This window comes from Oreochromis niloticus, linkage group LG3 (genome assembly GCF_001858045.2).
Source record: "Oreochromis niloticus isolate F11D_XX linkage group LG3, O_niloticus_UMD_NMBU, whole genome shotgun sequence".
Classification (NCBI taxonomy): domain Eukaryota; kingdom Metazoa; phylum Chordata; class Actinopteri; order Cichliformes; family Cichlidae; genus Oreochromis; species Oreochromis niloticus.
Window position 1 is genome coordinate 84,669,640 of NC_031967.2, and position 72,089 is coordinate 84,741,728.

Here is a 72,089-nt window from a genome sequence, read left to right on the forward strand (position 1 = left end):
TGTTTGCTAGTTCACCTTACATGCATTAATTTAATAACGTGGTTAGCCTACTCAACGTAAACTACACATGAACAACATTAAGCTACTCACGCAGAGAAGAACGGCTGCTGCTGCCATCATCATCCGTCATCATTTCTGCTACACTGGCAGGGCTAGGGGCCAGGACTCTACTCCTCGGGTTTTTAGGGGATGTTGCTAACTCCAGGTCCGATAACAGGCACCACACCCGCAGTAGATGTGCTCGGTGTGAGGTCTCGCAGCAAGCTATCAAATACGGCACATTTCTTGGCTTTTAAAAAAAACGCTATGCGTCGCCAGGTGTTTCATCAGATTCGAGGAGTTACCTCCTTTGCACAGTATCAGCTTAAAGCACTTGTTGCAGGCTGCTGAGTTTGCATCTTTTGCTGTGAAGTACAGCCAGACTTTTGACCGCTTCGCCTTGGGCATTTTTAATCTGTAGCTCTGCTCTAAAAGAATGTACGTACCTGGGCCCGCCTACTACGCTTGCAAAGGTAAAATGATTGGCTAGAATCCAAAGTGTATGACATCTCAGGAGAAAAAAAAAAAAAAAAAAAAAAAAAAAAAGCACCGTGTGGTGTTGCGGTTGAGGAATAACCAGGGACGGTAACTAAGATATTGACAACGCCACCTGGGGGAGGGCGTTACACCGCAGGAAAGATTTCTCTAGCCAATGTACGTGTTGCACTGGCTACCAAAGCCCTGTCAAGAGGAGAAATATTTTACTGCTATTATTTGCTGCTATTTCTATAATCATCATTACCATTTCATTATTAAGAGTGATGTTGCATTCAGATGTTCAAATATATTGGTATTATATCAGTCTTTATTACAGGTCCAGTTATAACCACTTCAAACTGTTCAAACTGACGAGACATACACACACAGAGTTTCAGTTGTGCTGGCCTTCTGTCTAGTGAAAAGGTTACCAGGTGTAGCTGATGAAGTGAAGGGTGAAACAGAGGGCAGCAGAAGCTGACATATACATACACATATTAGATAGACTCCTTTGAGTAGGTAAGAAGTCGGGGTGCGTACACGTTAGTCTGTTCCAGGAAGTACACCAGATGTCCCAGAGATAAGCGACAGCGGAGGCGAGCGTCCGAGGATGGAGACAGGAAGCACCTGCCTTCGACGCGAAGATGATGTTCTGTTTAAAACTGTGTTCAAAGTTAACTTAACGTTTGTGGTTTTGAGTTGACGTATGCTTTGTTTGAGTCTGCCTGGCAACAGGAAGACTGCCAACCCTATAAAACCTTTGTCTGACTATTGTAAGGTAGTTCGACGCTGAAATCTGCACAGCGTTCGGACTCACACATGTGTTCATTAAAATGCCGTCTAATTGCACCGGCCGGATCAGTGGTGGTTATTTTGAATTCCTCCTCAATATTTTTGAACCTTAACAGCCCACAGACTCGTTATTAACGGCAGAGGTGAAACAGATGAATTTTACAAATCAAAGTTTATCAAGAACTACTACTAAAAACATAAGATTATAAAATCAAAAAGGTTACTAAGGTAGCAGGGTTGAGACGGCAAAATAGATAATTAAAACACTTTATTAACAAAACGATGATTAAAACGACCAGACTCCCTACCACGATGCTACCTTAAAAACAATCACAGTATGATAAAAGAGCAACTAAACAAAATAGTGGAGACCGGCCACTTGAGGAGGCAACCTACAGGGAGGAGTGCCACCAATTACTCACCCGTGTGATTTCACTGCAGACCTCACTCACACTAAACGGTGCAATCTACCTATGCCCGGTGTGTACACTCGCATGCATCGGGGAGGGGATTCCACCTCACGTGCCTAGCCCCTCAACAAGCGGCCGCACCTCCACTAAAGCAATAAAAGAAAGCATAAAACGTTAAACAAATTAGTAAAAGATCTACATAAAACAAATACACCCCAAATCACTGTTCATTATAAAAGTATTGCGTAACAAACAAAACAGCATATGACAAGACAGCAGCAGTATAATGCAAACCTGCAACAAAAGAGGGAAACAGTTGTCCAAGTCCACCCTACTATGCCACGTTATGATGAACACAAGAGTCCCACTTACCACTCTCTAAAGGGCAATACTAAACTGAGTAGCTTTCCTTGAGAGATCTGCAGCACTTAACTGCCTAATGCTCGCAGCCACCTTGGATGGACAAGACTGCCAAATGCCTCCTTCTAGTAGTGAAGCGCAGCTGTTTCTTATAAGCCTGCTAATTGTCAACTGGGAAGGTGTGGATGTTAGTGGTGCGTTTGTGGACATCATGTAAAATCCTACCCCAGAATCTACTTCACTACAATCGAAATAAAGCACCGAAATGTGCGCTGCTTTTCGGACTGGTTACTACCGTTTATGTCATAACCGGTGCCATCATGGCACCGGATACCGGTACCCATCCCTACTGACGACTATCAACCAGGTCCAAGTCTAACTAAGCTTTACTCCAACAGCACACTGACACACTTCAGAGGATTCATCAGACTGAACAGTTCATAAAAGCTGATGTTTCCATCAGTGGGACTCAGAGAAATGACACTTTCATGTTTGTCTACCACATGTTTCTGTCAGGTGACCAGGCTGAGGCCCAATACATGTTTGTCTGTGAGCTGCAGGTAAGAAGCTGTAATAACACACAAGTACACCTTTCACACACATTCATGTTCACAGCATCAATGAAAAGGACCAACTTTGAACTTTAACTTTGATTCCTCACAGTTTGAAGAAAGTGTGGCTGAATAAATCATGTTTAATAACAAGCAGGATGAAAATCTGGTTTTAGTCACTTTGAGTGTAAAAAGGGAACAAACTGCATCATTTGTGCTTCTTGCACCAGGATCGTGACACTCGTGCACTCGTGTTGATCACACCTCTCATTGCAGATAAGTGAACTCTCCCAGGGGCAACGATCACACACAGTGGTGTGAAAAAGTCTTTTCACTCAGTCATTTCTGAGTGTTTTTATCACACAAATGTTCATGTTAGACAAAGATAACACAAGTAAATAAATGATGATGTCAATGATTAAGGCACAAAGGTGATCCCAACCTACCTGAGCTGTGTGCAAAAATAACTGCCCCTCTAACCCTAACCAGGAGGATCCCAGGCCTGATTATTGTTGATGTGTTATAAATATTCTTGTTTTATTCTCATTAAATAAATATGTGTATAAATATGTGGAGTCATGTTTCAGTCCTGGACGTTGATGCTTGTTTGTTTGAAAGGACACAGATGGACCTTGTTTCCTTCTTTCCTTCCTTTTTGTGTCCTCTGTGCTTCATCTGCTGCTCTTCACTCTGTTACTTTGGACTGATTTCACTCACACTTTGTTTCCATGGTTTCTTTGCGTCACGCTGACAGCACGTGAACAACACGACATGTTTGATCTCAAAGAACGAGCAGCATCCTCTCTCCAACCTGTTTCTCCATCTTCTGCAACACCTGATTCATTCCAGTTTCTCTGCTTTCACTTTGATTCATGTCAACATGAAGCCTGAACGTCTGTGATGAACACACTATCAGCATCACTGACATATTTCATCATTTACAAACACTTCCTGTCACTGTGGTGGTTACAGTGACATCATGCAGTTTGTGTTTTGACCTCCAGAGGGCGACAAATCAGCACAGACAGAGAGCTCCATTCAAACTTTGCTGCCATCAGTAATAACTCTTCAAATATAATCATCAGTGTTTGAGCAGTTATGATATCAAGGACAATCTAGACATGTGTGACAATACTGAACATGTCACATGACACACCTTAAACATCATGTGATCCACTCTCAGTCTGCACTTTCATTCATGACTTCAACAGGTTGAAATGAGCTTTGAAGAAACATTCAGTGAAATAAATCTTTGATGACAGGATTCATGTGAGCAGCTGATGAACTTTACAAAGAATCAGTGGATTTTTCTTCTGTTTTAGATCAACTTTGATCACTTAGAGCCATCTTAAGTCCGTTTGTTCTAACTTCTTACTCACTAACATCTCCTATGTTTTCAGATCACTGCTGTTCTCCATCTGCCCTGTAAGTGGCAGGTGGAGCTGCCAGTAGTGTTCCTACTGGCAGCTACAACAAGGTTTTGTGTCTTCACACATCTGCATGTAAACTTCGCTCTGAATTAGACTCACGCTGAGCCAGTCTGAACAGTCAGACAACATATTTGTAAACCAGCACATGAAGGTGTGGCCCTCTCACAGTCTTCAAGTGGAGTCCCGCCTTCTTCCAGGAAGCAGCTCACCTTTGTGTTCGTGTTGTTCATGACTCTGTGTGAAGAAACTGTAAGTTTGCTTTCTTTCCTCCTTTAACACTTTGACTGTTTGTTTCTGTGATGTTTGGAACAGATGTTTAGATCTTCTTTCAGGACCAACCAACCAGGACAGACCAATCCACATCATTATAGATTGTTGCTTGACTTGATCCACACTGGTTGTCAGTCTTTAACTGTACTGAAACATTTGTTACTGAGATGGACAGTTTAAATAGACATGTATGAAACTTCAGACACTGATCAGTGATCTGAGATAACACTGACCTTCTCTTTAACCGAAAACAGTCAGATAAAATCAGTTTGTTCTGAAGAAGTCGACATTCAGATTTTACTGAAGTGACATCTAAAAAGCATGAAGCAAAGCAACTCAGTTCAGGATTACTACAAGCAAAGTTAGTCAGTTTTTGTGTTTATTTTGTAATTTGTGTTTTAATCCGCGGATTTCATTTGGAGTTTTCTTCTATTAGTGTTTGAAGATTTTAGTCATTGCTATTTGGTCCGAGTGTGTCTCTCATGATTTCCTGTTTGTTGCCTGTGATCAATAGTCAGTTCATTATTCTGTAAAAAGACTGTCTTTTTAGAAGAAGCACAACTAATCACAAATGAACGTTAATACGTACTAATTATCTGCTACAGCATATCAGAGTCCTTGTGTATAAAACACTGACTGAACACAAGGCACACATGGCTGTGCCCAGAAGATCTCGTGGTGTTCCTACTCAGCAGAGGTGGGGACCTACAGAGCAGAAAGCAGCCTAATCCAGACTTTCCAAGCTTTCCTTTAACAAGGACTCATATGTATTCGTGAAGCACAGAATAATGGCTTAGAGTAGAAATAGAGTAGGATTCTGATAACTTGGTTAATATCCAAACAAAGATACAAGACACACCTAAACACGAGGAAGTGTTCAGTTAAACATTCCTCTGCTGACTGCTGATGATTAAGTCATCACAGAAATTAATGGAACTGATATAACATTTATAATTTACTTTACATAAAATAAATTTAATGTATGATCTGAATTAATGTGTAGATCGAACAAATTCACACTGTGTGAATATGATGCCGGTGTATGTGGCTGCTCGTCTGTCTCTGTCATTTTTGTTTGTTTTTGTATTGGTCCCGTCATGTGTCACTCAGGAAATCACGTCTTTACTGGTGTACGATCACCAATCGCTTCTGAATCTCTGAAGTTCTGGACAAAATACTGTTCTATTTTCTGAAGGAAGGCAGAATTCCTGGTGCCCGCTGCAGTCACAAAATCCCGACTTGCCTATGCCGTGCTGTCATGCTACCGGGGAGGTAGCATGGTAGTGGTCAGTGGTCAGTGGCTGCTTAACCTCAAGCTCTCCTTGGTGCATCATCCCACTACCTTTAAAGGAATACATTGATTATTTCCTGGACTTTTTGTGCATCGACGTTTCCTTGTGGATTCCTGCCTCGCCGGAATGACGCGCCGCTCCTTCATGACCCCTGTCCTCCTCAGCTCAATGTGCGCCAGGTGAACCTCCGCAATCTGAGGCTGCTGTGTCTGGCTCCCTATGCTGCTGAGGCTCATACCTCTGCCCCAGCTCCTGTCAGGATTGGCCTGGTAAACGCCAGATCTCTGGGGAACAAATCTTTTATTCTGAAGGAGTTATTCATCATTTTATCCCAACTTTTACCAGCGGGTTTTTCCTATTTTAACACACCAAGGACATCAGTGAGAGGAGGAGGTACGGCGGTTGTTTTTAAAAAAGGATTTTAAATGTAAACAGTGTTTTTTACAGCCCTCGTCTTCCAGCTTTGAGCTCACATGTTTTGATGTCAATCGCTCTACCTCAGTGGTCTTTGCTGTTATTTATCGTTCCCCTAAATACAATAAGAATTTCATAAATGACTTTGCAGAATTCTAGCTGGGCACATGCCCAACTACGATCATGTTCTCATTGTGGGAGATTTTAATATCTTTAATCTTTAATTTAATATTTAATATTTAATATTCATGTCCCAACAAACCTCTGGTGAAGGAGTTTTTAACCCTTATTGACTCTTTTAATCTGGTCCAGTCCATACCTGGCCCCACACACAAACACGGACAGACTCTAGACCAGGTCTTGTCACACAGTCTACCTGTGTCTAAGTGACTGACACTGCTATCTCTGACCATATGGCTGTATTATTTGATGCTGTGTTTTCACGCACTACAGTTCAGACCAGCGCTCCTGTTCGCCGCTGTCGGATTATTAACCCTTCCACTGCTGCCCAGTTCTCCTCTGCTTTTAGCCAGCTGTCTATCTCCGCCGATCGTATTCCCTTGGACACAGAGGACCGCAATCTTCAATCTTCTTGCCTAACTATTCTGGACTCGGTGGCACCATTAAAAACCAGGAAGCCCAAGGCTAAAACCAAGTCTTGGTTTAATGACACCACTCGGGCTGTGAGGAGGTAGTGTCGTAAAGCTGAACGCAGATGGAAGAGGGACAAACTGCAGGTGTCTCTTCAAATCCTAAAGGACTGTTGGCGCCTCTATCAGGATACAGTCAAAGAGGCTAAAAGAAAATACTTCTCCAAGATAATTTCCTCCAACAGTCACAATCCACGTGTGTTATTTATCTCTATTGCCTGAAATGCTCCACAAAGTGGCTGTTTGGAGGCCTCTCATAAACTGTATAATGATTTTACGTGTTTTTTCATTGAGAAGGTTGCAACCACGCGGGCTCTCATTTCTTCCCCTGAATCTGACCCCTCTGTCTCCAGCCCTTGCTCTGCTGTTTTTAACCAGTTTGAGCCTGTGACTCTTTCTTATTTAGAGGATGTTGTTGACCAGCTGAGGCCCTCTGGTTCACCAAATGATCCTGTCCCACCACAATTTTTTAAGGAGATTTTTCCTAGCATAGGCCAGGCTGTTCTTACTGTTATAAACAGCAGTTTAATATCTGGTGTAGTCCCTGCTAATTTTAAGCATGCGGTAGTACAACCCTTGCTTAAGAAACCTGCCCTGGACCACACTGTATTGGCTAACTACAGGCCTATCTCCAAGTTGTCCTTTATGTCTAAAATCTTAGAGAAAATTGTACAATGCCAATTGATGGATTTTTTAAATGAGAATGGTATCTTGGAGGTCTTCCAATCAGGTTTTAAAAACTTTCATAGCACGGAGTCAGCACTCTTAAAGGTTTTTAATGATATCCTCCTTTCCTGTGATTCTGGTAATCATGTTGTTCTCGTCCTCCTTGACCTAACAGCTGCCTTTGACACTGTAGACCACAACATTTTACTGTCTCGCTTGCACCATCTTGCAGGCATTCGTGGTACTGCTTTGAAATGGTTTAGGTCTTATCTTTGTGACAGAACCTTTAGTGTTACCTTTTTAGGGTATGAGTCTTCCTCTGCCACTTTTCAGTCTGGGGTCCCGCAGGGCTCAATTTTAGGGCCTCTGCTTTTTTCATTATATTTACAGCCCCTGGGAACCATCCTCAGAAGGCATGGAATATCCTTCCACTGCTATGCTGACGACTGTCAGATTTATCTGCCTCTGAAGCAGAAAGATGCCTTCTCTATTAAGCCACTTCTAGCATGTCTAGAAGACATTAAATTTTGGATGTCCCTAAACTTTCTAAGATGTAATTTAAGCAAAACCGAGGTGATTGTGTTGAACCCTCCACTATTGATTTGGGACCCCTGGCAGAGTATTTTAAACATGTTGTTACAAACCTGGTTTTTAAGATGGACAGTGATTTTACATTGGACACTCAAATTAGGGCTACTGTCAATTCCAGTTTTTATCATTGATGGTGCTTGGCAAAGGTAAGACTATTTTATCCAGGCCGCATTTTGAAACAGTAATCCATGCTTTTACTTCAACTCATTTAGATTACTGTAATGCTCTGTATTTTGGAGTTAGTCGTGTCTTCTCTCTCGTTTGCAGCTGGTCCAAAATGCTGCTGCACGACTTTTAACCAGAACTCGTAAAAGAGAGCATATAACTCCCATCCTTGTGTGTTCATCTCTATACAGTTCTGTTAAATAACATGTTGTTACTGTTGATATGTCACAAAGAATAACAGTGATGCAAACTGAAACTATGCATGCATTTACCAGTTTTTCTAGTTTTGTTGACACTTCCATGAATACTGTTTCTGTGGTTTAAAACATCCATCATCATACTTAGTATCGCTACTTCTTGTGAATTAGAGATATAATATCTGAATTTCAGGAGTGGGACCACACTTCTAAACATGCCTCTTCTAGTTGGTTATCCATCCATTAGATCCACCAAGGATGCCATAGCTATCGCACTCCACACAGCACTGAGACACCTGGAACAACAGGGGAGCTATGTCAGAATGCTCTTCATTGACTTCAGCTCTGCCTTTAACACAATAATACCAGACATTTTGATTACTAAGTTAGCCAACCTGGGGCTCCCGCCATCCACCTGCTCTTGGATAAAGGACTTCCTGGTCAACAGCGGGTGAAACTGGGTCCTCACCTCTCTTCGCCTTGCACTCTCAGCACCGGCTCTCCCCAGGGCTGTGTACTAAGCCCACTACTCCACTTACTCTACACATATGACTGCAGTCCCGCCCACCCAGAGAACATCATTGTCAAATTTGCTGATGACACAACAGCAGTGGGGCTGATCACAGGGGGAATGAGATGGGGTCCTGAGAACTGCCCCTGCCCCCTTGCACATCAACGGAGAATGTGTAGAGCGAGTGGAGTCCTTCAAATTCCTTGGCGCCCACATCTCTGCAGACCTCTCCTGGGCAGCTAACACCACTGCCCTAGTCAAGAAAGCCCAGCAGCGGCTACACTTCCTAAGGGTGCTCAGGAAGAAGCAACTAAACACCCCGCTGCTGGTGACCTTCTACAGATCCACCATCGAGAGCCTGCTGACCTATGCAGTGACAGTGTGGCACGCCAGCTGCACAGAGGCAGACAAGAAGAGACTACTGAGGGTGGTAAACGCAGCACAAAAAATCATTGGCTGCCCCCTGCCCTCCTTGTCTGCCGTCTACAACTCCTGTTGTCCTAGTAGGGCCAGAAACATTTTAAAGGACACTACCCACCCCGGGTACTATCTTTGCAACCTACTGCCCTCTGACAGTTGCTACAGATCCATAAGGGCCAGAACAAACAGACTCAGGGATAGCTTCTTCCCCAAAGCCATCACCATACTCAAGTCAAACTTGTACAAAAGTAATCTGCACTGAAATATCATCAATTCAATGCAAAATGACTGTTGTTGCTGTGGTTTCTCTGTGTGTTATTTTATTTTATTTTCAGCAGGTGTTATCAGCGTTTTTTTTCTCTCTCTCTCCTTCGGTTAACTTTCTCCCTAACCTTTCTTCTTCTTTCATCTTTTCTGTCCCTCAGTTTTGTCTGTTGTGGTTGTAATAATGTAAAATAAAATAAAAAATCCTGGAAAAGCAGTAGTAAAATATGACTATCACCTCGACTATTATAGCAAATGCTGAAATGCTCCGCTTGTGAGAGTAAAATCAGTTGGGCATTTTTTGAGCTTCAGACAACAATACTGATTGACTGCTGGAAGAGAGGCTAAAAGAACTAAAGATGCAAATGGGGCAGAGCTTCACTTGAATTTGATGTTGTACTGTAAGTGAGCATGGCCTGTTATTCATCTCTATAAGTGTGTTTTCTCTGCAGGTGAAGGTAGAAAGTGTGTGTGAGCTGAATTGAGCAGCATGGATCAGTGTGAGGACAGAGAGGAGGGAGTCCCTCCCTCTAAAAGCACTCTGTGTGGGGAACATGAGAGCCAGACCAAAGCTCAGAGGTGAGATGACCATCTCTAACTGTCCATGACTCTTCTCCATGTCACAGCTGAGCACTCACATCACTGCTCCATCATTATTCACAGGAACCCACCTGGACCTCCACCCAGCTCTGTGTCCTTACAGAGTGATGCGTCTAAACATGATGTCATTGACTTTAAATCAGGCGTGTGTCGTCCTGCAGAGAGGTAATGTGTGTGTAAATGTTGTTGTGACTCAGTGTTTGTGAATAAATCCTCCATCATGTTTAATGTCAGCTCAGCTCTGTTTCACACACATTTCTACGTTCACATGTGAAGCGGTGTGTGTTGGAGTGTTTCCACAAACACAGCAGATACTCAGAGAGATTATTTTTAGGAAGGGGAGATGTTCTCAAACTCTCTGTCCTAAAACTCTTCACTCAGTCTGATCCCCACTTACTGCTCCTCAGCAGTGCTGCCATTATCATGAACCAGGACAGAAATGAACTGAACTGTTGTTTCCTCATCAACTTCTTTCTGTCTGCTGAATCTGTAGTGAATCAAAGTGAAATGCAGTGACATCACTGCTCCATCATTATTCACAGGAACCAACCTGGACCTCCACCCAGCTCTATGTTCTTACAGAGTGACACGTCTGCAAATCGTCCTATTGATTTTAAAGTACATCAGGCATCTGCTGCAGAGAGGTGAGCTGTCATCAACTAATGTCAGTTTGGTGTCTGATTTTAATGATTTTGATGTTTCCTGGTTCCTAAGATGCATCTCTGTAAGAGAGCATTGTCTCAAAGGATACACAGGTACAGGTGTGTTTAAAAACTGTCATTTTATCTGGTTTGAAGACACATTTGGACACAAATTGCTGTTTTTAACTATTTATCTTAATCAGAGGGGGACATTTTGATATGACACATCTTGATCTTAAACTATCATAGAAAGAAATGCTAGCAGTGGGTAGTTTGACTTTAATTTAGTGGCTAAGCTAACAAAAACAAGCGTACCAGCTGTGTATGGGCAGAAATCTGTGCCATCAGAAACTGAATTTGAATTTGAATTGCTCGGATTGAATCTGAATTGTAACTTGAATAAATGCTTTTAAAAACTGAAAAGTTACTGTACGGCTATCATTTGTTAACATGACGCTTGTTCTTATACATGTAATACATTTATTACCAACCTGAGAGTTTATCCGCTGGTCATTTGACATGACGAATGACTTCTGAAGTCTTAATTCAGCTTAAGATGCTGTAGATTCCCGTCAGTAACACTTTCGGTCCACTAGTAAAACGTAGTTCTATTAATCTGCGCTCGATTACTCTTGAACCGGAACTGGATGTAAGTCCCAAAAAACGGAATTTTGGAACTGAAACTGAATGGTGAGAAGTGAATCTGAAATTATTCGAGAACTAAATTTAAAAGGGTAAAATACAGTTTCAAAGCAAATGAATTCATTTTCAAAATATAAAATTCAATTTGAATTTAGTGATGATCATTTTCAAACCAATAAATTGAATTTCAAATTAGACTAATTCAAATTCAGTTTTTAAAAGCATTTATTCAAGTTACAATTCAGATTCAATCCGAGCAATTCAAATTCAAATTTAACTTATTCAAATTCAGTTTCTGATGGCACAGATTTCTGCCCATAGCTGTGCTGTGGGAGGACGATAAACTGCTCTAGAAAACAAACAACAAGCCTTAAAGAGGACATCGCTCTGATCAGTGGAAAATGAAAGCCTCATAGCCTCATATGTGATGCATATGCAGTCTAAAACATTGGCTCGCTCAGCATTGGTCTCCAGGAGACAGCTGTCCTCGCCCTCCTCCTACTCTACACCTACACATTAGTGATCCTGGGCTGAAGTTGTTAGCTGCTTAGAGTTTATGCTGGAGAGGAACCTGCTCCCCTTAGATATGTTTCTGTAACAAATCAGTTACTTCTGTACAGTAAATAAAATTAACTAAACCAAGCTAATCTGCAAACACTGACTGGAAAATTTCTAGCAAACCAGCTAAAAATAAATAAAGAAAAAACAACTATATGTGCTGTTCAAGATTCATCTGGGAACACAGTATATGACCCGAAACAAATAAACAACATTTTCAGGGATTTCTATAAAACGTTGTATTCACCACAAATAAACCCATCTAAAAAGGAAATTGATCAGTTTTTAGACAACATAACTCTCCCAAAATTATCAGACACTCAAGCAATGGCACTAGATTCGCCACTGACACCAGGTGAACTCCAGGAAGCCCTGATAAGTATGCCCAATAATAAGGCTCCAGGCCCAGATGGCTTTCCTGCAGAATTCTACAAAGAATTCTGGACGATTCTAGCACCAGTTTTATACAGAACGTTGTTGGAAATCAAAGAAAATGGCAGACTTCCATCAAATATGAATTCTGCAAACATTAATCTCTTACTAAAACCAGGCAAAGACCCTGTATATCCCTCAAGCTATCGTCCAATATCCCTTATAAATGTAGACCTCAAAATAATCTGCAAAGCTCTCTCAAAGAGATTAGAGAAAATAACCCCCCTCTTAATTCATCCTGACCAAACTGGTTTCATAAAAGGTAGGCACTCATCAACAAATACACGTAGATTACTTAATTTGATAGACTACTCATACAGTAAAAACCTTGAAACTACAATATTTTCTTTAGATGCAGAAAAAGCGTTTGACAGAGTTAACTGGAAATTTCTATTTGCAACTTTACACAAATTTGGTTTTGGATCCTCTTTCATCAACTGGTTAAAAATATTATATAATTCCCCAACAGCTTGTGTGAGAACAAATGACCAGACATCCTCCAGCTTCTGTCTCCTGAGGGGCACCAGGCAGGGATGCCCACTCTCCCCTTCACTGTTTGCAATTTTTATCGAACCACTAGCAGCAGCAATTAGACAGAATTCAGTAATTAAGGGCATAAAATGCAAGAATGTAGAACATAAAATCAGCCTTTATGCGGATGATGTGTTACTCTTTCTCCAAAATTCACAAACCAATATCTCTGGGGTGATTGAACTGATAAACTCTTTTGCAAGAATATCAGATTACTCAATTAACTGGTCAAAATCTACAGTCCTTCCGATTAATTGCTCCTTCCATAATTCCTCTTCTACTCCACTGCAATCGGGAAATATAAAATATTTAGGTATTAATGTATCTCCCAAGCTTGCAGATCTAACTAAATTAAACCATATCCCACTTTTAAAGAAGGTAGAAGGTGATCTGGCTAGGTGGAAATGTCTACCCATATCACTCATGGGAAGGGTTGCCGCTATAAAAATGATGGTATTACCAAAAATAAATTATTTATTCTCAATGATCCCAACTAAACCGCCGCAAGATTGGTTCAGATCTCTAGATTCATATATGTCCAAATTCCTTTGGAAAAATAAGCCCCCACGTATAAGCTTAAAAACACTACAAAAGACCAAGGATAAAGGAGGATTAGAACTACCTAACTTTCAGCACTACTTCTTAGCCAACAGGCTTCAGTTTATCTCAGGATGGCAAAAACATACCCTCTTAGATGAACCTTGGCTAGATGTAGAACAAGCACTTTGCAATAATCTAGAGATTTCAGATCTACCATTTATCAGCTCAAACATCCAACGACATGAATGCTTCAAAAGCATCAACATCAGCTCTTCTCTGACAGCGTGGTGGGAGTTTCTGAAGTTGACAGAGTCTTCATTAATCCCATGCAAACGTACACCTATCTGGAACAACCCTGACATATTACAAAACAATAATATGATAAACTTTTCAGATTGGAGTAGTAAAGGAATCAAATACTTAGAACATATACTAGAAGGAACAGAATTTATTTCATTTGACAGACTAGTTACACAATATGGGATCAACAAGAAAAGATTTTTAGAATATCAACAAATTAAATCCATAATAAAAAAGAGATTTAAACCGGGTCAAGTTGAACTACAAACGCCACCAAGTGTGGTTCAATTTCTTACTCTTAAAACCCCCAAATTACTATCCAAAATATACAGAATGCTTTCTAAAACAGATGAATCAATATCACTTCCTATTGCAAAATGGGAAGCGGATTTATCAGTTAACTTTGACCAAAACTTCTGGTCTCAGATTTGCTTAAAAACCTTTCATCTAATTAGAAATCCCAGTCTTCAATTAATTCAATACAAAATACTACAGAGAGTGCACTATACAGGCCATCGGATGTTCAAGATGGGCTTTACGTCTACCAACAACTGCTCACACTGCCAAACCAATTCACCGGACAATTATATCCACGCTCTTTGGTTCTGTCCACCAGTTCAGAAGTTTTGGCGTGAGATATGTGAAGACTTATCAAAGTGTCTGAAATGTAACATTCCAACTTCCCCTTTAGTATGTTTGTTGGGCAGCTTAGATAATGTCACTCCGGAAAAGAATATAGCCCATATGGTTTTCACTGCCCTATGCATAGCCAAGAAAACAGTCCTCATGAACTGGAAAAATAAAAATAATCTTAATTCTAACCAATATAGAAATTATCTATTAGATTACATTAGTCTTGATACAGCCTCTGCCACCACATCAGATCAATTGCTCTGGGCTCCTTTGATCAGCTCCATCACCTAGTGGGGGTGGGGGTCTTAGTTTGGTCCCACCTTCACTGTTGTGATTGGTGTGGGGGTAGGGACGGGCTTAGGGCATCAGGGGGTTCCCCGGGAGCATCTTCCTTGGGGGGCTCAACCCGGGATAACGGTCATGGCCAATTAGGGGCTCTGTTGGCTCTTAGGTGACGGTTTCCTCGTGGCTGCGTGCAGCAGGGCTAGGGGAGGGTCTGTGCTGACGGACGTGGGTTACTGACCTGGTAGCCTGGCTGCCCCTGGGTGGGTCCGGGATGGGCGTGAGGTTCTGGGGGCGCTCCGTCTCTGGGCTGGGGCCCTGGCCAAGCCTCAGGGGCTTGGGTCCTGGTTGGTGTGTTGCCGGGGTTGTGGGCGGGTGGGTGTATGGGGGCCCAGTCCTGGCGCAGGGTGCCGCCTGTGCATCGAACCACCTGGGGGCTCTTCAACTGGTGGGGGAGGTTGTCAAATCCTGCAGGAGATTTCCTCTCTTCAGGAACTCTCTCTGCAGGAGGGGGAGATACAGGAGAGGTGGAGGAAGATCTCAGCCTGGGCGTCTATTGTCTTGTGTAGTCTGGAAGATGAGTGGATGATGGGGTGGGTGCAGTTTTCTCTGTGGTGGGGTCGGGTGGACTGTCCCGGGCTCTGTGGGGCTGGGCGGCGTTGCTGCACTGGGCCCCGGTCCGGATGGGCCTGGGCCCCCCTTTCCCTGGCGGGTTGCAGAGTATGGGGGTGCCTACTGGGGTCAGCGGGGGAGCTGGCCCAGGGAGGGGTCACTTGCCCCTCCCTTCCTTCCCTCCCCATCTCCAGCTGCCTCCCTCTTCCCGCTCCACCACAATCACCCACACATGCAGGGCCTTGGGGTAGGGGTGTGTCACCAGGGTGCAGAGGAGACATCCCCCCCCTCTGTCCCCTTCTGGCTGCCTCTGCCTCAATTTTATCCCACAACTTAGACATTCACATTACTCACACTCTCATTACACATACATATAGGATCTTGGGGGTGGGCACGCTACACGGATTCCAAATTACCATCAGGGTGTACACCTCACCCCTGGCGTCGTTGCCCACCTCTCAATTTTAAATACACGTAGACATTGAGGGCTAGCAGGAGGGGCTATACGCTTACCTGCTGCTCTGGCAGGTAGCTCCATGCCCTCCTGGGTTTTAAATGCACCTTAGAACACACATACATCAACACTACATAAGAGCGGGTGGAGGGAGGTTTGGAGTCTTCCTACACCCCCGTTCTCTGCGGCCTGCTGGAGCGGGGGGGGCTAGGAGGAGGAGTTGGCCGTCCGACTGGGGTCTGGAATGTGGGGCCTCCCTGCTGCTGCGGAGTCGGGGCAGTCTGCTTCTCCCCACCGCAGGGAAAAGGGTAACATCACCTGGGTCTGGGCGCAGTTTCCCCTCCAGGGGCAAGGGTACCTAGACCCGGGGCTTAGAGTACGCTTGGGGAGTGTGATTGTGTGTACAGCGTCTCTTTATGTCCGTCTCCACGTTGGGTGAGTGTTGAGTAATTGTATATGAGAGCATGAGGGTGGGAATAGATGTTTGTATCTGTGTGTGCCTGTTTGTCTGTGTCTTTATGTCAGGTTGGGTATCAGACGCCACCTCTCTGGGGACATCTCAGGCACTCCAAGGTTTGGAGGCCCATCTCCCCCCACCACTTCCCCTGCCGGTGGCAGACGCCCTCAGACATCGGTGCGTTGGTGGTTCTTTGTGTCCGGGGGTGGGCGCCCAGGTACCCACCGGCTCACTCCTTGGCGGCTGCTTATCGGGGCCTGGAGCCTGGGGCTCGCTCGGGCCACTTCGGGGATGGGGTGCCCTCGGCCTCTCAGCCCGGGGCTCGGTCACTCAGGCACAGCTGGCTGCCGGCGGAGCTCACGGGCACGTCACTGCAACCCCCCCGGCTTCTGCTCCGCGGCTGCTGAGTGACCCCTCATCTGGGACTCTCCTCAGCTCTTTCTGGGATAGTGGCGCGGCTGCCCCTCTGTTGGTCTTCCTTGGTCTCTTGTGTTCTGGGGGCCTCTGGATGTCTGGAGTTTTGATCTCCTCCATACCTGCTTCATGCCCTGGAGGACGGGGCAGTGGCCCCCCACACCCTCTAGCAGATCATTACATGAAGGAACCTTTTAAAAACAAGCGCGTTCATGCTCACAGGTGCACACACGGGTGATCACACACACAAACTACACCCTTTTTGGCTCCTACCTCAAAGCACACTGTGCGCTGTCGATCCTACGTGCTGCACAATAATGTTTAATATTTAGTATTTACTGTCATATTCCCATATATCATTGTGATGTTGTTTATTACTCTCGTTTTCTTCTGCTTGCTTTCTTTTTTTCTTTCTCAACAGGTGATCGATATATGTATTTTTTGTCTGCTTATTCTGTTGGTTTTTGGTTTTTGCCCTTCTCCCCCGTCCCTCTTCTCAGCTGTTTTTCTTTCCCTCTTTCTTTCTCCCCTTTCTTTCCACCAGTCAAGTCTGTCCCGTATTCAGCAAGTCAAAGTAAAATAAACAATAAAAGGTGAATCAAATGGACCATTACGGCAAGGCTGGGATGGTCCATTTGGTAAAGTAAATCCGTTGGGCATCTTTCTTCGCCTTTAGACAATAATTCTGATGGCAAAAGAACCAAACGGGACAGGTTTAATTAAAAAAAAAAAAAAAAAAAAAAAAAAAACACTGACTGGAAAACATCACAGATATAAGCAGTGCCATCTGATGGAAGGCTTTTACTGTGAAGTCTTCGCAGGAAGTGTGTGTTCATAGCAAACTGCAGGCAGATCACTGAGTGTTTAATGAGACAGGCAGACAGGAAAATCAACTCATTAGTATTGATGGAGTCAATGAAGCATCACCTTGTTTTCAGACTGAACGCTGCCTTCAAACAGAAAAGTATCTCTACTTTTACTCTTCTCTGTGACCATCAGAACTTCTGCACCGTCTTTTAAATTTGGATATTTTTAGCAACAGTCAGTAAATGATTTTAGTGACAAAGAAATGTGTTCACAGACAGAGGAAGAGGAGTGGTGTTAGTGAGGAGGCACAGCTGTCCTGCTGTGCTTTGTGTCAGGACGTCTTGAAGGATCCAGTCTCTACCAGCTGTGGACACTGGTTCTGCAGACAGTGCATTTCCTCATACTGGGACAAGTCTGCTTCATCAGGAGACTCTTCCTGTCCCCAGTGTGGAGAAAGATCCAGAACCAGAGCTGGACTGCAGACAGCCAGTCAGAGCAGCTGTGTACAAAGTAAGACTGAACATCTGTCTGCTGATGGACTCATTTCTGAAAACTGGACTTCTTGTTGTGTTGCTCAGACATTGAAGAGTAGAGCTGGGCGATATAAGATTTTTTCATATCACGATATGTTTTTTTCATTTCAGGCGATAACGATATATATCACGATATAAGCCAAATAACTATATTTGTAAGATTTAAATGTGCCGTTGCTCACAAGTAAAATGTGAAATAATCAGCAGCTTGTTTTGATTTAAATATTTATTTCCCATAATAAGTTCAACAGGGTAGATGTATTTAAGGAACATGAGACTTTTTCAGATAAATAAAGGCAAATATTGCAAACTACACAAAACGCAGCCGCTAAAGCGTTTAAGTTTCAAAATAGAACAAACAAACAGACTAAATTGTCAATTCCACTTAGAAACAAAATATTAATTCTAAAAATAAATCTTAGTTTGTTTTACAGAAAAACAGACAAAATTGACTAACTTTTGTCAATATCAAATAAACTGAGAACTAAAAGGAAATTCTCAATCTCTCCTTGTTGTATAGCTTAGCTTTTCAAACAGTTTTAACAGTTACTTTATTCTGACAAAAGCCGAATGACGAATTAGCGCTTTCAGTCAGAGATTGAGCATGCACCGGTTCATTGTATTTCCAGACTTGCTTTCGGCACAATTTACAGTGCGCGCTATTCTGTTTTTTGTCAGACTTGAAATAGCCTAAATACCTTCACACTACGGAACTTCTGTGGCCCTTCTGTTCGACAAGCTCTCCGGCATTGGAACCATCATCTGTTTTTTCTTCGGTAACCTTCGCTCACGCTCGGTTGATTTTTCTCTAATCGGCACACGCATTTCCTCCATTACCCGGGCGGCACGGCTGCAGCCAGGTGCTCTTGGCTGCTTCCCAAACAAATACACATGTACGGCTTGGCACTTGTGCTGTACGTAACAAGTCGCGTGACGTGACGCTGCGGATGTGATTGGTTCAGCTCTGCGCTACTTAATTTGGATTGGCTGTTCTTTTTTTTAAGAGGCCAAGAGAGATGAGGCCTATCGCAATAGTTTAATTTTTCTATCAAGAAAAAGTTATTTCGCAATACATATTGTTATCGTTCTATCGCCCAGCTCTATTGAAGAGTTTTCTTTCTCTTTAGTCTCATTGTTTTTCTTTCTTTCAGCAGATGTTGGTCTGCAGGAGGTTTTAGATGAACATAAGATCAGTCTGAGGAGGAGATGTGAACGTGTGAGTGAAGGAAGTGATGGAACAGGAAGTAGAACCCTCCTCAACACAATCTACACTGAGCTCTACATCACAGAGGGACAGAGTGAAGAGGTTCATACCCAGCATGAGGTGAGGCAGCTGGAGACAGCTTCCAAGATGGATGCCTTCCATGACACTCCAATCAGGTGCCAGGACATCTTTAAAGCCTCACCTGACCAACAGAGACCCATCAGAGTTGTTCTGACCAACGGCGTGGCTGGTGTTGGAAAAACCTTCTCAGTGCAGAAGTTCACTCTGGACTGGGCAGAGGGCTTGGAGAACCAACATGTCAGTGTGGTGGTTCTGCTTTCATTCAGGGAGCTGAACCTGATCAGAGATGAGCAGTACAGTCTTCTGGAGCTGCTCCATGTTTTCCATCCAACATTACAGAAGGTCACAGCAGAGAAGCTCGATGTCTCTCAGCTTTTGTTCATCTTTGACGGCCTGGATGAAAGCAGACTTTCATTGGATTTCACCAACAGGAAGCTGCTGTCTGATGTCACACAGAAGTCATCAGTCAGCCAGCTGCTGACAAACCTCATCCAGGGGAATCTGCTTCCCTCGGCTCTCGTCTGGATAACTTCCCGACCTGCAGCAGCCAATCAGATCCCTCCTACATGTGTTGACAGGCTAACAGAAGTACGAGGCTTCACTGACGCCCAGAAGGAGGAGTACTTCAGGAGGAGATTCAGTGATGAAGAGCTGTCCAGCAGAATCATCTCCCACATGAAGACATCCAGGAGCCTTCACATCATGTGTAGTATCCCAGTCTTCTGCTGGATCACTGCTACAGTTCTGGAGCACATGTTGACTACAGAGCAGAGAGGAGAGCTGCCCAAGACCCTGACTGACATGTACTCACACTTCCTGCTGGTTCAGACAAAGAGGAAGAAGAACAAGTACCATGAGGGACATGAGACGAGTCCACAGGAGCTGACGGAGGCTGACAGGGAAGTTCTTCTGAAGCTGGGGAGGCTGGCGTTTAAACATCTGGAGAAAGGAAACATCATGTTCTACCAAGAAGACCTGGAGCAGTGTGGTCTGGATGTCACAGAGGCCTCGGTGTACTCAGGAGTTTGTACAGAGATCTTCAAAAGAGAGTGTGTGATCTTCCAGAAACCAGTCTACTGCTTTGTTCATCTGAGTATTCAGGAGTTTCTGGCTGCAGTCTACATGTTCCACTGTCACACCAACATGACGGCAAAGGAGCTGGAGGACTTCCTTAGGATAGATTACAATGAGTCATCTCTGAATGTTTTCCTTAAGAGAGTCATGAAGAAATCCCTCCAAAGTAATAATGGCCACCTGGACCTGTTTGTTCGCTTCCTTCATGGCCTGTCTCTGGAGTCTAACGAAAGACTCTTAGGAGGCCTGCTGGGTCAGACAGAGAACAGTCCAGAAATCATCCAGAGAGCCATTAACAACCTGAAGAAGATGAACATTGATGAAATCTCTCCTGATAGAAGCATCAACATCTTCCACTGTCTGATGGAGATGAACGACTTCTCATTATTTCAGGAGATCCAAAAGTTCCTGAAGTCAGAGAACAGATCAGAGAAAGAACTGTCTGAGATTCAGTGCTCAGCTCTGGCCTTCATGCTGCAGATGTCAGTGGAGGCTCTGGATGAGTTGGATCTGCAGAAGTACAACACATCAGAGCGGGGACGACAGAGACTGATTCCAGCTGTGAGGAACTGCAGAAAGGCTCGGTGAGTCCAAATTCGTTCATCGAACTCATCAGCACAGAGCAGTAGATTTGTTATTCAGAAATACAGCAGACTTTCTCTAGGTTATTAAAAAGTCTGAAATTAAAATTATGGAATATAAATCCGGCCTCCTCTCGCTGCCTTTTATTGAGAGACAGTTCACACAAAACACAGCAAAGCAACGCCCACATGGTTCTAAGGCATTGTATATGTGTATGAACCTTTATATGTAAGTAGGAATGTGTGTGTGTGTGTGTGTGTGTGTGTGTGTGTGTGTGTGTGTGTGTCCTCCTGCTGACCACAGGGTCGTAAAAGCAGGAAGCTTACAACACAAGAAACAGATCTTTCAGATAGGATGCATCTCCAATAAAACCTCCCCCAACACAAAGTGGTTAGAGGTGCTCAGGATCAAAGGAATGGCTTTGATAATACTTCTTGAACTAAGACTGTACAAATTTAAGAAACACAATGGCAACATTCAACAATTAGACCTAACATATTGTACAGTAGATCGCACAATAATATTGTATAAGGTAAAAAAAAAAAAAAACGGAAAAACACAACAATCAAATGACCCCCTATGAGCAAGCACTTTGGCAACAGTGGGAAAGAGAAACTCCCTTTTAACAGGAAGAAACCTCAGGCAGAACCAGGCTCAAGGATGGGCGGCCATCTGCTGCGACCAGTTGGGGTGAGAGAAGGAATAAAGGATAGAAGACATACTGTGGTAGAGAGACAAAGATTAATAACAACTACAATATAAAAAAGTTCATATCGTATTTCATAATTGAATTGGCTGTCAGTATTGTTTTCCATATGAATATGTAGCATGGCCATTAATAAAAGGCCTATGCCAATAACTAATGTACAGAACAGAAAGTGTATCTGTGAGGGCATGGAGAGAAAAGGTAGACACTGAACATCCTTTCTCAGTGTTCTGGGAATCCATCCTAACTTACCAACCGTCCTACCCGACCTTTCTGCGCTTTGTGCATGGGCACAACGCAAAGTAGCAAATTTACTTCATTTTTTTAACCCATTGTGAATAGGTATTATAGATATGGTTAGGGGTAGGGGTAGGGTTAGTCAGAAGTCACTGTCAAATTATAATACGGGTAGGACAATTTGCCAAAGTAGCACCGTTTCTCAGAATACCAGCGTTATTAAGAATGATGGTAAAACATTAAAAAGCAGCAGAGTAAATAAACACAAAGCAGTACTGATGTGCTCTTTACAAATAAGGATTGAAGCAGATCAGGCTAGTAGAACCAGCAATTAGTCCTTTTACACTTATACAGTGTTAGAGAAATGGCTACAAGCTACAGCCTTTAAACTCGTGATAAAAATGCTGTCTCTGAATACATCAGCCCAGATGTTGCCGCATTACTTTATGATAGTTGGAGTTAAAAGAAGTAAGACAGGGTGATTATAATAAAAGCTGTCAAGATCAACAGGAGACTAAGAGCCTTCATCAGGAACTCAATGGGTATGTGACGTACAACACTAAAGGCCAACTTCAAGCCAAAAGTACAAATAACCATCACATGCCAGATTCACCAGGTAGATGCTCTGTCCCCACTGCTGTTCTGCAAAGGCCTGAACACCCTCAGTGAGATCAATAACAAGACTGACTATGGATACCGACTATGGAATGGAGCAATTGTCAGCTACCTCCTGTACATGGATGACATCAAGCTGTATGCTGTATGCCAACGAGATATGAATTCACTGACCCACACCACCAAGATATACAGCAACGTCATCAGAATGTCATTCGGACTGGAGAAGTGTATTTTGAGGCTAATGAAGAAAGGGAAGGTAGTCTGAACTGAGGGGATAGAACTACCAGAGGGCAACATTACAGACATCGAGGACAGCTACAACTACTTGGGGATCCCACAGGCAAATGGGAACCATGAAGAGGCCGCTAGGAAAGCTGTAACCACCAAGTACCTGCAGAGGGTCAGCAGAGTCCTGAGGAATCAGCTGATCGGTAAGAACAAGATCTGGGCAATCAACACCTACGCCCTGCACGTGATCAGGTACCCTGCTGGGATAATAAGCTGGCCAAAGGAGGAGAAAGAGGTCACTGACATCAAGTTGAGGAAGCTCCTTACTAAGCATAGAGGGTTTCACCCCAAGTCCAGCACCCTGAGGATGTATGCTGAGCGGAAGGCAGGAGGCTGGGGACTGGTGAGTGTCAGCACCACGGTCTAGGATGAGACAACAAACATCCATGAATACATCTGGAAGATTGCCCCAACTGACCGCGTGCTCAGAAATTATCTAAGGCAGCAGAAACCCAAGAAAGAGGAGGAAGAGGAGGCACCATGATGGAAAGACAGGCCCCTGCACGGTATTTACCACAAGCAGATAGAGGAGGTGGTTGACATGCAGAAATCGTACGAGTGGATGGACAAAACTGGACTGAAAAACAGCAAAGAGGCACTAATAGACTCCAACCTCTATGGATCTAAGAGTTTGTTACTGTGCTGCCATGATCAGTGCCTCTGTGCTGTCTTTCCTCTGGACTTCCAGGTTATACTCGGCATGGTTATACTATGCAACTTGGTGTTATGGTTATTTGTGTGTGTGTATATTCAATTCAATTCAATTCAATTCAATTTTATTTATATAGCACCATTTCAACTCCTTGCTCTTGGCGAAGGCGGTCGCACTTTTTTTCCTCCTCCTCTCCTCTCCCTTAGCTTCCGTCCTTAGCCTCTTGTGTCCTTGTCTAGTCTCGTGTTTTTTGTATTACTTTTCCTTGGAACACTCTCTCACAGTCTGTTCTCTAAAACCTAAAAGAATTGGATTTGATCAACTGGTCTCTGAATGCAATTGACACCCCTTCTCAACAAGAAGTCTGGGCTCGGGTGAGCCTGAGTGCTGAAGATATCTACCTGTTCGGAACCATGATAATAGGGTTCTTGCTGATCGGAGCTGGCTTGGCCCTGGCTTATCGAAGAATTAAGGAAGCGGAACCGGCTGTTCAAACCCCCACAAGGCTGCCCGCTGGGATTGAAATGATGGGACGAGGCGTGAGTTTCTCGAAATGTGCTCATTGAGTGCAGCACGGATAAGATCTTGGAGAACCGCACGGCTGCCGTGAATACTCAGAACAAGACCTCTGAGCGCAAACTGATTACATCTGGAGGGGCTCGCTTGGAATAACACCTCTGAGCGCAAATTGGATCACATCTTGGGAAGCGCACTGCGGTCGTGAGTTCTCAGAATCTGCTCTCTGAGCACAAGAATGACAACATCATGGAACGTAAGTTTGGATAACATCATAGAAAGCTCACGGCTCTCCAACGGGAGATTGAGAGACCAGTGTTGGACTCTTAGAACAGCTTTGAAATTCACATGAGTTGTTCGCAATAAAGTTAAAACCACCATTACTTCATGCGGAGACCCCTTCGGCGCCAGCTGCGGTCTCAAGGCTGGAGCTGAACAACAACACCCTGATAACGACTGTGTTGAGACTGTTCTTCCCATTCTATGCAAGGCCACCTGGGTTGGCTGGAAGACTGTTTACTTAGCCTGGCAGGGCGAAGGACACTGTCTCAGCTGAACTCTGAACACGTACACACACACACGCACACAGACATATATACACATGCAGATATACACTCATCCCCCCTCCCCCCTCCAAACGCCTTTGACGCTTATTCCCTTCCGATGGTGACGGTAGATCATGGAGACAAGCGCATAGGCTGCAGGCCCGGATGTACTATCTGAGTACCAGTGAGGTTGACTGGTACCAGCGTGATATAGTCGGGCTCGCCTTAACGCACAGCTTGGCCTCTGGAACCAGTCTCCAGTCTCCTGAGACTCTGTTTCAGTCTGGAGTGTCCTCTGGTGAGAGGCAGTGGGCTGGAGTGGGTATCTTGGTATCCCCTCGGCTTGCTACCGGCATATTGGGGTTTCTCCCAGTGGACGAGAGGGTTTGTTCCCTTCGCCTCCAGGTCGGGAAACGGGTCCTGACGTCAACTGTGCTTTTGGACCAAGTGGCGGTTCACAGTATATAGCCTTCTTGGAGTCCCAGGGTGGGGAACTGGAGGGTGCTCCACCTGGGGACTCTGTTGTCCTACTGGAAGACCTCAATCCTCACGTGGGCAACGACAGCGAGACCCTGAGGGGCGTGATTGGGAGGCTGTTCCTCTCAATCATGCCTCCCAGGGTCTCACTGTGGATTGGGGACATTGAGTACGAATGGACAATGTTCAGCATCTCCATTGCCAACGCCGATGCACTGAGCTGCGGGTGCAAGGTAGGTGATGCCTGTCGTGGTGGTAATCCCCAGTGCGGGCAGTGGCTGAAGCAAGAACTCGGGTGTGGGAGGAGTTCGGAGAGGTCATGAAAAAAGACTGCCCTGAATAGATTCTGGAAAACCGTCAGGCAAGTCAGGAGGGGAAAGCGGTGTTCTACCTGCACTGTTTATAATGCAGGTTGAGCGCTGCTGACTTCAACTGAGAAAATTGTTGGGCCATGGAAGAAATACTTTGAGGACCTCCTCAATCCCACTGGCACCTCTTCCGTGGAGGAAGCAGAGTCTGGGGATGAGGGGGGGGTGACCCGCCAATTTCCGGGGGCGAGGTCACTAAGGCAGTTAAACAACTTCTTGGTGGCAGAGCCCCTGGGGTGGATGAGGTCTGCCAAGAGTTCCTGAAGGCTCTGGATGTTGTAAGGCTGTCTTAGTTGACACACCTCTACAATGTTTCGTGGAGATCTGGGGCAGTAGCCCTTGATTGGCAGACCGGGGTGGTGGTCCCAGGAAAGGACCGGAGGGTGTGTTCCAACTACAGAGGAATCACACCCCTCAGCCTCCCTAGGAAAGTCTATGCCAGGGTGGTGGAGAGGAGAGTCCGTCCGTTAGTCAAACCTCGAATACAGGAGGAACAATGTGTTTTTTGTCCTGATTGTGGAACACTGGATCAGCTCTTCATCCTCCCAAGAATACTTGAGGGTGCAATGAAGTTTGCCTATATGTGTTTTGTGGACTTGGAGAAGACATTCGACTGTGTCACTCAGGGGGTCCTGTGTGGAGGGGGGGTGCTCTGTGAGTATGGGGTGTCTGGCCCATTGCTATGGGCAATTCAGTGTTACGGCCGAGAGGGCCAGGCTGTGGGTGTGGACTCAAATGCAGACACAGAGGGAGGCAAAACAGGCGTGAACACAGTGCTTTATTTACAGTGCCTAGTAAAATTACAAGGCAGGAAACTATGAATGCTATGAACGGAGAATGCTATGAACTGTGAACTGTGAAAGCTATGAACTGAGAACTATGAGGACAAATTATTAACATGAAACTCAGACTGAATGCTATGACTAGGTGCAAGATTTCATAGACGGGTCCTGGGAATGGAAAGAGGGGCAGCGGCTTGGGTGGAGGTACACAGTCACTATAATGAGAAGAGAGAGGCAGTCAGTGGCAGTCTAGTAAATCATAACTGGAGGATTAGGCTGTGGTGGTTAGGGCTTACGCATTGCAGGTGAAAGTGTCATGCGAGGAGGGGTTGTCCAAGGGAGTCCGGGTGAGGAGTGTCCAGAGAGGGTCCAGAAAATACTTGGAGCAAGGGACCTGGCAGGGAGGCAGGCAGATGGAGTCTTATGATGAAAAGGAAGCAACCTGATGACAGAGAACCAGCGTCCAGGCGGAGATGCGTGTAGTTCAGTTTGTTAAGCGTGACAGCCAGGTGGGTCCTATGACAAAGAGGTGGTGAGGAGAAATGCAATTGTTAAGTGGCTCTCACAAGGGCTTGGCGGCCTAGCACTAACGTGAGTTAGCAGAAGGTCTGGCAGAGGTCTGTTGTGAGCGCTGGTCTTATATGCTGGTGACATGATTGGAATCAGGTGTGAAAGCTGATTGGAGTCTCTGCCTGAAGGTGGAGCCCAGCAGAGTGGAAAAACCCCACACCAACCCGGACCATGACATTCAGTCCTTATACAACCATTGCAAGAGCTTGGTCCGCAAAGCCGGCAGTAGGTCGGACTCAGTCCTGGTCGGTGATGGACTCCGCCAGGCCTGCCCTTTGTCACTGATTCTGTTCATAACTTTTATTGACAGAATTTATAGGTGTAGCCAAGTGGTGGAAGACTTTCACTTGGGTGGTCTCAGGATCTCATCTCTGCTTTTTGATGATGATGTGGTTGTGTTGGCTTCATTGGCTGATGGTTTCCAGCTTGCTTTGGAATGGTTCACAACCGAGTGTGAAGCACTGGGAATGAGAATCAGCACCTCCAAATCTGAGGCCATGGTCCTCAGCCAGAAAAGGGTGGAGTGCCCACTTCGGGTCAGGGATGAGTTCCTGCCCCAAGCGGAGGAGTTTAAGTATGTTGGGGTCTTGTTCACGAGTGACGGAAGAAGGGAGTAGGAAATCAACAGAGGGATTGGTGCAGTGATGCGGACGCTGCACTGGTCTGTTCTTGTGAAGAGAGAGCTAAGTGTAAAAGTGAAGCTCAGTTTAACAGTTGATCTACATCCCTACCCTTACCTCTCTCTATATATATACCTGAGACAGGTGAGATCCCACATTAAGGCAAGGTTTCAGGTGAACCCACTGTGAAACCTAGCCCCACCCTATCATGTGATTTCCTGAGTTTAAATGGCCCATCATCTGGGAAGGATCTCAAAACTGGATTATAGATGGCAGACAGTTGGTGTCGTAAGCCACAGCTTCTGTTCAATGATGGTCTTTTACAGTCGACATAGATGCTTCTTTCACTCCTCTTTCAAACCATCTTTCTTAATATTAGGAAGTGGCTGTTTGGTCTCTCCAATGTAGAGGTCAGAGCATTCCTCACTACACCCTACCGCTTACACTAAGTTGTTATGTTTGTGTACATGACTTTTGTCTTTGGGATGAACAAGTTTTTGTCTGAGTGCGTGGCTGGGTTTGAAGTACACTGGGATGCCATGCTTGGAGAATACTTTCCTGAGTTTCTCTGATAAACCGGCTACATAGGGGACAATAATATTGTTCTGTTTGTCTTTTTGATCCTTCCCATAAGTGCGGACATGTGTCAGCTGGTCTGCACATTCAGTGAGCATTCTTCCAGGTATGTTATCTGGACCAGCAGCTTTCATTGGGTTAACTCTGCAAAGAGTTTTCCTCACATCAGCAGAGTGGTCGTTGTGAGGAGGGGTGGTATTCCTTACGAACACGTCATTCTAAGAGTCGCACCGTGCATAGAAGATGGCTAGCACCTCATTGTTGGGCTGCCTTGTCGCCTGCTCTGAAGGTGGAGTCTCAAGTCTTTAGCAGCTCATGCACTTCTGCAGTCATCCACCGTTTCTGCTTGGATCATATTTTGATAGTCTTGGAGACAGTGACATCATCGATATACTGGCGATTCTGTTCTCAGACATGTGAAGCCAGAGACACCGGCAACCATAGTTAATTGTCTTCCAGAAGCCAGAGCAGGCGACATTGAGTAAAATTTAAAACTGCTGGCTAAGGGTAAACGTAAATTCAATAAAATCATAATTGACATCGGCAGTAATGGCACTCGGTTACGTTAATCGGTTACGTCAATATTGAATTGGTGTGTAACTTTTGCCAAAACAATGTCGGACTCTGTAATTTTCTCTGGTCCCCTCCACAAGGAGGAGTGAGATGTTTAGCCACATGTTCTCCTTAAATTGCTGGCTGTCTGAGTAGTGTCCAAAATATGATGTGGGCTTCATAGGTAATTGCCAAACGTTCTGGAGGAAATCTGGTCTTGCTAGGAGAGACGGCATCAATCCCACTTTGGATGGAGCAGCTCTCATTTCTAGGCAGTGGCGTGCACAGACATTTTGGGGGGCAAGTGCTCCAGGGGGAAAAAAGGGCACTTTTTGCATATGTGGAAAACCTTTTCTTTTTATAATAAAAAAATCGCACAGGTTAAATGCAATTTGACTTTTATTTCAAAACATTCTCTAAAAATCAAAAATCACACCACAAAAAGATAAAATCTGTATCCAACTCTAAACTATATACATACATATTCTCAAGTGTCCATTAAATGGAGTGTACTGCTCTAAAGAAGCATCCTTCTTGGTGCCATGTCTTTGTAGATGTTGATGACCTCGTTGTAATTGATCTCCACATCTTTCTCAATGGTCAACAAGAGGAGATCAGACAACCTTTCTTCTCCACACAAACTTCTTAGTTTATTTTTGATTATTTTTAGCTTTGAAAAGGATCTTTCAACTGTCGCAGTTGTCACTGGTAGTGTTGCGTAGATCTGAATCATTTTGACAAAGGCAGGAAAGATCAGCTGGCCATTGTTTTCCCTCAGTATCAGAAATATTTCTCTGAGGTCTTTTGAACTAAAGCTGGAGTGGAAGACCTTTAATTCTGTTTTGAGCTGGTCCTCATCTTCTCCATAGAATTCACAGAGGATGTGGACAGCTTCAATGGCTTCTGGGTTTGGTGGGCCTACCCAGTTAGCATGCACAGTTAAGGGCTGGAAGGACTGAATGATTCTGGCCGTTGGGCTTCCAGTATTGTCCCCTTTGAACCTCCTGTTCAGTTCCCCAGTCATGATGTCCAGAAAGGTGAAATATACACCACTCCTGAAATGTGCCTCCACTGACTCAAACTGAGCACCTACTTGAGACACTGTGGTGCTGTGTTGGAAACGCACTGGAACTTTCCGCTTTCTCTCCTGACCAGGCACCACGGTAGGTACTGGAATGTTGAAACTCTCTGCCTTCTCTGATGCACATCTAAATATCTCTCCAAATTTCTCCTCAGACCTCATGGTTTGCAATGTGTGAAGCACACCATCAATTACCTTGTAGGCAGTGGAATGGTCCAACCCTTCTTCCTGCAGAGAATCTGATGCCAAAGCAGTGACTTCAAATACTGGTGTGGTGATTTCCATGCAGAGAATGAACATAAAATTAATGGCATTTCTGTACATCTGAGCATCACCTTGGGCCAGGTTAGGTGGGTCACTGTCACTGATGTCATCAAGGAGCATCAAAATGGCTTTCAAATTTCTCTGAAGTGCCTTCAGTGCTTTTTCCCTGCAAGCCCATCGAGTATCTGACAGCTGCTGGAGCTCCATAACATGTTGTCCAGGAAAGAGAGACTCCTGAAATTTGACCAAGGCAGCATGACGCTTTGGGGAGCCTGAGCAAAAGGCATACAATTTCTCCACCAAGTTGAAAAATGTCACAAAATGCTTGCTGGACTTTGATGCCTCCACTAGTACCAAATTGAGGCAATGGGCTTTGCAGTGCACATAGAGGGCCTTCTCATTGTGTGCACGGATTCTAGCTTGGAGACCTTTATACATGCCACTCATGTTGGCTGCTCCATCATAGCCTTGACCATACATGTTCTTCATCTCTAGGCCATTCTTTTGCAGAAGCAAGAACACTGTATTCTCCAGCTCCTGGCCTGTAGTTGTATCAACATTGCACACTTTGATGAATCTCTCCTTTATTTGCATATGATGAAAATATCGCACAACAAATAACACTTGCTCTTTGTGTGAAACATCAGAGGTTTCATCAAGTAGAATGGAATACATTTCAGCCTCTTTTATTTCACGTTGTATCTCCTTCCTGATGTAAGTTCCTAGTGCTGCAATGATGTCATTTTGACTTCTGTTGGAAAGCAGTGACACCTGGGGCCTTGTCTTGGTGGCTTTAACTGTGGCAATTTTTTCCAAATGCATTTTCAGCACACTATCGTAGCGGGAAAATACATTGACTAATTCACGAAAATTGCCACGGTTATCACTGGACTCACTCTCATCATGACCTCGGAATGCTTGTCCCTGACGTGCAAGATACACTGTTAGGTCAATTAATCTTGTCAGGATTTCTTTGTTTGTCTGCCTCTCTCGCTCTCTAACTTCCACCCCTTTTACGTCTGAAACATCAAATGCAGACTGAAGGGCCTTTTTCTGGAAATTGATCCATCTAACCATGCTTGTCATGTGCATCTCTGCGCTGGAGTGTTGTTTGATTTTTTCAAGAGCAGTACTCCACTTTCTGATGCCATCAGTTGTCCAGGCTGTTCTGCTTTTATATTTTTCATCCGAGAGGAAAAGCCGACAACTAAAACAATGCATTGAACTAGCAGTGGGTGAGTATTCCAGCCACACATTAGCAGAAAACCAATGTTTCTGGAATGATCTCCCCTCAGTTTTTGGGTAAGGTATATCAGGCTGACATGGGCCCACATTGCAGCACATTGAAACGTATCTGTCATTGCGCTTTATTTTAAATGTATGGATGTGTGTTGGATCTGTTGGGTATTGTAAAGCTGCTAACTTTGACATTATGTGATCGATCTGTTCTTCCTCATTGTGGTCTTCAGAGAGCACTACATCAGTGTCTGTAGGCCTAACTGAACCTGTTGCTGCATTGGTCGCGGCTTCATCTGTTTCTATATCTCCCTCTTCTGCTATGCTGGTAGATGGCATAGAGCTGCTTCCCTGCTGTGACTGACTACAATGGAACAATAATAATAATAATAGTATTATTATTTATCATAATAATAAGCTTAAACAGATAGTTTTAATAATAACCCATACTGCAAGTCTTGTAACATAGAAATAACTTTCGTAGGTACAAAATAATAGTTAGCTCAATGCCTGCTGATTAAGTTCATTAAAAACTAAGTGTGAACAGCTTTTAAGATTTTTCAATAGAATTAACTGCAAGGAGCAGGTTACATTAAAACATTAAAATAGAACCTGACTCTGCCCTTGACTCTGACCTTTCATCTTCATTTTCCTTTGCTTTCATCCAGGAGAGCAGAGAACTGCTTCCCTGGGCTGCCTGTTGTAGATCCCTTTCTTTCTCCTTTCTCAGCCTCTCTTTCCTAGGCATTATGCTTGCTGAAATTAGTAAATAAATAGACCAAAATGTATGAGAACGAATAAGACTGACTGTGGTCATTACAAGAACAGGGCAGAATGGTCGTTTTCACAGGCAATTGGGAACTGCCTATTTTTCCTTTAGCAAATTAATGTGTTAATGTTGCCAATATGTTACACCAAAAAAAATTAACATGTCTAACCAGTGCTTCTCAAAACTTTTAACATGCACCACCCCCAACACCGTACCCTTCAAACTACCAATAACAACGTCACTGTTCTGTCACAATCAGGTCACAACACAGTGCGTAAATGTCTGCGAGCTTCGCTGAGTCAGTAACAACCAGTTAGGCTAAAGACTGCATCTTTAGACAGTTGGACGGTGTTCTAACTTTCTCACAGGAGACACCTACTAAAGACAGTCAAAGACATTAATTTCAATCTTACCAAAGTAGGACAGTAGTTGACGTTAGTTATGAAAGGCTAATCCACAAAAACGGAGAAACGTCCATAATTCTATTATTCATAATCATGTCAAGGTTTTAGGTTTTTCTGCAGTTCCATCTCTAAAAAGTGTGATGTCTTCCCGTCACTGACTTCAGTTTGAAAACTTTGTATTTATTCACAGATTTCCGTGAGATCATCCTAAAATTTGGAACGAAAAATGGGCTCAAAAGAGCCCTCTGCCTAACGGCATGTAGCCTATAGCATAACGTGATATTTTCAATAGTGTATGCAAAAAGGTCGGAATTGATGGAGAGTGGGGTTGCCTAAATGGTTTAGGTTACATTTTAAATGTGTCGTTTTTTTGTTTATCCATATGGATGGATGGAGGGGGCAAGCTGGCAAAGTTTGTCATGTGCAGTTTCTGACAGGCTACTTCACAACAAAACAATTGCAGGTTGGTCTTAGAGGGCAAACAGAATAATTTCACTCGATTCATGGGTTACCTGACTGGTTGGGAAGGGAAAGAGCTGCCGTGTTGTCCGCCGTGGCTCCCAGTCGCTATAGTTAGCCTACTATGCCTACTCCAAGTAGTCCTATGTCATGCCGCTGCTACACGCCTCACAACAAATGAACTGCAAGCGTGTTCACGTGACACGGTGACAGTGAAAAAGCGACAGGGTTCGGGTGTCTTTGAAGAAGGGGCACAAATCAAGCCATTATTTTCACACCTTTTTAAATCGCGCAGCTTTAAAAAAAAAAAAAAATCATGTCTTTCAAAAGGGCACTTTTTTGGACTGAGGGCAAAAGGGCAAGTGCTTCAGCACCACCTCGTCTCTATCTGTGCACGCCAGTGTTTCTAGGATATAGACAAATTTATTAAACCCCCCAAAATATTACTATCCAGAGTTGGGACCAGGAAGCAGAGTTGTAGACTTGCACGCCACTCTGCAGCTTCTCTCCTCCTGTTGCCCCCCCAAAAAACCCATCTCCATAGAGACTATATCAGCTCCCAAACAGACAAAAAACAAACTAAAAGCCAGCAACAAACAACTTGTTGCATGCTCATTCATCCAGGTAAGTAAATCTCTGAAAGCGTTTTGTGGGAAAACTGGCTGATCCTGTATGTGTCAGAAGTATCGGAACAGCTGAGACGCATTTTTTTCTAAACACCGTGTCTCTGTGGCTGTTAAACCCCAAAACAGGCTGCGAAAAAATTGGTCCTCCTCAAGGATCAGTACCCCCAACACAAACAGAGTAACATAGTGTACGTTGTTAAGTGCCCCGAGGATTGCCAGGTTTTATACATCGGGGAAACCAAGCAACCCCTGGCAAAGCGGATGGCACAACACAGAAGTCAATGATGAGGATGTACACATCCTAGACAGTGAGGAACACTGGTTTGAGTGCGGAGTCAAGGAGGCGATTTACGTGAAAAGGGAAACACCATCTCTGAATCGAGGAGGAGGCCTAAGGGTACATCTTTCGCCATCTTACAATGCAAACATCACCAGCTCTTATGGAGGGAAGCCCTGCCCCACCTTGGATAATAAGGCCACTTGTCTGTAATGCTAATACCGGCATACAGACCGCTCATCAGATGCTGCAAATCAGTTCTGACACAAGGGAGAACCTGGCCTGCAGGAGCTCTCTCTGCTCTTCAGGACTGTTTTGAGCATACTGATTGGCAAATGGGGGGATCGTGGCTCAAGAGTGGCTAAGCATCAGGCTTTCAAATGAATTAAAAGTTTGTCTTGGTCTGTCATTAATTAATAGGCTGATGTAAGAAATTGCTGCCACACTGCCCCCTCGGCCTGTGCGTCGAGGTTCCTGATAGAATAACTCAGGGGTGTTGATTCATTTAAACTAACATAATCATCCTGCTGTAACCAGGTTTCCGTAAGGCAGAGTAAGTCAATTTGTTGATCAATTATTAACTCATGTACTAACTATCATGGTCCCAGGACTTCTGACCTGATGTTTTGAGTTTTGACATTCTGTATTAAGTTCATTTGTATTGTTAAGATCCCTCGGTTTTCTGTTCAGTACTGCTAATTTTTTTTTTAATTCTTTATTTCTAAACTATTACTTCACGAAGGTGATTACAGGCATTGATCAACACAATTTACAAGGGAAAAACAAAACAGAACAAAACGAAAAAGGAAAAAAACAAACAACAACAAAAAACAAAACAAAACAAAAAACAAACAAACAAAAAAACAGTCGGAAGTGACTAGTTAGCTAGGTTGGTGATTTCAAGCTTTGAAAAGAAGATTCGGCTTATGGGTATTGGCATATAGGACCCACTTATCCCAACACGAACGGAACCAACACACCCTGTCATTGACATAAGCTGTTACCTCCTCCATCCTATAAATCTCTAGCGTAATTTCCCACCATAGTGACAAAGTCGGTATATCTTGCAAGGACCATTTCTTAGTTATACCTTTCTTACTGGCAACAAGTAAAGCTCTTAACAGACATGTATCATTTTTAGACCAGTTCTGCGGTATACAACCAAAAAAGATTGTCTTCATGTCCAAAGGAAATGTACAGTCAAAAATGCCTTGTAATGTACCATGAATGTCTTTCCAATAGGTCCGTAGCAAAGAACAGTCCCACATAATATGGGTATGATGTGCTCGTTGGTGTCCAGAGTTTCTCCAACACACAGGAGGGTTCCCATCATAATGAGCCTTTTGACACGGAGTAATAAAGAACCTTATCAAAGACTTCCATCCAAATTCCCTCCAGCTGCTGGAGGAAGTACTCCTCCATTGCCGTTCCCACATCTGAGTCCATTCATCCCTTGAAATACACACCCCTCCCTCCTTTTCCCATAACGTCTTCACATAGTCAGTTGAGTGGGGAAGCTTTTTTATAAGAAAATTATAAAAAAAAGAAATGAGTCTTGTATCGACATCCCCACTATATGCCTGTCTAAACAGAGTTACCAATTCCACATTAGTGTTTGACATCACACCGATTGTTGTCTTTATATAATGTCTTATTTGCAAGTATCGATAAAAATCCTGTTTTTCTAGATTGTATTTCTGTTTCAGTGTGTCAAAGCTAATTAAGTTCCCATCCTTAATCAAACTATCGAATGTAGATAACCCTTTAGCGGACCAACTTTTAAAGCATGAGTCCAATTTATTCGGGGCAAAGTCAGAGTCATATGCATACCATTTAAATAAAGCCAAATCCCGTTCCAGTTTAAATTCTTTCACGACTTTTCTCCATACAGTAAGTGTACATGACACACAGGGGTTGCAAACCTTGTCAATCCATTCTCAAATGTTCAAATCCATCAAGACAGCTTGTATTGGAGAGGAAAACATGCTCTTCTCAATGGTCTTCCATTGTGCTTGGTAGCTTGTATCACACCAATTGACCACAGTCTTTAACTGAGCAGCCTGAAAATAATTTTTTTAGTGACGGCAACCCCCATCCTCCCACCTTCTTATGTAGTTGTAAAGTTTTAAAACTGACCCTCGGCCGCTTCCCCCCCCCATATAAACCGCGATATTATTTTACCCATTCGTTGAATCGGCTTGAATCAATAGGTATTGGTAGTTTTTGGAATAAATATAATAATCTTGGCAGAATATTCATTTTAATGGATTCAATTCGTGAGTGTAGAGAGAGAAAGGGGATCATGTTCCATCGTCTAATATCACCCACTATTCTCCTTTGTAGGGAACCAAAGTTCTCCTCAAATAGTTTAGTTAAATCCTGAGGAATAACAACTCCTAAATATTTCAATGATTTTGCTTGCCATTTTCCAAGATCATTTTCTCCAACAGTCATAATCCCCGTGTGTTATTTAACCCTTGTGTGGTGTTCTTATTTTTGTTACTCAGCCAGTGTTCATGGGTCTGGTGGACCCGCTAGAGTTTTGGCTTTCCAAATTAACACTATCAAACAATTTTATGTTAAATTACTCAACAGATGTGAGCCGGAGGGTTATAGTTATAACTGAGAATTTGAGTTTTAGACATATAAATTTTATAGCCAGAGAGTTTCCCAAATTTTTTGCATAAATTCTTCAACAAAGGCAGGGAGTTAGTAGGCTGATCTAGGTATATTAATATGTCATCTGCGTAGCAAGCAAGCTTGTGTTCCTGTCCCGCAATGGTAATCCTCTTGATATCTTTATTTTGTCTAATTGATTGTGCCAAAGGTTCTAAATACAAAGCGAACAGAAGTGGGGACCAAGCACAGCCTTGTTTATTTCCTCTCTGCAGAACAAAGCTATTTGAGAGAGAACCGTTAACTTTAATTCTTGCGGTGGGATTAGTATATAGTGCCCTCACCGTATCAACAATTCCCTTATGTAAGCCGAATTTATCCAAGACTTTGTATAGAAAGTCCCAATTTACGGAGTCAAAGGCTTTTTCTGCATCAATACTCATAAGCATGGCTGTACTCTTAGATGTCTGTATCTGATGTATTACATGAAGAATTCTGCGTATATTATCCTGGGTCTGTTGTCGTCTTATGAACCCCGTTTGGTCATTACGAATCAGGTCGGGTAAAAATTCTTCCATTCTCCTGGCCATTATCGAAGTAAACAGTCTGTAATCTATGTTGAGAACAGAAATGGGTCTATATGAGCCACACTCCATTTTGTCTTTCCCTTCTTTCGGGATAGCCGAGATGATAGCCTCCCTCCAACTCAACGGGATTTGCGTTGTTTTTAACACCCAGTTAAAAGTAGTGAGTAATGTAGGGATCAAGACCTGTTTAAATTCCCGGTACCACTCCACGGTGTAGCCATCGGAGCCTGGTGACTTATTTGATTTCAACCTATTGATGGCATTCATAAGTTCAGCTTCCATCACCTCTGCTATCATCATTTTATTTTACCGGTTCGAGCCCCGGCTCGGACAGTCTCGGTCGTTGTGTCCTTGGGCAAGACACTTCACCCGTTGCCTACTGGTGGTGGTCAGAGGGCCCGGTGGCGCCAGTGTCCGGCAGCCTCGCCTCTGTCAGTGCGCCCCAGGGTGGCTGTGGCTACAACGTAGCTTGCCATCACCAGTGTGTGAATGTGTGTGTGAATGGGTGAATGACTGGATATGTAAAGCGCTTTGGGGTCCTTAGGGACTAGAAAGCGCTATATAAATACAGGCCATTTACCATTTACCATATTTTGTTCTTCATTAAGGCTTGGTAGGCATAAAGAATTCAGGAAATCGTCCATTTCATACTCAGCCCCCCCTGGGACTCTCGCGTATAATATTTTATAAAATAATACAAAGGCATCCTGTATCTTACTAGGATGAGTCATTATATTTCCCATCTCTGGGTGTTTAATTTTAGTTACAGTACTATCCGCTATCTTCTTCTTAATTTTCCACGCTAAGATTTTCATTGATTGCGATCCCCCTTCATAATATTTCTGTTTCGAATATAACAATTTTCTCTTTATCATTTGTGTACTCAGCGTATTTATTTCATTTCTGATCGTTGTTAATTTCTGCAGAGTGCCCGCTGAAGGCGTATGTTTGTGCTCACTTTCTAATTGTTTTTGAATCTCTTGTAATTCTTCCATTTTTTTCTCTCTTGCTTTTTTTTGGAAGGAGGCAAACGCTATGATCTTCCCCCTCATGACAGCTTTTAATGCATCCCATAGTATCGTGGCTGACACCTCCCCATTATCATTAATTTCGAGATAATCTTTGAGTTCTTTCCTTGTTACTTTCCTAAATTCCACATCTTTAAGCAGAGATGAATTCAATCTCCAAATTGAAGTTTTGGGGTATATGTTCATATCAATCGTCAGATACAGCGGTCCGTGGTCACTTATATCCATCGAGCCCATCTCGCATGTTAAGATTTTATCCCTATCTCTTCCGAACATCAAAAAATAATCTATCCTCGTGTAAAGGGAGTGTGGAGCTGAGAAATGAGAGTAATCCCTTCTTGTAGGAAAACAATTTCTCCATACATCAATTAAACCCACCTCGTCAAACAATGCTGAAATTTTTTTTATATAGGGTATTCGATTGCTACTTCCTTCTGTTAGAACTATCTAAATCCGGCTGCAGGCGTACGTTCAGATCGCCGCCGCAAATTAAAGGGCCCTGAGTTTCTGTCACCATTATATGAACAATGTTCTTAAAAAAACTAGGTGGGATGTGAACTGCTGCAATGACCACGGCAGTGAATTCCTGGAGGAGCCAGGGCACTGATCACTGCAAAGTGCCAAGTGTGCAAAACTGTGTGTGTAAAAATAAAATAAAAACCCACAAAATGAGCCACGGTCATGTCAGGTCCTGTTGGGGTTTACAGTCTATAAGGCAGATTTTTTGCTTTTATAATAACACATTTTATATTTTCTATAAACACAGACTGACTGGTTGTGGACTCTCAGAGACTCACTGTGAAGTTGTGGCCTCAGCTCTGAAGTCTAACTCCTCCCATCTGACAGAGTTGGACATGAGTAACAATGAGCTTCAAGATTCAGCAGTGAAGCTTCTGTTTGATGGACTGCAGAGTCCAAACTGTCAACTGGAGACTCTGAGGTGAGTTCAGTGACTGCAGCTGTTGTTGCTTTTCTATATTTTCAGATGTTTGATTGATGTTACTTTAGTTCATAAATGCCCAGGATGTGTCTTAACACAAATGTGAAGAGGTTTAAGTGCTTTCAGAAATTTTGTCTTTCCAAACGACGGAAGAACAATTTTTCCTTTTGGCTCCAAATATAAGTGACAGACTTTGGCAGGGTTCATTTAAAGGCTGACAGACGTGGAGTAGTGACGGGGAGATGTTTGAAAGAACGTGAAGTCAGTAATAATGAGACTGTAGAGTGCGTGAAGGATTTGAATGAGGCTGTTGAAGATAGCAGAGGAGCTTTCATTATTTTGATTGATTGATTGATTGATTGATTGATCATACTTTATTCATCCCGAGGGAAGTTGGGTTAAGGCTGCCAGCCATGCCAGCGCCATCTTTCCCTTCCGATCATACATACATTACAGAAACATCACATGGGGAAGACAGGTCAGAAAAAAAAAACACCTCAGCGCATGCAAAAAGCACATGACTATCAATACACCATAGAAACACAAGGCAAGCAACAGGGGCGGGTAAAGGGTAATAGAGAGCCGGTGTAGACAGCGCATCCAGTCCTGCAGCATGTCTGCGCTGGTCCAGTCGACCGCCATCTTCCCTGGGAGGGGACAAGCATCGAAGGCGTTTGGAAAGGGAGGGTGGATGAGTGTGTATCAGTGTATGTGTGTGTGTGTCCAGAGTTAAGCTGAGACAGTGTCCTTCGCCCTGCCAGGCTAAGTAAACAGTCTTCCAGCCAACAAGGCTGGACTTGCATAGGGGAGGAGCAGTCTAAGCACAGTCTGTTATCAGGGTGTTTTTGTTCAGCTCCAGCCTTGAGACCACAGCTGGCGCCGAAGTGGTAGCGCATGAAGTGATGGTGGTTTTTACTTTAGTGCGAACAACTCATGTGAATTTCAAAGCTGTTCTAGCAGTCCGACACTGGTCACTGGTTTTTGAGCTCCATGCTCAAAAATGACATGCCCAAAATGGAGTATTTCACTGGAATTACATACTCTGTGTCAACAACCTTGGTATCAAAATAAAGCTAAACCTTGTAAGATTTCATCAGACATTTAAATATTGCAGCAGGTGATACTGTTTCAAAGTTAGAGCACAGGAAAAGAAAGTTAAATTAAAAAAAATGTAAGTAGATTTTTTACTTGACTGATTTATTCATTTTATTTTTTAGCATATACCCCTTTGCTTTAGTTCACATTTTAATCCAAATCAAATCAGTAAGCAAAATATAAACATCATATATGCAAAGGTTAATGCTTCTGAAGTGAAATGAAAAATTACAGCACTTTTAATAAACAAATGTCCAAGAGTTATATGGGATGGTCAATTTTGGGACATCTTGGACACCATATATGAGTTGAATTTTTGTTACGTATCTCACAGCAGAAATGATTTCATTTCATTTCATTTCATTTCATCAGCCACAAAAGAAGACCACAGAAACACAAGCTTTCTAAATAGCGCTTAGACAGAGCATTGCTTATGGTGCCAGTTTCCCCCATTGTTTATCACCGGCAGCCAATGGCCCTGTAGCTCCTGATAATGGCAGCACTAACACGACACATCAGCGCCACTTCCATCAACAATCACCACTTTAGCCCCAGTTACAGACATGTGACTGAACAGACAACGCGAGTTGTAAATTTGGGGTTACATGGTGTCTGGCCTTGGAAGTTCTGATTGGTTGAAGTGACGTGGATGTGACATCATTACCATGATTCTATTGGCTGAAATCATTAAACTCAGACATGAATAAAGAGGTCGATGGTGGATCATGTCCTCGCATAAAAAATCTAAACATTAGAATAGACATTTTCATTACTCAGACTACATCTCTCTGGTCACATACTGATCATGCTCATATCTTATATTTATCTTTGAGTAAGAGTAAAGATGATCTATTTACTAGCAGATAGGGAAAAGCTCTGCTTTAGCACTCGGACCATTTTCAACACATGTTTAACTCATGAGGCTCAGTGTCAAGTCCTTTTATCCCCTAAACTGTGATGGTAAGGGGCAGCCAACTAGACTTCAGTCTGTCTGTACTCCACATTACACAACAAGCCCTTCTAACACATCTAGCACCACCTGTGTCCCCTGGTTTCATTCAGCAGCTCCTCCTTCTGGCTTCTCTGTATAGATTTACATAAAATGAAGCAAGATCACACACAGATTTGATGCCAATGGGGTCTGGAAGGGATATACTGCCTGGAAGGACTGTGGTCTCCACTGGTGGGATCTCTTCATATCAGAATCAGAATCAGAAAGACTTTATTTATCCCCAAGGGGCAATAACGATACTGTATATTCTGTGTATTTAATATCTCACTTTTAATGCCAGTTTATACCCCGTCCTTGTCTTCAACGTCATGCTGCTCTGTTGTATATACACAGTTTTAAAATTACACAGTTTTAAAATGAAAGTGACTGACTAGCTGAATAAATAACTGTAAGTGACTAAAAATGAGTAAAGTGTCGGTGTAAAAAGAGTGTAGAGTAGTTTATGTTTCTGGTGTGGGAAATGGTCTTATTGGCTGGAGTTAAAAAGCAGAGTGGCTTTGGGGACAAAGGTGGCTCTCCTCCTCTCAGTTCTGCAGGAAATGCAGCGGAGGCGTCGCCCAGAGGGGAGCTATTGAAATGCAGGTTGAAGAATGTGAGAGGGGTCATTGATGATTTGGGCTGCTGTCTAAGGGCCTGTTGGCTGAAAACCTGTGCCAGAGTTCTGACAGGCAGGCCAATGATTTTAGACCACACTGATGCAATGTGCTGCAGTCTGTTCCTGTTCTGAAGGCTGAGGGAGTGGAACCAGGAGGTGATGGAGAAAGTCATGATGCTTCCTAGGAAGGTATAGCCATTGGTGGCACCTCCTGAGAATCTCCTCTGTGTTGGCAGAACATTTCAGGAGGTTGTCAAATTCAAATTCTATTTGTCACATACACAGTCATACACAGTACGATATGCAGTGAAATGCTTAGACAACTGCTAGTGACCTAAAGGGAAAAAAAAGACTGAATAAGATAGGAAATAAATATGAAAATTAAAAAGGGTACATTTAACTAGGAAGGAATAAAATAAAATATAAAAATTAAAGTTAAAAATGAAATAACTGTACAACAACAAATTAGAATGAAGGGTAAATTTAACTGGGAAAGAATAAGATAAGATATATAAATTAAAGTTGAAAATAAAATAACTGTACAACAAAATATACAATAAACAAATAAACAATATAGAAATATATAAGAATGTATGAAGAAATATAAATATATATACAATAACAGCAGCTGTACAAGTATTAAATGGAAATGAAGAAATATAATGTCCAGGGTTGTGCAATCCACATTTGTAAGTGTCTTGTGCAGTGCAAATATGCTTAAAGTGATTTAAGTGATGAAGTGAAAACAATGTCCAGAATGTCCAGTGTGTGTGTGTAAAAACCATATGTTTGGGTCAGTACTATGTTGTGGTGTGATTGAGAGACCGCATCGCCTGCGGGAAGAAGCCCCTCCTCAGTCTCTCTGTGTTGGTCTTCAGGGAGCGGATTCGCTTTCCTGACCTCAACAGAGAGAACAGTCCGTTGTTGGGATGGCTGAGGTCCTTCACGATCTTCCTGGCCTTGGTCCAGCACCGCCTGCTGTAGATTGAGTGCAGGTCAGGGAGCTCGGAGCGGATGGTGCGCTCAGCTGATCGCACAACCCTCTGTAGAGCTCATCTATTCAATTCAATTCAATTTTATTTATATAGCGCCAAATCACAACAAAAGTCGCCTCAAGGCGCTTTATATTGTACAGTAGATAGCACAATAATAAATACAGAGAAAAACCCAACAATCATATGACCCCCTATGAGCAAGCACTTTGGCGACAGTGGGAAGGAAAAACTCCCTTTTAACAGGAAGAAACCTCCGGCAGAACCAGGCTCAGGGAGGGGCGGCCATCTGCTGCGACCGGTTGGGGTGAAAGAAGGAAAACAGGATGAAAGACATGCTGTGGAAGAGAGACAGAGATTAATAACAGATATGATTCGATGCAGAGAGGTCTATTAGCACATAGTGAGTGAGAAAGGTGACTGGAAGGGAAAAACTCAATGCATCATGGGAATCCCCGGCAGCCTACGTCTATTGCAGCATAACTAAGGGAGGATTCAGGGTCACCTGGTCCAGCCCTAACTATATGCTTTAGCAAAAAGGAAAGTTTTAAGCCTAATCTTGAAAGTAGAGATAGTGTCTGTCTCCCGAATCCAAACTGGAAGTTGGTTCCACAGAAGAGGGGCCTGAAAACTGAAGGCTCTCCCTCCCATTCTACTTTTAAATACTCTAGGAACAACAAGTAGGCCTGCAGAGCAAGAGCGAAGTGCTCTAATAGGGTGATATGGTACTACAAGGTCATTAAGATAAGATGGGGCCTGATTATTTAAGACCTTGTATGTGAGGAGCAGGATTTTGAATTCAATTCTGGATTTAACAGGAAGCCAATGAAGGGAAGCCAAAACAGGAGAAATATGCTCTCTCTTTCTAGTCCCTGTCAGGACTCTTGCTGCAGCATTTTGGATTAGCTGAAGGCTTTTCAGCGAGTTTTTAGGACATCCTGATAATAGTGAATTACAGTAGTCCAGCCTGGAAGTAATAAATGCATGAACTAGTTTTTCAGCATCACTCTGAGACAGGATATTTCTAATTTTAGAGATGTTGCGCAAATGGAAGAAAGCAGTCTTACATATTTGTTTAATATGTGCATTGAAGGACATGTCCTGGTCAAAAATGACTCCAAGGTTTCTCACAGTGTTACTGGAGGCCAAGGTAATGCCATCCAGAGTAAGAATCTGGTTAGATACCATATTTCTAAGATTTTCAGGGCCGAGTACAATAACCTCAGTTTTATCTGAATTAAGAAGCAGAAAGTTAGCGGCCATCCAGGTCTTTATGTCTTTAAGACATTCCTGCAGTTTAACTAATTGGTGTGTGTTACCTGGCTTCATGGATAGATAGAGCTGCGTGTCATCTGCATAGCAGTGACAATTTATGCTATGTCTTCTAATGATGCTGCCTAGGGGAAGCATGTATAATGTAAATAGAATTGGTCCTAGCACTGAACCCTGTGGAACACCATAATTGACCTTAGTGTCTGAAGAGGACTCTCCATTTACATGTACAAATTGGAGTCTATTAGATAGATATGATACAAACCACTGCAGTGCAGTACCTGTAATACCTACAGCATGTTCTAATCGCTCTAATAGGATATTATGGTCAACAGTATCGAATGCAGCACTGAGGTCTAGCAGGACAAGCACAGAGATGAGTCCACTGTCAGAGGCCATAAGAAGATCATTTGTAACCTTCACTAAAGCTGTTTCTGTGCTGTGCTGAGCTCTGAAACCTGACTGAAACTCTTCAAATAAGCCATTCCTCTGCAGATGATCAGTTAGCTGTTTGACAACTACTCTTTCAAGGATTTTTGATATGAAAGGAAGGTTGGAGATTGGCCTATAATTAGCTCAGACTGCTTGGTCTAGACATGGCTTTTTAAGTAAAGGTTTAACTACAGCCAGCTTGAAGGCCTGTGGTACATAGCCGATTATTAGAGATAGGTTGATCATATTTAAGATTGAAGCATTAATTAAAGGCAGGACTTCTTTGAGCAGTTTTGTAGGAATGGGGTCTAAAAGACACGTTGATGGTTTGGAGGAAGTAATTATTGAAGTTAACTCAGAAAGATCAATTGGAGAAAAAGAGTCTAAATGAATATCAATGGTACTAAAAGTAGCTGTAGATAAGATTACATCTGTGGGATGATTATTGGTAATTTTTTCTCTAATGATTAAAATTTTATTTGTGAAGAAGTTCATGAAGTCATTACTAGTTAACGTTAAAGGGATGGTTGGCTCAGTAGAGCTCTGACTTTTTGTAAGCCTGGCTACAGTGCTGAAGAGAAACCTGGGGTTGTTCTTATTTTCTTCAATCTCAGTCCACGAGGGCCGGTGTCCCTGGAGGTTTTAGATCTCACCTTGGGTCAACACACCCGAATCACATGATTAGTTTGTTACCACGCCTCTGGAGAACTTCAGGACATGTTGAGGAGCTAATTTAGCCATTTAAATCAGCTGTGTTGGTTCGAGGACACATCTAAAACCTGCAGGGACACCGGCCCTCGTGGACTGAGATTGCCCACCCCTGTGCTAGACCTTAGTGCAGCGTTTGATACTGTTGACCATAATAATCTTTTAGAGGGATTAGAAAATGCTGTAGGTATTAGTAGTACTGCGCTGCAGTGGTTTCTATCATATCTATCTAATAGACTCCAATTTGTGTATGTAAATGGAGAGTCCTCTTCACACACTAAGCTCAATTATGGTGTTCCACAGGGTTCAGTGCTAGGACCAATTCTGTTTACATTATACATGCTTCCCTTAGGCCGTATCATTAGAAGACATGGTATACATTTTCACTGCTATGCATATGAAACCCAGCTGTATCTATCCATGAAGCCAGACAACACACACCAGTTAGTTAAACTGCAGGAAGGTTTTAACGAAATAAAGACCTGGATGGCCGCTACCTTTCTAGTTCTTCATTCAGATAAAACTGAGGTTATTTTACTTGGCCCTTTTTGGTAAAGCATATAGTTAGGGCTGGACCAGGTAACCCTGAATCCTCCCTTAGTTATGCTGCATTAGACGTAGGCTGCCGGGGGATTCCCATGATGCATTTAGTTTTTCCTTTCCAGCCACCTCCCCGAGCCTGGTTCTGGCGGAGGTTTCTTCCTTCCAAAAGGGAGTTTTTCCTTCCTACTGTCGCCAAAGTGCTTGCTCATAGGGGGTCATATGATTGTTGGGTTTTTCCTCTGTATCTATTATTGTACTATCTACTGTACAACATATTGTGCCCTGAGGCAACTTTTGTTGTGATTTGGCGTGATATAAATAAAATTGAATTGAATTGAATTGCATTGAATTTGGTGAGTTCTAAATAAAAAATGTAGCTAATAATACAAATTAAAATCTAAAAAATATTATTCTGTTTTATTTCATATTGTTACGTTCCCCTGAGGGGTCTAGGCGGTGAGGGGAAGTAACAAAAGGTGTACTGGTCAGAAAAAGGAGTCAAGGAGGCAAAGGGTTAAATTAAAGAGTTTTATTAAAGTAGCTCAACTAAAAGAGACGGACAAGCCGCTATCACCATTTAAGAAAACAAACAAAACTCAGATGTTGATCAATAAAGTAAAACATAAGCCAAAAAGAAAGAGCAGCTCACTAGCTGCAAACATGGACATGCAGCTCACTAGCTGGAAACCACTAAAAACACAGCTCACTAGCTGCAAACACAACAACCACTCAGCTCACAAGCTGTAACCACACTAATGGCACTCTGGCCCAGAGCTCACCTTTCCCTGGGCTTAAATCCCTTTAATTACTGACGAGAGTCAGCTGTGTAAAGGAGAAAAAGGTGGCACCTAAGGCAGGAGAGAATGAAGGACACGCCCACACAATCACCTTCAGGAGGAGGCCCTGCTAGGGCCGTAACACATATGTATAGATTAAAACAACCACACAAATAAAAACAAACATTCTGTATATGTCCTGAGTACAAATTCAATTAACTGTGAAAAGGAAATTCAGCAGAACATCCGTTAATCTTCTTCAGTTTATCCGGGGCCTACCAGGCAGAAAAGCTCAGACCTCTCTCTCCCCAGCTACCTCCTCTAGCTTGTCCAGGGGAACACCAAGGATTTCCCAGGCCAGCTGAGAGATGTCAGATGGCTAAACCACCTCAACTGGCTCCCTTTGATGTGGACAAGCAGTGGCTCTCCTGGCTGAACTCCTCACCCTTTTCTAAGGGAAGAAGGCCATTTCCACCACTTGTGTCCACAATCACATTCTTTCGGTTTCTATCCACAGCTCTTGACCATAGGTGAGGGTAGGGGCGTAGATCAACCAGTAAATCTGATCTAAGCTTTTACATTCAGCTCTCTCTTCACCATGATGGACTGGTACAGTGTCCGCGTCACTGCAGCCACAGAAGCAATCCATCAGTCGATCTCCCTTCTCCCATCATTTGTGAACAAGTGATGACTGAGAGGATAAAGAGCTGATCCAGTGTTCCATGACCAGGACAAAAACTGCATTGTTCTTCCTGATCTGGTATTCGACTGACAGACAGACTCTCCTTTCCAACACACTGGCATAGACTTTCCCAGGGAGGCTGAGGAGTGTTATCCCCCTGTAGTTGGAACATACAATCTGCTGCCCCTTCTTAAAGAGGTGCCGACCCTGATCTCCACGCAATATTGCAGAGGAGTTTCAACCAAGACAGCCCTAAAACATCCAGCCTTCAGGAAGTCAGGGCGGAGTGTACTGTGTATGGTGTGGACTCACCCACCCAGGGGGCTCAGCCACCAAGGATGTTGTTTAACTACCTCAGTGACCTCACCCACAGAGATAGGTGAGCTCTCCCTCTCGTGACCAGACTCTACTTCCTTCACGGAAGATGTCACACTGGGATTAAGGAGTTCCTCAATGTATTCCTTCCACTGCCCGACAATGTTCTCAGTCAAGATGAAGGCGCGCTGCTTTCCCCTTATGAGTTGCCTGGCAGCTTGCCAGAATCTCTTCAAGGCAGTCCAAAAGTCCACCGATTTTTTTGATTCAGCCACTGCCCTAACCGCATTCCGCTTAGCCTGTCTCTACTAGAGATGGACCGATCCAATATTACGTATTGGTATCCGTCCGATACTGACCTAAATTACTGGATCGGATATTGGCCAGAAATAAAAAATGTAATCCAATGCATTAAATATCAAAAAAAACACCTCACAAAACTTGCAAGACGGCATAACTCGGCTCATAACCGTAGCACGTCGGAGCAGTGTGCATCACGTGATAGAGCGGCTGTGTGTATTTGTAGCCTCGCTACCAAACCAGCATTTCATCTCCGAGGAAGTTATCCCAGAGAGAAGTAAAGCAAGTGTGTAAGTTCATCTCTGAATGTTTGTAAAGCATTCCCATGTTAAGCTTAACAACCGATATATGGAGCGACTGCCTCCCTCTCCCTCACCTTCCTGCAGCTACTTCAATGTGAAACTGATCAATGATCAGCTGATCGGCTTTTCTGTCGTGAGTCCATCTCTCTTCTTTGTTTTTGGCCCACTTTGCACCAGAAAGAGGAAACCAGCGGCTGAACAACAGCAGCACCTTTAAGTTTGATAAGCTGTTGTTAGAATTTATTTAATATTACTTTCTACACCAGGATCCTTTTCTACGTAGCTGACGGCTGGTAACTGTGCAGGGGCGGATCTAGCAAAGTTTAGCCAGGGGGGCCGATAGGGCATGAACAGGGAAAAGGGGGCACAAAGACATACTTTTCTTTCTTATTCTCATTTAAAATGTCTAGCTTTTAATAAATAATTATCTGAATCTTACACCCAAAGTTTTAATCTGATGTAAAATGTATAGAAGTCCATTACTGTATATAGTAACTGTTAAGTCTAATATACCCTAGTAAGCTATAGTACTTTTTCCTTTGGGAAGGTACCATCTGTGAATTCTGCAATTCTGTTGAAGAAAGATGTTGAATCTATTTAATTATTCTTGAAAAATAATATATTTCTGTGCATTTTTTTTCACCCTGCATCAAATTAAAGTTGATTACATCGATTAAGCATCATGAGGTGGAGGGTGGGGGATGGTTCCCTATTTTTTTTTTTTTTTTTGCTGGGAGTTTGCAACCCTATTAGTTAGGTTGATTAATATTTCTGCTAAGTACTCTTTAAAATACCAGAATAGGGAGGATGGAGTAGGTTTAAGTTTATTAGATTGATCAGTGTTGCTGAACTATGAAATATTTTGGGTGCAGTGTATTTTTTACATGCAGGTATAACAGAATAGCTTTAGTGTTGTTGTTTATTTAAACTTGAGTATGAACTTATACAAAATGCAGCAAGATATTAAAAAAACAGTTTTATTGATTAAAAAACACACTATATCGGATTCATATCGGTATCGGCAGATATCCAAATTTATGATATCGGTATCGGACATAAAAAAGTGGTATTGTGCCATCTCTAGTCTCTACAGCCTGTCTCTCTTAGGCTATCTCTACAGGCTAAGAAGTCCAACAGACTAACCAAGTCCGACAGGCCTGCTTCTTCAACCTGGTGGCACTGTTCCCTCTAAGCTGCGTGCATGTGCAATTGCATACTGCTTTGTACGCTATTAATGCTGTGCCGGAGGTGTGTGTTGAAGATCTTGCGGACTGGGGCATCTGCCAAGCATTCCCGGTGCACCCTAACTATATGTTTGGGTGTGCCATGTCGTCCAACATCCTCCCTCACCGCCTGATCCAACTCACTAGCTGGTGGTGATGAAAAGCTCAGCCCCTCTCTATGGACACCTATCGACTGTTATTTTCAAACGTGTTATGCACAGAATTTGTTTTACATAGAAGTCCAACAACAAAACACCGCTTGGGTTCAGATCCAGGAGGCTGTTCCTTCCTATCACTCTCCTCCAGGTCTCACTGTCTCTGATGGAGATGAGGCAGCGTACAGGGTGGAGATAGAGAATATTTCCTGCTGGTGCTCAGAAAATAACCTGAAGCTGAACGTCCTTAAAAAAAAAATAAGAACTCATAATGGACTTCAGGAAGCACATAATTATAGTGCACACTAACATTATTTTTCTTTACGTTGAACATTTAAGGTTTTTGGTAATTAACACAAGTTTTTTACTTTAATTTTTTTTTCAGACTAAGTTGTTGTTTCCTGTCAGAGAGAAGTTGTGAGGTTCTGTCCTCAGTTCTCAGCTCCCAGTCCTCGAATCTGACAGACCTGGACCTGAGTAACAACAACCTACAAGATTCAGGAGTGATTCTTGTGTCTGCTGCACTGCAGAGTCCAGACTGTACAATTAAAACTCTGAGGTCAGATAAAAGGAAATTTATTTTTCATCAAATTACACAATTAACCAGTTATTTATTTTAGCCGATAAATATCAGGTTTATTCACATGTTATTGTGGGTTTGGCTTTATTTTTCCTTATTTCTAAATCTCAGCCAAATTCTATTAATATGAATTCCATTCAGTCCTGAAACAACTTTAAATATTGCCAGACCTAGTAACTCATCACTTTACCATCAATACAATTTAGATTTAGCTTTGTCTCTCTGTGTGCGTGTGTATGTGTGTATTCTTTTTTGTAGACTAAGCGGCTGTTTCCTGTCACAGAGAAGCTGTATATCACTGTCCTCAGTTCTCAGCTCCCAGTCCTCCTGCCTGAGAGTGCTGGACCTGAGTAACAACAACCTACAAGATTCAGGAGTGAAGTTTCTGTCTACTGAACTGCAAAGTCCACACTGTACACTAGAAAGTCTGAGGTCACAACAAAACAATATTAATTTTTGATTATTACATAATTAACCAATTGAAACCCTTAACTGGTAATGATCAACTTCATCCATTTGTTATTTTTTGAAGTTTTCATTGTTTCTAAATCACAGTAAATGACCACATTTTGGATGTGTTTAAATTAAAGATGTAGGATTTGTCAGCCCTGAAACAACATTAAATCTTGCCATTAATTAATTTGAAATTCAGCTTTCTCTCTCTCTCTCTCTCTCTCTCTCTCTCTCCCTGTGTGTGTGTGTGTGTGTGTTTACATTCTTTATATCTAGACTAAGTGACTGTTTCCTGTCAGAGAGAAGCTGTGAAGCTCTGTCCTCAGTTTTCAGCTCCCACTCCTCTGGTCTGAGAGAGGTTGACCTGAGTAACAATAACCTACATGATTCAGGAGTGAAGCTCATGTCCAGTGCACTGCAGAGTCCACATTGTATACTAGAAACTCTGAGGTCAGATCAACGGATATTTGTATTTCAGCAAATTATATAATTAATCAATTAATTATTTTAGCTAATTAATGTCAGTTTCATCCATTTGTTGTTGTTTTAGTAGTTTTGTTATTAAAAAAAACAAAGTAAATGGCCACATTTCTGATGAATTTAGAAAAAAGATATAGGAATTTCAGCCACTCCTGAAACAACATTAAATATCTAATGCAAGATCTACTAACTTATCACTGCACCATCAACACGTTTTAATTCAGATTTCTGTGTGTATGTGTGTGTGTGTGTTTGTTTGTCTATTATTTCTAGACTAAGTGGTTGTTTCCTCTCAGAGAGAAGCTGTGAAGCTCTGTCCCCAGTTCTCAGCTCCCAGTCCTCTAGTATGAGAGAGCTAGACCTCAGTGACAATGACCTGGGGGATTCAGGAGTTATGTGTCTGTCTACTGCAGTGGAGACTCCACATTGTAAACTGGAAACTCTAAGGTCATGATTCAGTGTTTTCCACTCATCAATTTTTATAAGATTATGTTATATCATTTAATTTGCACATTAACCTTTCTGTCGTGATCCGGTCAAATCACCCCGATTTATAATTTAAAATACTCATAAATATTGTGTTTTCCATCTGATTGCCTAAAGGGCTTGTAACTTCCTCCACCCTATGTATGTGAATATAAAAAAGTGATGAACACATCTTTCATTGAATTTTGATTGTTTTAATCAACCTTGTTACATTTTTGGTGTGCTGGTCCACCATGGGAAAGGGATAGGTCATTGTCTGATAAAACAGAAAAGCAAAGACAAACCAGGTGTTTTCAGATGAATTGTTTTGTATTTGCAGTTTGTTAGGCTGTCTGATCACAGAGGAAGGCTGTACTTCTCTAGCCTCAGCTCTGAGCGCCAACCCCTCCCATCTGAGAGAGTTGGACCTGGGCTACAACCATCTAGGAGACTCAGGAATGGAGCGGCTGTCAGCTGGACTGAAGGATCCTGGCTGGAGACTGGACACTCTCAGGTATGGAGTGAATGTCTGATAGAGGAAGAAGAGCTGGAAATATTTCCTGTTTCCTTCACTCACATACAGAAGTAACATGAACATTCACACCTGCCGGAACATTTTCAAAAACAAAAATAGTAGTCTAGCAGGATAATAAATAGATATTCATATAGGGGGTCTACAAGAAGGCCATTTTCAAGATAAGTCGTGTTGAGAATTTAATTGAAAGTAGACATACAGTTAGGTCCATAAATATTTGGACATCACCAGATGCTGGTTTCCTCCTTTACTCATCGAGACCTTAACTGCAGCGGCTTTCACTTGCCATTTGTTTCTTGACCTTTCTGTCCAAAGTTTAGTCTTCAACAAGTGAAATGCTCAGTTAAGAGTTAAGGTCAAAATGATTTTACCATTCCTAATATTGCAGCAATGGCTGCATGTTCTCTGTTGACAGCAAAATCTTCCAAATGCAAGCATTACACCTCGAATTAAATCCAATTCCTATATATGCTAATTTAATAATGACATAACAAATGAATTGCCCACAACTGTCCTCCAAATAGCCATTGAGTTGATTGACTAGTTGGTTTTAGTCCCTTTTGAAAGAAGGTGGCACATGTTATTTGATTGTGAATACCATCAAATGGAAGCTTATGTCAGCTATATAGCTTTCATTGGAATAGGTTTCAATAAACAGGTTAAAAAGAATTGTGTCAGTGTCAGCATATATTCGATTAGATAAAACTAGTGCTGTCAGCATTAATCTTGTAAAATGACATTAACGCCATAACCACATTAACGTGGCAAATCTCCATTAGCGAGTTAACATGGATTGCCTCATGTATGGGGCTGCACGGTGTCAATGCTTTGGCATGGTTAGTTAATTAGTGCCGTCCAGCCCCAAGCACGGGGCAACCAGCGTTAACTCGCTAAATCTTGTTAAAATGATGTTAACGCCATAACCGCATTAACGTCATTATAACGATATTAAGCAGGTCTGTGGGACAGACAGTAAATGTATCATGTTTGAACTCAGTGAGTGACATGAAGAGTGATGGTGGAGATGGACTACATACACAGAAGTCTGAGCCTGAAATGCTCTGTATGAAAGCTGAAATAATACTGAGGAAAGGTGAAAGATGCAGAGGCAGGTGAGGAAGTGACAAAATGAGCCTTTAGTAGCCAAAAGTCCAACATCAGAAAACACAAAGTCCATCAGACAGAAATCCAAAGAAGGCACAGGAAGCATGAAAAACAATAAGAGCTTCTTGAATTCTCCAAATACTGAGGAAAAAAGGGTGTGTGTTCATGAGCAACATTCATTCCTTGTGTGTAATTACACAACCTGCACTCATTGACCTCAAAGGTGCAGTAGTTCACACTCTTGCTGGTAACTGTGCTCTTGAATCCTGCTCACACAAATTATGACTGTGAAGGTTCTCAGTCATCCAGGTTATCGTAGTCAAAGGAGCTTGCAAAGAAAAGTGTCTGGACTTCTTTAAGTTGCTTGAAGACGTTTCACCTCTCATCCGAGAAGCTTCTTCAGTTCTAAGGTCAAATGGCAGAGAGTCCCAGATTTAACCTCCTAAGACCTGAATTCTTCCACGGCATGCATTTTTTATTTCTCTTTCATATTTGGGCTGATTGGGACCCGATGAATGTAAAAACAAACAATTACCAGATTTTTTTTTTTACTTAATTTTTGCTTCTAAGAAAAATGAGAGCCACATATGATGATATTCATTTAAAATTTCGATAGACCAGCAGGAGTATAATGTCCTCATAAGTGGATATCAGGCCCTTGTTGAGCAAAATTGAGTATTTTGGTCTAAATAACCCAAAATGTGATGTCCACATATGTGGATGCCAGGTCCTAGGAGGTTAAACCCAGTGGGAGTATCCCCCCAAAGAGGGACAAAATGACCCCCTGATGATCGTGTAATCACCTGAGCCAAGGTGTGAAAGTGGGTGTGGGTCCCAATCATCCAGGGTTTCGGGTGAGCTCATTATGAAACCTGGCCCCACCTTATCATGCAATTTCCTGAGGTCAGATGGCCCAGGATGTGAGTGGGCGTTAAGGCGTCTGGGGAGGGAACTCAAAACTGTCTGCCATCTATAATCCAGTTTCATATATATATATATATATATATGTGTGTGTGTATATACATGTTGCTGTAATTCGGAACTGCTAAATCTATCACAACGGCCATCTTCTTCTGTTTATCTACCATCACTATGTTGTGTTGGCTAGCCATCAACATTGTCCATCTGTGTCTGCAAGCCTTGGTTGCGCTGGAGGCCAAATACTGATGCCCTCTTGCTCGCCTTGTAACGATTCACAGTTGAATGTGAAGCAGTGGGAATGAAAATCAGCACCTCCAAATCTGAGGCCATGGTCCTCAGCCGGAAAAGGGTGGAGTGCCCACTACGGGTCAGGGACGAGTTCCTGCCCCTAGTGGAGAACTTTGAGTATCTGGGGGTCATGTTCATGAGTGATGGGAGAAGGGAGCGGGAGATCAACAGACGGATTGGTGCTGCGGCCACAGTGATGCGCATGCTGTACCGGTCTGTTGTGGTGAAGAGAGGGCTGAGTCTAAAACTGAAGCTCTCAATTTACTGGTCGATCTATGTCCCTACCCTCACCTATGGTCACGAGCTGTGGGTAGTGATCGAAAGAAGGAGATTGCGGATAGAAGCAGCGGAAATGGGCTTCCTCTGAAGGGTGGCTGGCCTCTCCGTTAAAGATAGGGTGAGAAGTTCAGATATTTGGGAGGGGCTCAGAGTAGAGCCGCTGCTCCTTCACATCGAAAGGAGCCAGTTGAGTGGGTTCTGGGCTTCTCTGCTTGGGCTGCTGCCCCCGCAACCCGGCCCAAGATAAGCGGAAGAAAATGGATGGATGGGATGGATTGATGTATCTGGAAGTCCCAGAGGATCTTAGCTTGGTCATTTTCCACCACCCTAGGGGGCGTCTCCCATTTTGACGTTTGGACATCCAGGCCATATTCATCACAGATTTTCTATATGCTATGTCGGCAACTTGGTTATGGTGTTCTATGTATGCCCTGCCTGCTAGCATCTTGCACCCTGCTGTTATGTGCGGGATCGTCTGAGGGTATCTTTACACAGCCTGCATTTGGGGTCTTGTCTGGTGTGATAGACCCCAGCCTTTATCAATCTTGTGCTCAGAGCTTGTTCCTGTGCTGCCATGATTAGTGCCTCTGTGCTGTTTTTTTAGTCCAGCTTTGCCCAGCCAGTGGTAGGATTTCTGGATGTCAGCCACTCCGCTATCTGCCAGTTCCTCCTCTTCCTCCTCTTTCTTGAGTTTCTGCTGCCTGAGGTATTCACTGAGCATGTGGTCAATCGGGGCCATCTTCTGTAAAAAAAATGTTTCGAATCATGTATGATTTTCGTTCCACTTCTCAAGTGTACACCACTTTGTATTGGTCTTTCACGTGGAATTCCAATAAAAATGATTCATGTTTGTGGCTGTAATGTGACAAAATGTGGAAAAGTTCAAGGGGGCCGAATACTTTTGCAAGCCACTGTATGTTCAGTGTTAACTCTAGCTGGCTCAAAGTGTTGTCAAAGATATTGCAGTGCTATCCTATTTTAATACATGACACTGTCATATGCAAAACTAGGGTGGCACTTGGGGTGGCAAGAGATCATTTTAGGGTGGCACATGCCACCCCACGCAACCCTTCTAGATCTGGCCCTGTTTACCGGTGCTTATCAGGACAACACAGATGTATATTAAAATCTTCAACAATAAGAACATTATCACAGAAAATCCAGATCACAGGAACATAAAAGTTTCAAAGAATAAAAGTTATGTTGAAAAGCGATTTGCTGTTCACCAGGCCAGTCTTGGCAGGAGCTAGAGCATGGGCTTTAGCAAATCTAGAAACCAGATGCAGCAGTCTCAGATTTCAGCAGTGTTCAGAGCAGAGGTTTAGCCTGGCAGGGCAACGAGGCTGACAAGCATCATCAAAACTGACCACCGGCACCAAGCAGGCATGAACAGGTTCCAGGACATTCAGAAAGAATGTAAACTAAAACAAACTTGGGAGCGACAGATGAGCAGCCACACACACTGGCTCCATCATGACATATTAAAGTTTATATTAAGCTTTTATTACCACATTGAGAGATGCTGCTGTTGTTTATTTGATCACTTTTAAGATTGTATGCTAACCAACATCAGTCAAAGATTAATATTAGTTGTTCTATTTTGATGGAATAGAATAAGTATTGTAAAGTGAATGTTTTTCTTCTTTCCGGTTTGTCTTCATTGAGTTGTCACATGTGACAATAACTCAGACTGGAAATAATTTTAATGACAAATTAATTTTCAGCCTTTCAGATAGAGGACAGAAGGAGACTGACAGTGATGTCAGCTGACAGCAGAACGATTCAGTGCACTAACATGAGGATCAGAGTGTTTGCTGAGGAAATACACTGGTCCCTTAATAGTTTCAACAAGAAATTAAAAAAAAATATATATATAGTCCACTGATTGGTGTGACAGAAACAGAAATGTCTCTGTGTGCATGTGGAGAAATCTGCTGTTAAATCAGAACATGAACAGGTATCAAGTGGCATTAAAACACATGAAAACAACGATGCACTCACTCAGAGGTCAGAGGTCATGTACAGTAACCACACTGACACAAGCTGTGTCCCAAAACGTCGGCTGCATCCTTCGGAGGACCCGGCCTTCGCTGGTCACATTGTTATAAAGCAAGAAAATATGGTATTAGCATTAGCTGCCAATTCCTGTTCACCTAAAATTAGCCTTATCCACTAATGGCAGTCTACTTAGCATTAACTCCTCACTAATATAATGCTAATTCACATCAAATTAGCATTAGCTGCTACCGTCAGCCTACCTGGCACTAGCTGCTCACACTGTAGCTGTCTCCCAAAACGTCGGCTGCATCCTTCGGAGGACCCGGCCTTCGCGGTCTACATGGGCCGGGTCCTTCAAAGACCGAGAAGGCCGGAAGTGCGAGGTTGTGAAATGGGACGGTCTAGCTTTCAGATTTGCGTCACCGCTGTGTCGGTGGAGTTTAATAAACTCGGCCGTCTGCTCCTTGCTATCTAAAATATAACAGGATACTGGCGTAAATTCTCGACCGTCTCACACTTCTGTTTAATCAGTTTTCTGTTTGACTTTTATTCAGCTGTGTGAAAATCCCGGAGGAACCCACCCGATGGATTAATAAAGTTTTATTTAATCTAATCTAAAACTTTGATCTCAGCCAAACCGATTTACTCCAGAACAAATACAACACCGAAAAAAGACAAACAATTGCATTTTTAAGTTATCCGAGTGACTTATATATCATGTTTAACCTGAGTAGCGAAAGAGCGGGGGTCTGAAAACGATGAAGCCGGGAGTCCGCTGCTCTCGCTGGCTCGACTGACCATTGAACCCCCCGGCTTGCTATCGAGCGGGTGGGTAACAGACGTCTCCGAAAACGTCGGCGCACTTTTGCAAATGTGTGATGTCTTGATAAACCAAGCAGATATTTGAAATTTAATACAGCTACTTTCTCGCCTGAAAATATGTTAAAAGTTTATTTTGTGACCCAGAAAGATTAATAAGAGTAATTTTAAAACTTAGGAGCGGCCGGCATTGTTGGAAACTGAAATTGGCTGGGCCGTGCTATAAATTCTGGGATATGGTGGGCCAGGAAGGACACACCTGACCCATCCTTCAAATTCGGGGAAATGAAGGACGCATTTGAAGGAGTCGACGACTTGGGACAGCCTTCGTCGCCTGTGACGTAATCGGCCTTCAAATGCGGCCTCCGGAGGATGCAGCCGACGTTTTGGGACACAGCTTTAGAGAGGAGAAAAACAGCTGGAAGCTAAGGCTGGGAGCTGTCTTTTCCAGCTAAACAGAAGAGGGATCTAAAAATAATGAAGGTCACAGTTTGAATCAGTCACATTTCATTGAATACAGTGGTGTACTGACAGATTCAGGATCAGTCCAAAGCATTATCAGTTTTGATCCACTTATGGATTGAAGTGTATTTGTGAAAATGTTGGCCTGTTCCTTTATCAGTGTGTAACAGTGTGTGTATGAGAGCCATGTAATGTCCATGTGTGCATGCTGACTGTGCTGCTCTGACCCCCCTCCTCCTTTCAGGGTGGAGCCTGCTGGAGTCCGATGGTTGAGACCAGGTCTGAGGAAGTGTAAGTGTGTTTTTAATGGGATTCATACAATCAAAGCATCATAAATTCAACCATCTTCAAACTGTCACATCACTCATTCACATCTCTGATGTCAGGAGTCATCATCAAAGTGTCAATCAATGAACAGATGATGGATCAATAACTGCAGCTGGATTGTGTTTGTTCTCTCCATCAGATTCCTGTCAACTCACAATCGACACAAACACAGTTCACACAAACCTCCAACTGTCTGACAACAACAGGAAGGTGACACATGTGAAGGAGGTACAGTCATATCCTGATCATCCAGACAGATTTGATGTTCGTCCTCAACTGCTGTGTAGAAATGGTCTGACTGGTCGCTGTTACTGGGAAGTCAAGTGGAGAGGAGACATTCATGTATCAGTGAGTTACAGAAGAATCAGAAGGAAAGGATACAGTAATGACTGTTTTTTGGGGTGGAATGATCATTCCTGGAGTCTGTGGTGCTATGATGATGGCACTCATTCTGTCAGGCATAATAACAGACAAACATCCATCTCCTCCTCTTCCTCCTCCTCCTCCTCTGTCTCTAACAGAGTAGCAGTGTATGTGGACTGTCCTGCTGGCACTCTGTCCTTCTACAGAGTCTCCTCTGACACTCTGATCCACCTCCACACATTCAACACCACATTCACTGAAACTCTTCATCCTGGATTTTGGTTTAATTCTGGTGCCTCAGTGTCCCTGTGCTGAGTGGAGTGTAAAGAGGGTCCCCCTGTTAGAGAAACACTCTGACTGTTGAACAGATAGTTCAGTCTGTACATGTCTGTCTCTTTCACTCACAAACACGTTTTCAGATTCATGGATTCAATCAGTTGATGTTTGAAACTCTTCTAAATGATTCCTTGTAAACTTCTTCCTCTTCAGTCCTTTAAAGATGGAAGCTCCCATTATTCCAGGATCTTGTTAAATCCTCCCAATTCTTTTGATCTTTGGGCTGAAGGAAGGACAATACTTGGTGTATATATGCTCAATCAACAATTATTTTATTCAATACAATTCAACACTTTTGAGCATAAACCATCCGGATGGGGAGACATGCAAAGAAGAGGGTCACAGCAAATCTCAAAATGGTGAAGGATTACTCAAACTCTTATAGCCTCTGGTGGCCCCCACCTAGTCGTAAAAACCTAAACATTCACATGTTTTCTAACTCCTAGCGAGCCTGACTTATGACCTTGGCTCCCTGTCTTTCTGTTCTCAGCAAAGGTGGGGGTGAAGCTCCTGTGGTATGTGGTCTGTCTCTTCTACTATCAGAACAACAAGGCCTTCTGCACACAATATTCTCTTCATAACTCAGCAGTAAGAAATGACATGAAACAGTGTAACTCATTCACAGTAAATCAACAGTATAGGATAATACAAACCTATCGAATAAATCTAATGATTTTCACATTCTTTTAACTCAGAAGTATAACGCAAACTAAAACTACATACTGATTACACAATCTATAATAAAATGTATGATGCGGCTTACAGCATCACAAGTATAGGATAACATATGATAGCATAATAATCTCACAATCCACATGTTGTTTTTCTGTCTTTTTCCACTCAAAGCTTCACAGTGAATATCAGTATGTTGTGTTTCTCTAAAGCTCAGTTCACAACCAGCTCCTCTGCATTTTCAACAAGTCTGAGCTCATTAAAATGAATCCAAATGTTTGATTTCTCTTTATAATGGGATGTTTCCAAACTCTCCACATGCTCTTACTGTTTCACTCATTGTTGGAAGCTCATCATGTGAAAATGTTTCAGCCATAGAAGCTGAAAATATTGGCTCAATAGTTTTGAATGCAGTTCTAACCAGTGTGCTGGGTTTTTAAAAATACGTGGCTGCTGCCTGATGTTGGGCCCACAGAGGAAGACGACTCACTCACTCTTCTTCACTTCCTCCTTAAACATGTGGAAGGAGAGCAAAGTGCTGCCAGACTCTTATTTCTGACAGGAACAGAAGAAACCACAGCAAACTGTTCCAGTTATTCATCTTCATCACAATCTATTTATTTATGATGGTGTCTTCAGTCTGAAGGTTTAAAGTCTCCATGTCTGTGTGATGTGTTGTGTGGTGGCTCCTGGTTAAACTGGGACTCACTGTTTAAAGCGCTGAGTGCTCATAGAGAGATGCTCCATGAGTCCCAGTACAGACTACAAACATGGTGGAAACTTAGCTTTGATATCCACACACTCTGCACGTCTGTGAGTAACTGTGATGAAGATGTGCAGAGATCTGTGTACAAACAGGAGAAAGACTGTAAAGACTCTGTGCTTCTAACAGCCTCTGTTAACATGTGTGAGGCTGTTTGTTGTTGTTGCCATGGAGCTTTTCACTGTTTGGGTCAGCAGGTCATGTGATCAGGTTTGTTCTGTGAAAGCTGGACGATGGTTCAGTGTCAGGTTTGTTTGCATTCATCAATAAATATCTAAATAAATCAAAGACTCCATGTTTGTTCTTTCATCATGTGACCTCTGCTCATCATCTCTGTGTGTATCAGGATACATTTAGTTCATAATACACAGAAAAATCAGAGTTATTACCTGTAATAAATGTGAAAGTAAAGATTCCTGCAGTGATAACCAGGCAGGACTGAAACACATCCAAGCTCACAACTGTCACCACGGTAACAGCATCGTCCATCCACAGGTGAGGGGAGGAGCAAAAAGAGGGACTTTCGCCATTTTATACTAAAAACACTCAACTAATGTTAATAATATGAAAACAAATAAGCCCACATTAATGTGAGCATTTATTAAATAATAATAATAATGATTTCCTCCTGATCTCATTTCCATAGCAGAGAAAACTGTGCTGTATATTGAGGTGGAGGGTGTGGTCTATGGCTCAGGTGTAGAGTGAGGGTGGGGTCCTGTGTGCACCACAGCAGCATGCTGGGACTGCTGAGGGTGGAGGAGGGAGTGATGATGATATTAGAGCTGCAGCAAAGCAGTCAGCAGCACAGAGACCAGTGAATACACAGTCTGTTCATCTTTGCATAGATACAATATATAGCACAATATTGAATGACAGAGACGCTGTGTGAGCTTCCACAGATACACTGACGTCAGTATCCAGAGTCCTCCTGCTGCTCCCCCCTCAGAGCCCCGTGATCATCACCAACACATTCAGTTAGATGACAGAGTCCAGCTGCAGCTAGAATCAGCTCCCCTCTGTGAACAACAGCACAGCGTCAGTGTTTCACACTCAGTGAAAGGAGGAAACACCAGAAGAACACCATGTGTGCTACGTTTCCCAGGACAGACTACAAACTGCACAAATACAGAGCAGCACGTGGAAGGACCTGGAGCTGCATTTAAAGAGAAAAGACAGCGTGATGTCCTGTATGGACAGGTGGAAGGAACCAAGTCCTCAGCTGAAACACTCGTGTTTGTCCACAGACAGGAAACACAGCAGGAAACAAAGAAGTGCAGCTCATGGATAACACACTTCCTGTCAGTCAGAATGAGGCTGGAGCCAAACACAGAAAGGTGTTTTTGTCCAGATGAGCCCAGAGAAGAAACACGAGTGTTCACAGACATCAGAAGCTCAGAGAGGTGAAACATGAGGTTGGAGTCCTCGTCAGCATCCAGAAGAGCTGCTGTGAAACCCTGAGTACTCATGACAGACTCTGATGGCACAAACACATCATGATTCAAACAGAAAGACAAACATGGAGCTCCTGATCCTCCTGCATGAGAACAAGCTGACATGAGCGCTGTGTCTGAGAGTGTCTCCCTGTCACAGTGACAATAACACAGCTGCTGCTCACAGTCATTAAACTGACCTGAGGTCAGCTGCTAGGACGTCTCTGTGCTCCTTACATATGAACCATGTGACCTCACATCAGTGCTGTGGATGACTGTAGTCATAGAAGAGTAGAGCTGTAGCAGGTGGTGTGAGGAGGAGGAGGAGGTGGTGTATTCTAGTTAACGCAGTACTGAAACACTCCAGCAGAGGGCGCTGTTAAGTCCTTATTGTAACACAGTTACTGTGTGCAGTTATACTTCATACATAATCTGCAATTATTTCAATCAGACATGCTGTCAGTCAATGATTGGTTTCTATTGATTCTACTTCCTGTTGACTAGTTTGATGACAGTGAAACAATCACAGCTGATTGTGTGATGATGTAAACTGTCACTGTTACATTCAGTGTGTGTGACATAATGTTAGTGCAGGCTGATAACAGCCTGGTTATGATGCTGTTAGAAACACATGAACGTGTCCATAGATCAGTGTGTGTTTAACATGAGAGCTTCAGCCCTGCTGATGTGTTCAATAAAGACATGCAGGAAAACTGATGAGACTCTGAAATAACTCTTTATATTTATAATGTAACTCTGCATCAAAAGAACAACAAAGGATCCCAGACAGGTTTATGTCAACAAAGACGATTCTGATGTTTCTGTGTTTCTAACAGTTTGACATTATTAGTAAACAGACTGCAGTGAACAGGATTTATAAAGAGCTGATATATAAAGATATGACAGCTGTTTGTTGATCACTCTGTGTTTGGACCTGATCAGTCCAGCTGTTTACTTGAAATATGTTCATTTACCTGTTCTGTTATATTTATGTTCTTGTCTCTGTTGAAAAACACATTTTAATGTCCCTCAGATTTTTCTCCCAGATGAATAAATATAAAAATGACACAAACTGACTGCAGCTACTTTTTGTCCTTTCTGTCAGAAACCTTCATGTGACTCATGAGAGACACGTTTCAGCTGTTTGTGACAGATCAGAGGCCAACAAGTCATTTATAACACTTTCCATCATTGTTTAGCACAAACACATGTTGACACAGCAGCGGGGCCGCAGTGAGAGTCAGAGCGAGGAGATAAAAACTCCTGTTTGACCACAGCCTCAGTTTGTTCCTGCACTTCAAACACTTCCTGTTGTTGACTGGGTGGAGTCAGGAAGCCAGCGAGGCCCTGCAGGACTGAGACTGCAGACTGGGACGTGCTCTGTGATGGAGATCAACAGCATCACTGACTGTTTCTGTGAGGACACCATCATCCCAGCAGGGCTGTTTCCCAACAACAAGCCCTGGACCATCAGAGACCTGAAGCTGCTGCTGAATGAAAGAAGAGGATCTTCAGGTCTGGAACAAGGATGAGCTGAGAGTGTCCTGGTCCTGGCTCACTTTCACTCAGTGTTCTCAGGTTTCTTTTTGTATTATGTTCAGTTCATTTGTTATTTTAAGGATTTCTTTTCTGGTTCCTATGTGTTCTGTTTAGTTTATTAGATTCCCCCTCGTGTCTTTGCCCTCTGTCTTCTTGTTTTCCCTCCTTGTGTTTTATTCCATGTTTCCTGTCATGTCTGTGCTCTCCCTCGTGCTCCTCCGTGTTCTCCCTCCAGTCTGCATCTCTGTGTACTTCCTGTTTTACTTTGATAGTCTCCCGTCAGTGTAGCTCATGTTGTGTCTCGTTCTGATTATTGGTGTCAGCTGTGTTCCCCATGTGCTCCCTCGTCTGTCCATCCTCCATTTATGTCGGCGTCTCCCTCAGTTCTGTGCTGCGTCCTCCCTCATGGTTGTGTACCTTTGCATTTGGGTTCTCTCCTGCCTGCACACAGCCAGTTTATGGAAGTCCTAACTTAAGTCATATCTAAACAAAAGGCACTTATACTAAAAGAGACATAGATCTGTTTAACTTACCATAAAATAACAAAAGAAGGTACAACCTATCTCATGACCTTAGGATGTGTATGTATATGCCAGAGCACTCTGGAATGCTCACAGAGTCTTTGCAGACCACTAAAGATCACACATCCTATCACTACACAATCGATTATACACCTCTAAGAATATATTATATATTTCTAAGCATAAATGACAATCCACAATATAAACCTAACACTGGTGACTCAAATGTGAAGGCTAGACCGTTCCATTTCACAGCTGCTCACTTGGGGCCTTTTTGGTCTTCGAAGGACATGGCCCACATAGACCACCAAGGCCGGGTCCTCCGAAGGATGCGGCCTAATTGGGACACAGATTATGAATACACACAAGGTAAGAAGGACATATACAACAGGAGTGAGATGCAGCTGAACCTAATTAGACATGATGAGACAGGGAGAAAGCCAGACAGAATACAAACGGGAAACACATGTTAATAAATGTGCAATTACTAAGAGTTGCTGTGTTATTTGCTTTCCTTGACAGGCACTCGTAAACATGACCACATTTCCCCAGTCTTGGCTTATTTACACTTTTTACTTTTTTACTATGTACAGCACTTTGTTTAACCTCTGTTGTTTGTAAATGTGCGGTGACCAAAACAAAAGCGATGAGGAAGTGAGTCAGCCACCCACAAAAGGGAGAAAGAGAAGAGGAGACAGTACTGATGAGCTGCTAGACCTCATCAGAGAGGACCAGGCAGCAAAGAGAGGCTGAGGAGAGGAGAGCAGGGAGAGGATGGACAGACTGTTTTCACTTCCTGAAAGATTAGTTCCAAAATCAGTTATGCATTAAGAAATTTATTTGAATATATTTGTTACATTGTTATATGTGTGGCATTACTTTAAAGGTTTTATGTTAATAACAAATTGATTAAAACAGTGTTTGTCACTGAACTCATTGAACAATATTTATTTGATGGCAATTAAGTAAATAACAATAACAATTAAACAAGAATATTTCAAATACACAGTATGTAAATGTATTTACAGTTGTTCAAACAGGATTAACCTGAGTGACCTGTTCCTGGACCGTTTCTTTAGCAACTGTAATAGATTACAGGAAGTCTCTGGCAGTGTTGCTGAACCTGCCCGAGCAAGATCAGACGTGGATGGATGGGGTGCTGCAACTGAGACCTGCGGTTTGTCTTTTCTGGTCGGCAAGTGGAGAATCACACAGGGTGGTCTGCAAAGAGAGCTTTAGGATACTTCCTCCCACTGTCCACTGCATCGTCCATCCACAGGGTTTGCAGGGCTGGCTCAATCAACAGCTGCCACACCACTAAGATGTTTTCAGAAATATGCAAGCAGGAGATGGTGGATGTTATATTACTGCTAATATGACAATATAATAAGTACTGTAACTCTGTAGCAGACAACAGTTTGATAAAGTGCTGTGTTTTATGGTGAAAGTCCGTGTCTTATGTGAGTGTATTCAGTTTTGCCTCCCTTGTCTGGTCTCGTCACTTACTTCCAGCTGTGTTCTATCTCATCCACCTTCATGTTCATGTTCTGGTTTACTGTTATGTAGTTTAGTTTTATCCCACTTTAGTTTAGCTTTTGTTTGTTTTGCCATTTTTCACTTTGTGCTTTATTTTCAATAAACCACCTCCACATCCCAGGGAGTATCTGCACTTGGATCCTCCTTTATCTTTCCAGTTCAATTCAATTTTATTTATATAGCACCAAATCAAAACAAAAGTCACCTCAAGGCCATACGGCTCTTCTCACTCGCCGTGACATTCTAGTTCCTCCAGAATTAAAAATGTACAAAAAAATGGAGCGACATTTCTGGGTCCATTTCAAAGTTGCTGCACTGTGGCACTAACAACCAGAAAAACACAGAAGTAGGGGCGGACTTGAATGAAGGCCGGCTGTCCACAGTCTGTTTATATGTTGCATACTCATTGTTTCTTCAATAATGTTTCTATGGAAAAAAAGGGGGCTGTGCACAGCCACTCACTACCTGCCTACCTGTCTGTTGAAGGATACTACCTACAAAAATACATTGGTAGGTAGGTAGAATCCTTCAGAGCATCCTACCCCTGAATTCGGACACAGCTAGAGGAGACCTAAAACGTGGGAAAGGAAGGCCCAGAGTAGACCTAACACAGAACACAGGGGAGGCACATAAACAAAACCTATAGACTAAAAATCAGGAAATACTGGAGAACATAGGGAGCTAGAAATTCAAAACATCAATCAAAAGACTAGCAGTGATGAATCATGATGAAATCAAAGATTAATAATAACACAAAAAACTGGGTTACCGACCCAAGATCGTGACACTGAGGTCCAGAAAGTTGCAGCAGTTTCTTTGATCTGATATGCTGACATCCATTAACATGGATATCTACCTGATATATTAACATTTTCATTGAATGGACATGTTACACACCAATCTGCACAAAACAAACATTTAAATGAAAACAAGAACTGAAGGAAAAAAACAATTAGAGACTGCCGCGCACACAAGGTTACATGAGGGCCTGTAATTACAAATCCTCCTCTCAACATGACCTGTAATAACTCTGCATGTTTTTGACTAGCAGGGGGGTTTGTCTGCACATGAAGCTTTGAGGAATTAAGCACTTAGCTTGAAGCTTCAAAGCCTCATGAAGCTTCTTCTGAACATCACTAACAGAAACACCAACTCACACATGATGAACACAGTGTTTATAGACTGCTGTGGGATTCTTTATTTCTTAATCACACAATCTGAACTGCTTTGTTTTCTCATTACTGCCTGCTCCACTCTGCTTCTGCCACACACATTTAGTCTCATTACACTGCTGTGAAATAGGAAATTCACATTTAAATGATGATACCAGCAAACTCCCCCTGCAGCTGAGCAAACAACCACACCCTGTCACCACATTTGAATGAAGCTCAGGTGTTGATGCTGCTCACTGATTGGATGGTTGGTTTCAGCTCTGCTCTCAGTCTTTACTGCACAGGTGAAGGAAAGTGTGACTGGATCTATAGACTGGAAACAGATAAACTCACTGCGTTTGAATGTTTGTTTATATTCCAAATCAAGCAAACAGTGAGTGTGAGAGCTGATCTGGGATCAGTGTGTTGACACTGGCAGCTACAACAAGGTTTCGTGTAACAAAGTGAACTTTACTCTGAACTAGTCTGAGCTTTTAAGTCAAACACACATTAACACTGAAATTAAAAAAGAAAAACATCCAGATGCATTAGTAAACATTCAGTAAAGTCTGCACAGTGATCAACATCTATGAAAATGTTGGTCTGGTTGATCTGTGATTAAAGGAACACTTTTCGTCTTTCCATAAATCATTGATCAAATTACATATTGTAGCTAAAAAAGTGATTATGAATTATGGTTTGTTTATGTTTTTAACATCAGCTTGTAGAGAAGCAACAATGACTTCTGTCCAGTATTTTCTTTGTTCATACATTCCTGTTTTTATGTGTGAGCTGGATCTCTGAGGGATAATGTCAAATTAGTAAAGATGATAACGTGTAACAAACAGGTCTGCAGTACACGTCACATCTGAACACAGAGACACACACGGGGACATAAAATGCAAATTTAAAGCAAATAAAACAGGAAGAAAAGAGACAAATTTTCCAGTGTTCGGTCAAATGAGCTCGGCTGCTCCTGTTGAGCCCCTCCCACCTGTGCTAAGCTTCAGGTGGAGTCCCGGCTCCTTCCAGGAAGCAGCTCACCTGTGTGTCCATGTTTAGTGTCCAGGTGTGGAGTGGAGCTTGTTGTTGGTGTGTGAAGAAACTGTAAGTTTGCTTTGTTTCCTCCTTTAACAGTTTTTCTTTAGGAACTTTACTGTTTGTTCAGCTCATGTTTAATTTCTTCACACAACAAACTGTGTGTGTTTGTATTTTCGGTCTCTCTAAATTCTCTAAAATCTCATTAAATTCTTATCAATTCCCATCCCTGTCAGTAACATACATGTGCTGTATAAAGTATGATGTGATAAATGTAGAGGTGCTGGCTGTTCTCTCACTCTGCTGTTTAGCTGTAAAGGACGCCTCCCTGCCTTTGTCTCATTCATGACCTTTAATAGTCTCTTCTAACATGCAGAGATCTGTATGATCCTTTTCATAGAGTCTAACCAGCCTGTACAGGTAACACCAACAGTCACTGCATCACTGACACACAAACTTCATCTCTGTCAATAAAAACATTCGTACATGGAATAAAAACACATCAGTGGATCATTGCTGGAGCTTCAGTCTTCAAGATCTCAACCAACAGCATCGACATGCTGGTCCAGATGTTTGTGCTCCAGATGTTTGTGCTCCAGATGTCTGTGCTCCAGATGTCTCTGCTCCTGGTGGAAAGGCTCTCAGTTTGCTCCTTAAAATAACATGATCAATAGTGGGTCAGCGACATGCTTTCTGTCCCTCTCAGGTTTAAATATCTGGGACTCTCCACCGTTTGGTTGTAGAACTGAAGAAGCTTCTCAGATGAAACTTCTCCAAAAAACTCTCTCTCTTTTCTTTCAGAGCTCCTTAGATCACATGACCTGGATGACTGAGAACCTACAGACATATTGACCTGGTCTCTAGGTTACATGACAGGTCAGAGGTCAGCGACTGTAACTCAGTTACTCCTGTTAATGTGACTCACTGAGTGTTTGTGGTTTACCTCTCAGACTGACTGAAGATGATGATGGAGGAAGAGGAGGACAGAGCAGAGTCTGCAGGATCCAGCTGTCCGTCTGTGAGGAGTGACCGGTCCAAAGATCGAAATCCAGGCTTTGGTGGTGAACCTGGACCAACGAGGTCAGAGAGCTGAACTCACTGAGTAACAGAAATAATTCTGCGCTGACATTATAATCAGTGTTGATTCTGGTTGATTTTCTGACTGTGTTTGTGAGCTGAGAGGAAATGAAAATGAATTTGTAACAAAAATCAGTTTTGTCCAGTTTTCCTGTAAAAAGTGAAACTGCGGAACAGATTTGCTCCACTATCAAAGGACCCTGGATCTACAGGTCCTTCTCAAAAAATTAGCATATTGTGATAAAGTTCATTATTTCCTGTAATGTACTGATAAACATTAGACTTTCATATATTTTAGATTCATTACACAAAACTGAAGTAGTTCAAGCCTTTCATTGTTTTAATATTGATGATTTTGGCAAACATAACTCATGAAAACCCAAAATTCCTGTCTCAAAAAATTAGCATATCATGAAAAGGTTCTCTAAACGAGCTATTAACCTAATCATCTGAATCAACGAATTAACTCTAAACACCTGCAAAAGATTCTTGAGGCTTTTAAAAAGTCCCAGCCTGGTTCATTACTCAAAACCGCAATCATGGGTAAGACTGCCGACCTGACTGCTGTCCAGAAGGCCAACATTGACACCCTCAAGCAAGAGGGTAAGACACAGAAAGACATTTCTGAACAAATAGGCTGTTCCCAGAGTGCTGTATCAAGGCCCCTCAGTGGGAAGTCTGTGGGAAGGAAAAAGTGTGGCAGAAAACGCTGCACAACGAGAAGAGGTGACCGGACCCTGAGGAAGATTGTGGAGAAGAACCGATTCCAGACCTTGGGGGACCTGCGGAAGAAGTGGACTGAGTCTGGAGTAGAAACATCCAGAGCCACCGTGTACAGGCGTGTGCAGGAAATGGGCTACAGGTGCCGCATTCCCCAGGTCAAGCCACTTTTGAACCAGAAACAGCGGCAGAAGCGCCTGACCTGGGCTACAGAGAAGCAGCACTGGACTGTTGCTCAGTGGTCCAAAGTACTTTTTTCGGATGAAAGCAACTTTTGCATGTCATTCGGAAATCAAGGTGCCAGAGTCTGGAGGAAGACTGGGGAGAGGGAAATGCCAAAATGCCTGAAGTCCAGTGTCAAGTACCCACAGTCAGTGATGGTCTGGGGTGCCATGTCAGCTGCCGGTGTTGGTCCACTGTGTTTTATCAAGGGCAGGGTCAATGCAGCTAGCTATCAGATTTTGGAGCACTTCATGCTTCCATTTGCTGAAAAGCTTTATGGAGATGAAGATTTCATTTTTCAGCACGACCTGGCACCTGCTCACAGTGCCAAAACCACTGGTAAATGGTTTACTGACCATGGAATCACTGTGCTCAATTGGCCTGCCAACTCTCCTGACCTGAACCCCATAGAGAATCTGTGGGATATTGTGAAGAGAAAGTTGAGAGACGGAAGACCCAACACTCTGGATGAGCTTAAGGCCGCTATTGAAGCATCCTGGGCCTCCATAACACCTTAGCAGTGCCACAGGCTGACTGCCTCCATGCCACGCTGCATTGAAGCAGTCATTTCTGCAAAAGGATTCCCGACCAAGTATTGAGTGCATAACTGACCATAATTATTTGAAGGTTGACTTTTTTTGTATTAAAAACACTTTTCTTTTATTGGTCGGATGAAATATGCTAATTTTTTGAGACAGGAATTTGGGGTTTTCATGAGTTATATATGCCAAAATCATCAATATTAAAACAATGAAAGGCTTGAACTACTTCAGTTGTGTGTAATGAATCTAAAATATATGAAAGTCTAATGTTTATCAGTACATTACAGGAAATAATGAACTTTATCACAATATGCTAATTGTTTGAGAAGGACCTGTATATCTGACAACCATCCATCTAAAAGTAGCGAAGTAAGGTCTGAAAATCTGTTGAAAAGTAAAAGGCCACAGGGAAAGCAAAAGGCTAGGCCTGAAACTCTGATTGTGGGTGACTCTGCCGTAAAGGATGTACAAAGGATGTGCGGTAAGAACACTAAAGTCCTCTGCTTTCTTAAGGATATGGTCAACAACCTGAAGGAGAGAATTCTTCAAATTGAAGATGAATATCCAACTTTAATTTTAACAAGTCAGGGGTGAAACGGTTCACCTCCAACTTGTTTTATTCCATATGTCATCCATCCGTGCTTAGTGCCAAGGCTGAGATAAACGAGGAGTTATCTCATAAAGAGGAACAAACAGTACTCCAAGAACAGACAAAGCCCAGCAGAAACCTTGAGGAGGAGCTCCATCTGCCTCCACCCGGGAAGAGCCTCAGAAAGGAGAGACATCTGAGGCAAGAAGAGGGGTCCCTATTTGCCTCCAACTCTCTCAACAACACCAACGACCAGGACCAGGGACCACGACCTTCCCCAGTCCCCCAAACCCCTGACAGGTCATCACCCTCCTCCCCCTCCCTTTCTCCCTCCTCCCCACACGTGAAATTCACTGAGGAGATGATGGAGCGGGTCAATGCTGGGCTCAGATCTACCCCCCAGCCCAATCCCTTTTTGTCCCCATAAACCCCCACCAGAGCAGCCAAAGGTTCGCCATCGAGCCCCGCCCTCAACAGAGCAGAGAAGTTACATTGCCCAGCCTCGCCCCCCTTAGTTCCTCCTTACCACCTTCATGCCCTGTCTCCGCAGTCTGATGTGTGATGTGTGGAGGGTCCGGGCTGCGAGGATTATGGCAGTGGTGACTTTTCCCAGGAGAAGCTGGGACCCTGTTTATTAGAAGGTTTTAAAATTTCTGTACTTTTAGGTGACAGAAGGAGACATGTGGCCTGGTCAAAACACAGAGAGCTGCACTCTAAAAGATCTTTAAATATAGTAAACATACCTTGTGTGCCACAGACTGCTCCCAAGCACGAGGGGGCAAATAATACCTCTAAAACACTTAAGTTGGCTTTATTAAATGTTAGATCTTTAGCTGGGAAAACATTTTTAATTAATGATTTAATCACTGAGCACAGCCTTGATTTTATGTTTTTAACTGAAACTTGGTTGGACCAAAGTAACAGTGGAGCTGTTCTCATCGAGTCGACCCCTCCTAACTACAGTTTTATCAGTGAGGCCAGGGTGAGCAGCAGAGGAGGAGGGGTTGCTGTCTTATTTAATGAATCATTTCAATGTAAGCAGCTATCTCCTGGAAGTTTTCAGTCTTTTGAATATGTGGCTTTACAGCTGAAGGCCCCATCCAAAGTTGTGTTTCTTAATGTTTACAGGCCTCCCAAATACTGCACAGACTTTTTTAATGCTCTCAGTGAACTGTTGTCTGTGATCTGTGTTGATTTCGACTGTGTAATTATTGTTGGGGATTTTAACATCCATGTGGACAACCCTCAGGACAAAGGGACTAAAGACCTGAGTAACACTCTGGGCAACTTTGGGCTGACTCAGCATGTAACAGAGGCCACACATAATAGAGGACACACTCTTGACCTACTGATCTCCAAGGGCCTGAGCATTTCAAACGTTACTGTGTCTGATGTGGGCCTGTCTGATCATTACTGTGTTTTCTTTGAAAGTAAAATCTCAGCACACACAAATATATCAACAGCAGTGATCACAAAATGGTGTATAACTGAACACAGTAGTGAGATCTTTAACCAGGTCTTCCCCTTAACACCTGACCTGTCCAGAGGTTCAGTCAATGAGCTTGTCAATAGCTTCAATGCTAAAATGTTAAATGTTATGGACACTATTGCTCCCATTAAGGTGAAGGTTATCTCTGGAAGGAAAAAGTCTCCATGGAGAAACTCCACACTGGTGAAAAATGAAAAAAGAGAGTGTAGGAAAGTTGAGCGCAGATGGAGAAAAACAAACCTCCAGGTTCATTATGACATCTATAAAGAGAAACTTCACAATTATAATTTATAACTGAGGAGTGCAAAGAGGTCC

General features: G+C 42.9%; 1 protein-coding gene across 2 annotated transcripts; it reads left to right on the forward strand.

Annotated features, from left to right (window-relative positions):
• Positions 1-10,033: 10,033 nt before the first annotated feature.
• Positions 10,034-58,783, forward strand: LOC100700611 (NACHT, LRR and PYD domains-containing protein 12-like). Of its 2 annotated transcripts, XM_019357356.1 has the most exons (10): positions 10,034-10,078; positions 10,163-10,264; positions 10,642-10,743; positions 17,677-17,912; positions 19,087-20,878; positions 38,497-38,670; positions 49,458-49,631; positions 49,911-50,084; positions 50,382-50,555; positions 50,859-51,394. In XM_019357356.1, the coding sequence occupies exons 3-10, from the start codon at positions 10,670-10,672 to the stop codon at positions 51,037-51,039; spliced, it is 2,979 nt and encodes a 992-aa protein (XP_019212901.1). In that variant the 5' UTR covers positions 10,034-10,078; positions 10,163-10,264; positions 10,642-10,669; the 3' UTR covers positions 51,040-51,394. The 2 variants fall into 2 exon arrangements, with proteins under 2 accessions (XP_019212901.1, XP_019212900.1); XM_019357355.1 differs by lacking the exons at positions 49,458-49,631; positions 49,911-50,084; positions 50,382-50,555 and adding exons at positions 57,701-57,747; positions 57,923-58,783 and having other exon boundaries at positions 51,391-51,564.
• The last annotated feature ends 13,306 nt before the right edge of the window (positions 58,784-72,089 follow it).

Coding starts and splice junctions, on each gene's coding strand:
- LOC100700611 (XM_019357355.1), top strand. CDS start 10,670: ATGTTCTTACAGAGTGACACGTCTGCAAATCGTCCTATTGATTTTAAA. Junction 17,913..19,086: donor TCAGAGCAGCTGTGTACAAA/GTAAGACTGAAC, acceptor TCTTTCTTTCAG/CAGATGTTGGTCTGCAGGAG. Junction 38,671..51,390: donor TGTCAACTGGAGACTCTGAG/GTGAGTTCAGTG, acceptor TTGTATTTGCAG/TTTGTTAGGCTGTCTGATCA.